This window comes from Sceloporus occidentalis, unplaced genomic scaffold (genome assembly GCF_023333645.1).
Source record: "Sceloporus occidentalis isolate IW3139 unplaced genomic scaffold, rSceOcc1.0.p SCAF_12, whole genome shotgun sequence".
Classification (NCBI taxonomy): Eukaryota; Metazoa; Chordata; class Lepidosauria; order Squamata; family Phrynosomatidae; genus Sceloporus; species Sceloporus occidentalis.
In genome coordinates this window covers 16098862-16156564 of record NW_028316992.1, presented here as the reverse complement: position 1 = coordinate 16156564, position 57703 = coordinate 16098862, and the positions used below count along the sequence as shown (strand labels likewise).

General features: G+C 40.0%; 1 protein-coding gene across 1 annotated transcript; it reads left to right on the top strand.

Moving 5' to 3' along the window:
• Nucleotides 1-18939: 18939 nt before the first annotated feature.
• On the top strand, nt 18940-52937 carry MYL1 (myosin light chain 1). The gene is made up of 7 exons (XM_089477878.1): nt 18940-19199; nt 40871-40898; nt 45425-45568; nt 47491-47664; nt 49378-49455; nt 50617-50671; nt 52506-52937. The coding sequence occupies exons 1-6, from the start codon at nt 19083-19085 to the stop codon at nt 50643-50645; spliced, it is 570 nt and encodes a 189-aa protein (XP_089334004.1). The 5' UTR covers nt 18940-19082; the 3' UTR covers nt 50646-50671; nt 52506-52937.
• The last annotated feature ends 4766 nt before the right edge of the window (nt 52938-57703 follow it).

Below are 57703 nucleotides of genomic sequence, written 5' to 3'. Positions count from 1 at the left end.
TAACTTTAGAAAATAAAAGGATGCTCAGGCCCATTCAAGTATTATTTTAAAAGAGATGCATAGTCAGAATGAAATGTACAGGAAAAAAATCATCACTGAAACCACTGAAGCATTTGGGTCATTATTATTACTTGTACTCATCTTCCCACTAAGTGCATCTCTTCTGTATTGTTCTTATTTGCTTTTAAATTTGAGAGGATGTTCATGAACACTCCCTATTCATGTGAGAGATTCATAAACCAAATTCTTGGAGAATGCAAGTGATTGTCAGTTTGGCTAAAGCCTGCCTGATAGGAGGCCCCAGGCTGGAAAGCTAAGGGGTAGAGCACCTTAAAATACTATTAAAGCACCAAGGTTGTTGCAAGGCAACTGGATTGGGGAGGGATTGCCAAGCAATCAGTTGTTGTTGTTGTTGTTGTTGTTGTGTGCCTTCAAATCATTTCCGACTTATAGCAACCCTATCATAGGATTTTCTTTGCAAGATTTGTTCAGAGGTTTGCTATTACCTTTCCTTGAGGCTGAGAGAATGTGACTTGCCCATGGCTGAAGGGGGAATTGAGCCCTGGTCTCCAGAGTCTTAGTCCAACAGTCAAACCACTAGGCCATGCTAAGATTGCTTAGACTTTGCTTAGGCTTTACTTGCTGCTTCTCAGATAGATAGATAGATAGATAGATAGATAGATAGATAGATAGATAGCATGGCTTCTGAACAAAACGACTAGTACCATGAGATATTTATTAAAAAAAGAAAAAGAAAATGACTAGAGCAAATAGTACCGTGAGATATTTATCAAGAAACAAAGAAAAAGCTGGACAATTGTGGAGTTATGTTCAGACTCTGGGCAGTAGAAATGGCTTGCTGTGACTAATAAGAAAATGTTTCCAATTGCTACTGTGGCAATTGTTTCATAGTCTGGACAGTATAAGTAATCAATTTCATGGAAATGGAAAAATGGGATAATCCCTTTTAGATGAATAAGCCATCTACTTGCTGCAATTTCTAAGTGTTTCATTAAACAGAGAAATGTGGTCTCTTGAGAAAATGGGTTGAATTCTTAGTTCGATTACTGCACAAAGAAATGGCTTCACATCTTGAACTGCATGGCTTTTGGATGTAAAAGTGAACACTGAGCACTACCTAAAGGTTGCAACTTAGAGAGGGTTCATGTTAAAATGTACATCCACAAATATTAAAAGCTAATGTTTTGCAATGACTAAAGGCAAAAGTAACTGGGATCAGATTCATGAACTGATATCTTGTGTGGAAGGGTTCCCTTGTTTAATGTAGAAAGACCTTTCCTGGAGCCGCTGCTGATCAGAGAAGACAATAGTGAGCTGGATTGCCAAATAATATAACTTGGTATAAGGTGAAGTGAGAGCCAGTGTGGCGTAATGGTATGTGTGTTGGACAAACTTCCTCTGAACAAATATTGCCAAGAAAAGCCTATGATAAGTTCACCTTAGTGTCACCATAAGTCGGAAATGACTTGGAGGCATACAAAATACAAACATAAGTTGAAGGCAAGGATGTTAAATATCATACAGGTGAAAGAAAGAAAAAATAGCAATGTCAGTCATAGGCCTGCATTTTGTCAAGATGCTGTGATAGTTGTGCCCAGTTCAAATGGTATAGAGGGGTATTCATGTAGGCAGGGGTATTCATCAGCTTTGCTTGAGGAAGAAGCTAGTTGAGCTTCAAGTCTTACAACATGTACATTGTGCATTTTGGTTGGCTCAATATAGGTATCACTGTTCTGTCAATTTTGAGTGTTGTTGTACTTTGCTATATGGCCAACATGGCTATCCCTGGAAATGTTTTCTTGGTATAAGGTGATTTACTATGCAGCTGTACACTCGCCTCCAATTTTGGATAAGGGCCAAAACCAAAAATGTTGAGTGAGAAGGAACTCTTCCATGTATTTCCTCATGAAAATGATCATTCCTCCACCGATACCCACCCATGGTGGAGCCATAAGTGTATCTGTGTGTGTCATTCCATCAGTGTGAGATGAGGCAGCCACATCCCAGAGCAGTCTTTGGCTTGCCAATCCTTTTACACTTTGGCTTGATCTGCCTTCCTTGTATGGGATGCTGTTTGAGCATATTTTTGTTTCACCAGACAGAAGAATTCAATGGCTTTGAGTACACTTGTTAACAATGCTGTTGAAGGATTTGGGTGGATGGCATGAGAAGCACCTGCCTTAATTTGGAAACTACAGTGGTGCAGGAGTATAGTTGGGTGGGCAAAATGAGAGCTTTACCTCTACGAATAGGAATTCTGTCCCCTCCAATGAGATTTTCCCTCATTGTCTTTCTAGCATTGCAGAGAGTGAGACTCCATATTAGTCGCATCTAGTACTCTTCAGTTTGCTGGTTTCACACAGATAACAATTCCTGCCCCATTTTTTGTGGACGTCTAAAACATTTCTGAATGTTCAACTGAAGTTTTAAGTTACTGCTATGCTAGACATGTGGAGACTAAATGAAAATTAGCTACAGTCCCCTTCTGGTTACCAAGTCCCAATGGTAATGCAAGCTGAAGAATTCTGAGAGTTTAAGTCTAAAAAATAATATTTCCAAGTTATGTTAAAGACATGTATAAATAGAGATTTTAGGAAAACACAGCTTATTTAAATGAGTATTAATACAGTATGATTTTTGTTATACATTCAGGGACTGCTCAGGAAGAGAAACTTTACAGTGAGCGCCTAGACTGGAGCAACAAGAATTCAAATTGTCTGAAGAATTACCAGTGGGATTTTATTTTTAAATGTACACATGGTGCGAGCAAGTATGCAGGAATTAGCATCTTGTGCAGTGCTTAATCTTCACATTTTGAACCATCCAGTGAGAACTCTCCCACTGGGCCTGTCAGCTAAACTCCTTCCCCTGTGAAGGGTTCTGCATGATGAGAATCATTATGGAGGTTTTGTGTTGACTTCAGATCTTGCCAAAGAAGTTGTGAACAGGTGTTGGAGAAGTTGCTGTCACTAATTTCTCAGTCACATTTTAGTGGTTGCATGCACTGGGTAGTTTTAGCGGTGTCAGTATTACGAACAAACTAATTGATCTGATGAAGCTGAATGATTCCAGATTAAAATTAAGAGCATGTTTAAAAGAAGAGAGCAAGGAATTGGACGGAGGGGGGAAGGGAGGACAAAGTTATTAAAATACAGTATAAGAAAAACTGGCTTTCCCCAAGCATGCTACATGCATTCTTCAGGGGAGAAAAAAGGTTATACAGTGGGCCCTCGGTATTTGCTGAGATTTGGTTTCAGAACCAAAATCCATGGATGCTCATACAGTCGCATAGTAAAATAGTGTCTCTTATATAAAATAGCAAAATCAAGGTTTGCTTTTTGGAATTTATATACTTTTAGAGTATTTTCAAGCTGTGGATGGTTTAATCCGTGGGGGAAAAATTGGTGGATATAGAGGGCTAACTGTACAAGGTGTATCTTCAAATACTGCACAAAAGCTTATGTAAGAAAGCATTTCTGTGTGCTTCCATCACAATTTTAATTTTTAAAGAGCGTACTTCTAGTCCTTATCATTAGAAATGTATAGCAAAATACCATATTTCTGCAACACAGGAAGTTCCCGTTGCAAAAAGACCTTTAAAAAGATTTAGGATGAAGTGGACATAAATGTTTCATTCATTCAGTATTTCACACTTTTTAGCTGTTTTAAGGGAAATTGTGATTGCCAGAACTGAACTGTATTAGGAATTCTCCTTCTCCTTTTTCTTCTTCTTCTTAAACGAAAACTTTGGAAAGCTATTTATCTTTTGGCATGTTATGTCCCCTTGAGGAACACTTAGGTGCTGGAGTGTTCTTGAAGGAATAATTTGCATTCCTCAGGGTTGATCGCCTAGAGACACTGATATTGCTTTGAGACAGAATTAGAAAACCTTGAGTGAGAGGGCAATGAGGCACAACTGCAAAGTCAGCCATCCGCTATATGCGGCACAGCAGTTGGCGTCCTTCCTTTTGGCAAATGGACAAAGCCCCCCCTCCACTACACACACCCCTCACATAAAAGGGGAGGGCATTTTGAACTATCCCCTACTGTAATGGAAGAAAGGGGTATACTCTTTAAAAAAAAATCTTTCACTGCATCTTACATTCTGAATTAAACAGCCTTTGCTCTAAATCCTTGTATTTTGTGTCCCCCCCCCCCCCAACTCCTGCTTTTGAGGGATACAACAACTTTACCTGGAGCTAAGTTTTATTTATACCCATTCATAACTATATGTCAGTGACACTCCTCAGTGATCGAAAACATGGCCAGGGTTGAACAGGGTTGTTCCAATGACAGAATTGCTTCAATCAGGAGAAGGAGATGATTTCCAACACTGTTGTTCAGGTCTCCCATCCTGTGTTTATTCTGAACCTGTTGAGGAAACCATCTGGAATGGATTTTCTGGTGGGTGGAGGAAAATGAAGGAAAATCCAATCCCTCTAAACAAGTACAGGAAGGGGTGTACCAGGGGCCCAAAATAAGAATTCTGTCTCCTCCATTGAAATTTTCTTTCTGCCCTCAAATTTCCAGCATTGCAGAGAGAATGTTCACAGCGAGAACTCTTACATTTGCTCTGCTTGCATTCCCTAGATAGTTTTGCCTACCCTTTTTCTTTGTACATCTAATGCAGTGGCGGACCAAAGGGGATGCACAGGTGCACTCTGCCTTGGTGTAAAACATAAGAGGGTGGATTGGTGCCTGCTCACTCCCCCCCACCTTCACTGAGACACCAAAAAAGGGAGGAAGGGCTCAGCTGTGGACACTGGCAACATGCCTCAAGGCAAGGTGATCTCCTCCCCTTCCTCCTCTTTCCCTTGTAATTTCTTTGAGTAAGGAAAGTACTTGAGTAAGCATGGTGTAGATGTTTACATGTTGTTATGGAGACCTTAAGGTGAACCTATGATAGGGCTTTCTTGGCAGGTTTCTTCAGAGGGGATTTGCACTGCCATCCTCTGAGCTGAGAGAGTGTGACTTGCTGAAGCCCAGTTGGTACATTTCTATGGCCCAGAGGGGATTCAAACTCTGTTCTCTAGCATTATAGTCCAATGCTGAAACTACTTCGCCATGCTGACCCCAAGAGATCGAAGCCACAATCAGCTATGGAAACACTACACTACCACCACCACCACCACCACCAACGTGTATTGATTAGCCCGTGGGCCATCTCAAAATGCACACTACACCAACAACAACAACTACAGAGGCTGAAAAGAAGGGAGGAGATCAGTGGTGGGGCAATGATAGGTGCCTCTTCCTTTTCAAAATGAAACCATCCGTCCTCAAAGAACTGGTCTGTGTTGCAGCAGAAGGGAAATTGGAGGGAGAGAAACAAAGGAATCTAGCATTCCTTCTAAAACTAAATTATTTATACTTTAGTACAATCACATGCTAAAAAGAAATTAGTCTTAATAGCTGTATAGTCTTAAAGGTGCTGTACATTCCTTTTCATCACTCCCACGTCATTTTTTCTTTTTCTTTCATCTTTAAATGGGAGTTACAATTTTCCTTATTCAGCATTTTTCCTTGGTTAGCCCAAATTCTAAGATTTATTTTTTTGAAAAAAGTATGCACAAGAAAACCATAATTTAACGTTATGCCCCACCTACAGAGACAAAAGGAGGAGAAATTGAAAGATTCTGTACTGGAGTCCAGGGGGAAATTAATCACACATCCAAACAGTATCTGTTGATAAACCTATGCAGTTAGAATGCAAAAGTAGGGAACAGACTAGAACCAAAGAAGCTTGGTGTATTTGGCCCAGGATCAAGAAAAAGAAGCAGGAGAGGAACTGATTGAATTTTGTGAGGCCAACAGTATGTTTACTGCAAACACATTCTCTAGGCAACCAAAGAAGCAACTGTATACATTGATATCGCAGCCAATATAGAAATGAAATAGACTACATAATTGTAGAAGGTGGAGAAGCTCTGTTCTTTCTGCAAAAACAAGACCAGGTGCAGTTGTAGCACAGACCATGAACTGCTAGGAGAGATTCAATGTAAGTGAAAACTGACTGGAAAACACAGACCAACAACTTATTGGTCATGCAAGAAGTCCTCTTTTTGATCCAGCCAGTCAATTTACAGCTCAAATCTATGCACATTCGCTCAGATATAGCTCTGCTGCAGCATTAACTGTAAATAGGGTTGCAATCTCAGGTAGAGAACAACTGCTGGAGCTACAGAACCTTTGTAAAATGGGGTAGGCAGACATCTAGGAGCTACGGTGTCATTTACTAGTATCCTGAAGTATAACAGCTGCAAGCCAAGTATAAAACTGGCTGGAAGTTCTGGAAGAGCCTGGTGCAAACTAGCATCCCAGGAAGCTGAGCCAGTCACCCTCTGTGTGGCATGAGGCATACAATGGGATGACCTACCTGGTTGGTAGCTAGTTGTTTGCATACGAGGAGGGCTTAGCTATGTGTGTCAGTTTCTGCTATGGAGATGTTGGCTTCTTGGCTATTTCCATTACTTTCCATTTACATCATGAGCTGTCAGGTCACCACATTGCCAGGAATGAGAGAGAAATAGAGACAGCAAGTCTGACATCGGGGATCATACACCAAATGCAGGAGCTGTGTGTGGCAATAGCACCTAGATACAGATAAGCATCTGCTCTGCTCTCTTGGGTCAAGTACAAATTGACGCTACAAAACAGGCACCCTCATCTTTTCCCAGCCAAACGTGGATTGAACGCTAGCTTCCCAAATACCACTCAAGACTTCTGTTACAGGCCATCACACTTGACAGCATCTAAATTTGCAGCTGTTTGTCTTATTAAGCTTTCCATACTTAACAATTTAGTATGAATTCCTTAATGGCATTATATTTGTTTCAGAGATTTTGAGAATTACAGAGCACCACTAAACCAAGGCTTCTCCAAACCCATGTTTTTGCTAAGGGAAAGGTCACTTAACAATCAGTAGAGCTGGGAAAAGTCACTTTTTTGGATCACAGCTCCCAGAACCTCCTGGCCTAAGAACCACCTGTTTTCAGGCACAATCTGGCACATGAAGAATCAGAATCTGGCCTAGATAGCCTCCTAAAATACTACCTTGGTCAGACTCTGTCCCCTTTAAACTGGGGGGGGGGGGGGGAGGGAGAGTGGGGACAGAATCTCTTTGGTTTGTCATCTTTTGTCATTATTTATTGTTATGTGCCTTCATGACAGCAATGACTAATGGTGACCCTCTCACAGAGTTTTCTTGCAAAGAAAGGAGAGGTTTGCCATTGCTTTCCTCTAAGGCTGAGAGAGTGTTACTTCCCCAAAGTCACTCAGAGGGCTTTTGCGGCTGAGTGCGTATTCGATCCCAGTATCCTAGTCCAATACTCAAAGTACTACACTGCACTGAGTCCCAGCATTTTGCTAATAATGACAAAATCTCCATACAGTATCTCACCATTTTCTAAGACTTCTGTTGTGGTTGTGGTTGATGTTGTGTGTCTTCAAGTCATTTCCGACTTAGGGCAACCCTAAGGCAAACCTGTCACAGGGTTTTCTTGGCATGTTTCTCCAGAGGGAAGTTGTCATTGCCATCCTCTGGGGCTGGAGCCAATGTCACTCAGTGGGTTTATAGAGTTAGACCTTCCATATCCATGGATTTTTTTATCCATAGATTCAACCATCCACAACTTTAAAATATTTTTAAAAAATATAAATTTCAATAAGCAAACCTTGACTTTGCCATTATATATAAGGGACACCATTTTACTGTATTTAATAGGACTTGAGGATCTTCTGATTTTGGTGTCCACGGAGGGTACTGGAACCAGATTACAATGGATACTAAGGTCCACTGTATAGCCACACATAATGTTCAAATAGCTTAGCCATGTAGGGGGGAAAGCTGACATGTGCTCCTCTAGATGGGGGGGGGGTCATCTCTGTGGTCAGACTCACACACAAATACACACACACACACACACACACACACTATTGCTTCCTATACATTATGCCCAAATTTGTAAGGGCAAGCTGTTTAACCTGAGAGCGTGTAGTGGAAATTCCCCTTTCAGTAGACTCTCCCAGCAGAGCTGATACAGACACTTGAGACACCAAATTTGGTTTTAGACATTATGCATGTAACATTTATTGAAATATAAAGACACAACAGTTATTCAAGCATCAAGAGAGCTCTCTCTCTCACACACACATATACTCACACATACAAAGTGGCACTTCACTGAAGCCGTTGATCAGTCGTCTCCATGAAAGCCCTGTTGCCGCAGATTCAGGATCACACCTCTGGTCGGGAAAGGTCTCTCTTTTAAGACTTTCTGCTTCTCCACTTCCAATGTCCACCGCCCTTTGGCCCTCAGGCAGAAATTTCCTTGATTGATGAGTTCTCTACATTTCTCCTCTTATCAATCCATGTCCAAACATTCTGTAACTTATTACGGTTCGTACCAACCCTTGGATGGAATGTCCTTTACTTATAGATAACACTTGGCAGCTACATCGTGGTTTTCATAGATGCGCCATCACCTCACCAGCAAGTTCAAAAATCCTCGCTTCGCTTGCCAGGTAACTCCCATATCATGCATTGCGAATCGTCATTTTGTTCAGTCTTCTAGTGCCACTTTTCACTCATACTACCATCCATTCCTCACAAGAGCACTGAAATTTTACTGCAACCACACAAAATGGGCACTACTCCCATATGGGTGGCTCCTGAGTGAGATGGCATTCAAAGCATCTCTTACCTGGGAAGCAAAAGGTGCTTTCACTTCTTGTCTGATAGCACTTGAAATTGCTCTTGAAGAAGAAGTAATGTCCTTGTCTTCCTTTACTCCTTTACTTGGCCCCATCCATGCTTTGCAGTTCTTTCTTTCTTTCTTTCTCTAATAAAACTACAAAATATTATCATTATTAGTTCACATACTTCTCCCCTCCCTCTTCCCATTCCGATGGCTATGACCAAGTACATTAGTACCCACACCGATAATGTGGAATATCTTATTAATAATTAATAATTTCTCTAACTTGGTTGTACCCCTTTTCAGCTTTAATTTTCTCCATCCAACAACCCCATTTTCCCACTAGACCAGTACATTTATTTGACCATTATATTTTCCTTTTCTTTCCCTTAAATATTCAAATTTTTATAATCAAACAGAAGACTATCGTGTTCAGGGAATTGTTCCCAGGCACTGTGTGAATATCTATCTGATTTTTGATTAGATAGTTGATGTTGTTGTTATTAATTGTTGCCTGCTTATTTTAACCAATTCTATTTTATATTATTACCAATTGTTTTATTCATATTTTGTAGATTGTATGCCATTAGCAGGTTTTATTTTTATTGATTTGATCATTTGTAGGTACAGCACTGTGTACATTTACAGCACTATAGAAATAAACTATAATAATAATAATAATAACAAATAAAAATATTCTGCAATGTAATGCGACCAATTCCCCCTCCCAACGTTGTTTGTTTTTCCCTCCCAATGCAATTACAACTTGTGCAGCCTTTAACAGATATTTTTATTGTACAATCTTCTGTTTTATTCAATCTGAATTTTCTAAATTCAGAATTAAACAATTCTCTTTATCAAACTGAAAGTTTTTCATCATCTTTCTGTTTATTCCTTATATAACATCTAACCAAAAATTTTGTAAGTCTTAGGGGCACTCCCACCACATATGAATGTATGTTCCTTTTTTACCACATCCATCAATTTGGAGAACATTTTTTATTTATCATTGCTATTTAATGTAGGATTTTATACTATTTGCTAATTAACTCTAATTGTTCTCTTACCTTTATATTTTTAATTTTAGTTATCTGTAACAGCCAACATGTTAAATCTTCAGAATTTATCTTTAGATCTTTCTACCATCTAACCACCAGTCCTTCCTTTATACCAAATTGTTTCTCCAAACGAAACTTGTAAACCTTTCCTATTAACCCCCTTTCTCCCCTAATCCTTCTTTTCAGTATATCCTCGAACTGTGATGTGCTGTCACTGGTTCCTTTTATTCCTTGTAAAGCTCTACTTCTTGTCAAATAGTTCAGTTAATTTTTCAATCCGAATTGGTTTCCCTCTTTCATCAAATAAATCCCCTGTAATTCTATATCCTTTATATGTTATTAACATAATCACTCTTCCTAACTCTTGATTTCCTCCTTTATTTAGACATTCCAGTGGGTACCATTTTAAATTTTCCATTGTTATACTTTTAAACCATTTGTTCCACATATGTTGTGTTGATAGAAAGAGGCCCTTCTTCACATCCACAATCTTCTTACTTGGTTTTGTTTCCAATATAGATGTATAATCCATTTTATTCACATATTTTTTTTTATTCCAACCCACGTTTTTCCTCTTCATATTCAAAATCTAATAATTTAACTATTTGGGATGACTCAAAATATAATTTCAAAAATGGGACTCCCCATCCTCCTTTTTCTTGATAAATTAATGTTTTTGATACTCCAGATTTTTTCTTTCCCACAATGCTTTCTTTAATACGCTTGTCCCATTTTCTAATCACCCTTAAAGGAATTATTTCTAGAATAGTTTGATACTCTAGATTTTTTTTCTTTCCCATGTTTTGTAGTTCTAATATCTCCCACTCCTTGATCATATTCCTGCACAGTGAGAATTTCATTCCATATTGTTTATTCATAAGTATTTTTAAAAAAATGCAGACTGAGAAGAACAGAATTTGAGATTACAGAACAAATACTGAAGTAGGAGAAAGGAAAGGGGTGAGGTTTCATTCATCCAGGCAAAGAACTCTGAGTGCTTAGCTCTTAAAAGGCTGGCTTTGAAGCTCTGTGTACACACATCCATGTTTGTGGTGCTGGTGTTAAGAATTGCTGCTTCTTTTTTTTCCCCTAGCAAGGGAGAGTTACAGGGATGGAGGAGTTGTGATGAATGAAAATCTGTTTTTGGCTGTGTTTGTTTTCTTCCCCTTTGGCACCAAAACCACAGAAAGTACTTGAGACAGAGGTGTATAATGGATGTAGAATGTACAGTGGCCAAGACTGAAGGACTTGAGCATCCAGTATTTTCTAAGCAAGTTTGAAATGCTGCATTTTCCCAGGTCCTAAAGATATTTCCAGCAATTATTGTTTGCCTTCATGTCTGGCAACCCCAAGGTGAACAGGGTTTTCTTGGCAGAATATTTTCAAAGGGAGTTTGCCCTTGCCTTCTTCTGAGGCTGAGAGGGCGTGACATGCCCAATGCTAGCAAAATGTGGGCTAGACAATGAGACTGTTAGATGGGTTTGTAACTGGTTGAATGACCGAACCCAAAGGTTACTCAATTGCGTCTCCTCCTCATCTTGAAGAGAAGTGACTAGTGGGGTGCCACAAGGTTTTGTCCTGGGCCCACTGCTATTCAGTATCTATCAGTGACTTGGATGATGGAACAGAGGGAATGCTTATCAAATTTTCAGATGACACTAAATTGGGAGGGGTAGCTAATACCCCAGAGGTAAGGATCAGAATTCAAAATGTCCTTAACAGGCTAGAAAGCTGGGCCAAAACTAACAAAATGAATTTCAACAGGTAGAAATACTGGATAGTAAAAAATGAAATATACAGATATTGATGGGTGACATCTGACTTGACAGCAGCCTATTCTAGGCTGCATCTATAGAAGTATAGTGTCTAGATCAAGAGAAGTAATAGTACCACTCTATTCTGCTTTGGTCAAATGTCACCTGGAATTTTGTGTCCAGTTCTGGTCACCACAATTCAAGAAGGATTTTAACAAGCTGGAGAGTGTCCAGAGGAGGGTGAACAAAATGGTGACTGTTTTGGAAACCATGCCTTAATGAGGAGCAGCTTAGGGAGCTGGGTATATTTAGCCTGGAGAAGAGAAGCTTAAGGAGTGACATAATAGTCTTGTTTAAATATTTGGAGGGAAATCATATTGAGCAAGCTTATTTTCTACACTTCCAGAGGACCAGGACATGGAGCAATAGATTCAAGCTACTGGAAAATAGATTCCACCTAACATTACGAAGAACTTCCTGAGAGTAAGAGCTGTTCGACAGTAGAATATGCTGCCTAGGAAAGTGGTAGAATCTCCTTCTTGGGAGGTTTTTAAAAAGAGGCTGGATGACCATCTGTTGAGGGTACTTTGATTGTGTCTTCCTACATGGCAGAAGTGGATTGGACTGGAAGGCCCCTGAGGTCTATGATTCATCCAGTGGGTTTCCATGTTCAAGCAGGGATCTGAACCCTGTTTTTCCCAGTTCAACACTCAAACCACTAGACCACACTGGCTCTCCATCAATATTTTTTCCCCTTTTTACTTGCCTGTGTTGTGGCCTTGGATTTGTTGGAAATCTACACACTGGTATGTTTGGTTTGCAACTCAAACATGGTGGTTTTGTCCCCATGCTGCCAATGCTCACCCCCCCCCCCCCCATCCTATGCTGGAAATTAGCAAAAAAATAAAACCAGAATAGATGTGATATCATTTCTGGTGAGATCAGGAGTGCTGATATGAAAAATCATCCCTGCTCCCTCTGCAATTGCTCACTCTTTTCTTAAAAGTACATATTCCTCAAAAGTACATGTGTGAGGCATTGGAAGACGGAGAAAAGTGGGGAACAAGGCAGAAACATCCCCCAAATAGGTAGAAATGAGGTATTTGATGAATGTGCAATTGATTACCACAAGTGACATGACAAGCAAATGTCCCTTTAAAAACAAAAACCTCTTGGATACTGTGGGAAAGGAGAGGAAATAGCTCCAAACATTGCATAACTGGAAACACTTCATTTGGATTTCTCAAAAATGTAGACATACAGTAATTTGTAATGGCTTTTAGTCAAATACAATGAACGATTGACTGACTAGAAGTACAGCAACAAACACCACCACTTTCCAACACATTTCCCTGTCTAGACAACTCCTCTCTTCAGGCACTTCGAGAGAACAAACAAAGAGCATTGAACACTGGATCTGTTCTGTAATGCATTAGTTCAGCATACTTAACACAGGTCTGGCTAGTCATTTATACTAGAGGCAGCCTCTGAACACTTTTCAAATGCACCCTACATAGGGCGCATTACAGTAGTCTAGATGTAAGTAGTGCACGCACCACTGTGACCAGCTCTACCTTCCCCAGGAAAGGGCATAATGCATGCCAGCCAAAGCTGGGCAAGTGTGCTCCTGACCTTGGGATGGAAGGCAACCTGGACTTCTAGAAGCAGTGCTGGGTCCAAGAGCACTCCCAAGCTACACATTGATTTTTCAGGGGGGTGCAACAGAAGAGGCTGCAGTCCCACCCCCAGGTTGACTTTTTTGCTGACCAACAGCAGCTTCATATATTGTAGATGTTAAGAAGCATACTGAATACTTTGTGTGCCTCCAAATCAAAATTGCTGATGAATTTTTAAGACCAATATAAATTTGAACTCCACTTGCTTTGGAAATGCCCTGCATTAATTCAACTTCATTGAAAATAAGAACAATGAATGGAATTCATTCCCAGACATAGTAACTGTCTGCATATGTCTCTATAGGATAGAACTTCTTTACATGCTGAGAAGCCACATACATTCTTTGGCATTTAATACTCACCTGTAACTATCCCACACATAACCACTAAAAGAAAAAGAAACTTATAGGGGGAGGGAGTCGTTTTTAGAAAGCATACTATTGCTGTGATAGATTGTGGATGTACGTTTTCCCTACTGGAGGATTCTGCTTTTAGAGTAAGGGTTTTCTCAAAGTGCAGTGGGCCCTTGGTATCCCCTGGGGTTTGAGTCCAGGACCTTCTCTGGAGACCAAAATCCATGAATGCTCAAGTGCCATTAAAAACAATGGCATAGTGAAATTGTGTCCCTTATATAAAATGGCAAAACAAAGTTTGCTATATATTTTAAAAATATTTTCAAGCTGCAGATGCTTGAATCCATAGCTAACAAATATGTGGATACTAAAGGCTGACTTTAGAATTATGATATGCTGCTTCCTGACTGGCTGAACCCATCTTAAGAAGACCTTTGCTGTCCAGCTGTTGGTGTGTGGGGGGGTGTCTAAGGTCTACTGAAAAGGACCATCTACTTCCGGCCTAATCTTACAAAATAAAAATAAAAATAAGGAGCTCAGAGCATACAAAAGTTTTTAACAGAAACTTGTGAAATAGCCTTTGAATGCAATTGGCAGCTTAAAATCTGTGCTATCACATGGAAGATTTTAATATGATGTGCTAGACAAATAATGTTAAAATAACAATATTAAATAGAGATCATTTTTGTGTCGAACTGATCAAGTGATTTAGCGCTGAATAGATAGATGTTCATACTATTCAAGCCATGATTGAACCTACCCGTTTCAATTTAATCCACCACATCCACATTCAGCAATGGATCGATTCAACATGGAGTCGCCTCACATGAAATGAATCAAATAGACAGCGCATTCACACTTGTGCTGAATCAATTCATTTCAAAAGCAGTGGGGAATTCTGCAGATCCAGAAGAACTGGTTTAAATGGGTTTAGCAATGGGCGCCCCTTGACAAACCACACCAGAAATTCGGTGCAAGTGTGAACAAGAGCCATTTAAACTGGTTCGGTTCAGATCGATTTGCAAATCAGTTTATTATGTAGTGGGAATGAGGCCAGAGACTGACAAATAAGAATAATAAAGTCTAGTTAAATAACAATCTAATATGGTAGTGATGCTGTTGGATTTCCTTTGGAAACTAAGGAACCCAGTGGGACTCATGTCTGGGTAAACTTGCATAGGATCAGGTTGCATGTCTGAGTCACCATCTTAAGATTGTTACATACCTCAGATAGGCTTCTATCATGCCTCTTTGAGGCAGCATCTCACCCTCTTATTTGTTTAACAGCCAGCTTGAGGAGGAATCTTATGAAACCCAAGCTAGGGCACTATCTTTGGACATTCAGCTGGGCCTAATAAAGGCCCAGTATTGAGCTACTGCTACTGCTTGGATTTGACCAGTTACAAAGGTTACTGTAATTAGCACTTGGTACTTTCTCTGTGTGTGAAATTGCTTTCTCAGATTAGATGGCATGGTCCATTGTGGCTTACCCTATTAAGCAAATATTATCTAACAGCTAAAGTCAAGCTCACCCTCCTTCCCTCCCTTCATATGTGATAATCTAATTGCATTGCTGCTGTAACTTGAACATCTTTTATTTTATTGATTCAAGTTGAATCATATGCTCTAAACATTATTTTATATGTTGATGTGGAATGAGCTCCTGAAGAGGTGGGGAAGAACTCGAATTGGCTTTTTCTGGTATTTAGCTTTTTCAAACCCATCACCAATTCTACCAAAAATGTCTACCTTTCTGCATGGCAGGGGCTTGGACTGGATGGCCCTTGTGGTCTCTTCCAACTCTATGATTCTAAGTTTATTGATTTTCTGCAAAATAAAAGGCCCACATTCTGCATTATGCTGGCAGAACATAAATCAGCAGCAGGCACAGTTACCCTCAATCTATCTTTTGTGAGGCTGGGTACCCCTTCCCATGGCCATTCCCTCAGCTGGCTCCATTCCTAAAGACAGCAGCAGGAATGGAGATGGGTGGTGCCTGGCTGCCCCTCATCTTCTCCTTGTCCTTCCTGCCCACCAAATGGTTATAAAGAGAGGAGCCCAAGAGTAGGTGGCTGAGGGAAAGAGCATGTGGGATGGAAGGGATGAATGCCCACACCTCACCCAACCAAAACAGGGCATACACAGGCATAATCTTCGTTGTGATGCAAGTATGTCTCTAACAGGATGTCAGTCAGAGCTACAGTTTTGTGACATGTTGAAAGCAAAACAGATTGCACAAATTAAATAAATCTTATAAGTCTTATTGGTACATCTAATAGCTCTAATGCCCCTGATTTAATAGACTATGGGCATATACTTTGTTGATATTGTTGCTCTTTGCCATCAGGTCAACGTCGACTTGTAGCAATCTTAAGAATGAAAGACCTTCAAAATTAAAAGCTCAGGTCCTGCGAAAAGATTGATTCTATCCACCTGTAATGTGGTCTTCCTCTTTTCCTTCTGCCTTCAACTTTGCTGAGTGCACTATATTAAGTTTAATCCAAAAGAGTGTATCTGTATGTGACACCTGTGTGAGGCTACATAACGTGCTTTAGTGCAATGGAGAGAGTTGACAACATTATAGGAAGACATTTGTGCTTGGAGAAGCATAGCATGTTAACTGGATAGTCAAACATATAGCTGGCAATCCTGACAGCATTTTTCCCAACGGTAGAGATCCGAGGACTAGGGGCAAGCTGTATCTACTATCATCATCCAGTTAATAGTATTATTTCATCATTTTACATCAGGATGGGGGAGCCCATGGGCCTCCAGGTGTTGCTGGATGCCAGTCCCTATCAACCTACTCAGTGATGAAAAATGATGGAAATAGTAGTTGTTATCAACATCTGGGGCAGTATTCATTACTGGACCTCCACTAGTGGAACAATGTGTTGTTGTTGTTCTTATTACTATATTCTATTTTGTGTTTCCCCCAGATTGGGACTCAAAGTGGCTTACATTAAACAGATGTTTAAAATATCAAGTTAAAACACAATCAAACTATCAGAAAAAAATTAAACCAAGTTAAAATATATACAAGATCATTAACACACACACACACACACCCCAGCACAACAGTTAGCGATATTGTACAAGATGGGTGCAATCAGTTATGTAGCGAATTCATTCTGGGCTTTAGACCAAAGCTTAAAAGGCGCTCTCTGAATGCTGAACCTATTTGGGTGATGAAATGCAGAGCAGATCTAATGGCATAGATACCAACAGCCACCACAAGAGCATAATTCAGGGGAAATGGGAAGGGTGATCCCCTGGTCCCACTGTTGCCCCCAAGCACTCCTAAAGCCAGTTCTGGAGGGCTGTGAACTTGTCTAGAGCTGCAGAGAGCTTGGGGGAAAGGGAAGGGAAGGAAATCCATGTTGCACTAGTGCTTTAGAGTCAACATCATGTTGGATTCAGGCCCAGGAAGGCCACAGACTGCCCAGCACTGCATTGCTTCCTTGAGTAGGGAGAAGCTCCAGGAGAAATGCTACCTTATTTAGGCTACAATACAATATACACTTACTTGTGAGGACATCCCATTGAATCCAATGGGACTTATATCTGAATAGACACAGTAAGATTTAACTGGTAGTCTCTGCCTCTATACATACTTATAGCTCTTGATGCTACTTTTACAACTTTCAATATTGTGTCAACTTTTAAATAATATATTTTCTTATGCTGGTTAATCCTTGAGAGCCAGCATGGTGTAGTGGTTGAGCCTTGAACTAGGACTTTGGGAGACCAGTGTTCAAATCCCCATTGAGCCATGGAAGTCTGCTGGGTGGCCTTGGGCAAGCCACACACTCTCAGCTTGAGAGGAAGGTAATGGTAAACCAGCTCTGAATAAATCTTGCCGAGAAACCCTAGGATGGGATCATTGTAAATTGGGATTAATGTGAAGACACAAAGCAACAGATATTAGTTATGCTTCGCTCTGTCTTATCACCACCTGGAATCCATACTTAATAATTTTGTTGTACACTTAAATCTGATGTGGCAAATCCCTCTGGGCAAATAACTCATATGAAATCAAGAAAATATCCTGGGAAGACAGTTGACTTCTGGTAATGATCTGGTTATCCAAATGAAAACTATTTCAATTTTAATAAGAATTTTAGGTAATTTCTAAAATCGCTGAAGCCTGTATCCTCTAAGTCTGTAAATAATAACTTTATTGATGGTTCTGAGTTTATTAAACTCAACCTCAGGAGTCTGAAGTTTGTTTAAATATTATTCTGGTCATTGAGCAGAATAAACCAACAATCTCTGTTGCTAAAGTGTTCAGAAAGTCACCTATTGCAGTAGTACAAAACTGAACATGGGCTTCATTAGCAGTGAGAACTCCTTCTCCCTTCTGAAAGCGAGAAGGGATTTATCAAAGCTTAAAGACTTGTCTGCTCTGGAAAGGAATGGGAGGGCATGACAAGGAAGGAAAGGTCTCCCTGTCTGTGAGCCTGAAAGTGAGGACAGATAAATATGAGACAGGAGCCGAGCAATTAAATTAGAGACAATAAACACAAATCCTGCCCTTGATTGAGAGCTCATTTGTTTTACAGAGAGGAGGGGAACATCTCCAGTTTTCCCTGGGGAAAAATTTCTTAGGTGGCCTGTCTGTCTCTTTTATAAATCGAGCTTGGTTATGTCAGCCAACAATACGTGAAATTGGATTAGGGGAAGAGCTTTTGGCTTTTACATACAGCTTTACTGAAGACTGTATGCTTATTAAGGGATGAATAAGAACAGATGGAAGATTCTGGGACTGCCGAGGGAGAGAGAAAGGTGCTGTGACTGAAAGCTGGATGGGCTTTCCATATACGTCGCCTTTTATTTTTAAACACTCCCCTGCAACTCTGCTGGATCAACACTTTCTTCTTGCAAAGGGAGGAAATAGAGGAGGAGTAAAAGAAGGTGGTGGGGACATGGTGTGAAGGAAAGGGCCAGGAGGGGGCATGGATGGAAAGTCAGGCTCATTTCCCAACCCTTAAAGTCCAAATTCCATCTGGAAACTCTATCCCCTCCTATAATGACACACAGACGTGGAAAACAAGATTTATAACTTCAACAGAACTGTAATTCCGACAAGAAAAAAGTGTCAATCAATCGTGGCTTTGAATGGCAAGGAGAGACCCTAAACTGGCTTTGTCATATTTCCTCCCCCCTCTTGTTTTTTAACCTGTGACAAAAACGCATGGGAGGCTGTTAAAGAAAGGGGGGGAACACTCAAGTCCTCTTGAATCTGACGAAGCTCTGACCACCTTATATTCCATTTATAGACTGTCTCAGAATGACATCCCCCTTGACTAGCAAACTGTCCAATCCAGCTGCAAGTGTCAAGATTGTATTAGGGCACTAAGTGAAATATATATATATGCCCTTATGGTGCTTAACACACTGGGTCTTCCTCCAAGGCACTGGGCTGTAGATCATCCTGACCACTCACTGCTCCTCATCCAGGAATCTCTTGTAGGAGTTTTAGGGGCACCTTTTAACTTTTAAAAAGGAAAAAAAAAGAGAGGAAATGGCACCAAAGAAAGACGCCAAGAAAGCTGCTGCCCCGGCGCCAGCCCCTGCCCCAGCGCCAGCCCCAGAACCAGCAAAGCCCAAGGAACCAGCAATTGATCTTTCCACCATTAAGGTAAAGAGATGAACCTTGTGTATGGTCACTGAAAAGTCCTCTCTGTCTCTCTCTAGCTAGCAAACTAGAAAGCCCAGAGTACAGGGACAATCTCTCATTCAAATCTGGAAGAAAAAGTTTTGGATAGGTTTATTTATTTATGGCTTGTGGAATGGGTTTTAGTGAAGCTGGGATTATTCCCACCATCCCAAATGTTTAATAATTAGATTGGTTTTTATTTTATAAGCCACAGCCAATGTTTTATTTCTGTAGCTGGTCTGGACATGTAATAAGTTAAGAGCCAGAGGTGGTGTTAATCTTTTTAAAATCTGGTATTAAATCTGTTTCAATCTGGCCTGAAATATTGTTTTCTCAAGTGTGTGTATGTGCATGTGTATACATGCACCTACATTGTGAGATACAGCAAATATTTTACAATGGATTCATTGCAAATGTGTAATTAATTGAATAATAGCATTAAAACAAACTCCTTTTTTCTTTTTAATGAGGATTCATTATTTTGTAAGTTCCATCATGAATTTATTACATTCAGTTATAAGCAGCTGAAGATCCATTCTTTCCAGATACATTGCCTTACTTCTTGTCTATGAAAATAAAATAGCGACCCCCTTCTTTTTCTCTCAGTTTTAAGATTAGAGCAAATTTGGATGCTAGCGGAGGAGAGATCAGTAACTAGAAGCACAGTGAAATGTTTCAGTGCCTACTCTGTTCATCTTTGTTGTTCGCAATGTGCAAGTTTTTATGATGTGAACCTAGCTTAACTCATAACAAAAATCCTTTTGTGTGTTTGATTGCCTTTTCAATGTACAGTACCTTGGAGTTGTTGCATGCTGAATTTAATCTTTATACAGCACAGTTGGTATTTTGTCTAATGTTCTGCATGTGGAGCGATGTGCTAGGAAGTCCTCTGCCTGTGGAATGAGGACAGAGGGAAAGACCCAGCTGGATAGATTCCCTGAGTGACTCTAAGTAGAGTGTCATTCCCCACCTACCTGGCACTTCGATTAATCAAGTTACCAATTTTGGAAACTCTACCTAAGAAATCCAACCTAATATGGAGAGCCAAAGAGTGGAGAATCTTGCAAGGGTAGCAAGAATTTTGGTAGCAGCTCATTTGAACCACGATGGCCCTCTAATGAATTCTAAGAAGGCTAATTGGATGAGGGTGGCTTACATTTGCAATCCTATGCAAGTTTCCTTGGACGAAAGTGTCCCTGGGTTCAGCAGGACATGCTGCCTTGTAAATGGGTTTAAGACTGTGGTCATCCATAACTAATCTTCAAACTGCAAACTGACCTTCACCTAAAGCTTGTTAGACTGAATTATCAGGGTCTGAAAAATCAACCCACACTGGTGCCAGAGTAGAATCTAAGGAAGATTCTGCCTAAAATTTAAACTTCATACAACAGAGGCACTGGAATAGATAGATTTGCATAAGGAGGGTAGGTTCATAATATGGGGGGAAGGCTAAAATTGAATTTAAAGTACATTGAACTCCAGTTGGGCAAGCTGTGGCAATTTTTCTCCTCCTTTCCCTTTAGCAATTAGATTAGATCTTATACTTCATGAATGCTGAGTTCCGAAGAAGAATGCAAACTGGATTTTCTGCTAAAGTAATTTACATTAGTCTGATAGCTGCATGTATCCAATTAATTAGGAGAAAATAGAGTTTTCAACTCTCATGGCTCTGGCTAATTTATCTTTACATAAATATGCTTAATGGCATATTTATCATCTGAAAAATTGAATTCTGTAATTTTAGCCATGACAGCAGCTCTCTGTGGCTCTCGTCTTAGACCCAAGTGCACATTTCTAACTCCAAAATGTCACTCCAGGAGCATAAATGGATCAACTATGACAGCCACCAGAGCCTAATGAGGTTACACAAACACACACACAACAATTCCTATTCTACCTAAATAGGTCTCTGCATGTAAAGAAACCCCACTCTGCGCAAAACTACCATTAAAAAAATACTGTTACCTAGATTACCTAAAAATACTGTTATCTCTATATGCGGTGTCAAATATTAAAAGCACTTTATTCATATATCTTGTAGCAGGAATCTTTATAATAGCCCTGTAAGGTAGATGAATACTATTACCCTAATATTGCAGATGAGCCTGAGGTTGGCTTTGAGGCTGAGAGTGAGTGACTTTCTTAAGACTATTCAATAAGAAGTCGAAGGCTTTCACGGCCGGCATCCATAGTTTTTTATGAATGTTTCGGGCTATGTGGCCATGTTCTAGAAGAGTTTATTCCTGACGTTTCACCAGCATTTGTGGCTGAAGATGTTCTCTGAAGATGCCAGCCACAGATGCTGGTGAAATGTCAGGAATAAACTCTTCTAGAACATGGTCACAGAGCCCGAAAAACCCACAAAAAACTACTCAATAAGCTCTGAAGCTCTGGACTTGCTAATACAAAGCACCAATCATGCTTAAATATATCCCAGTTATAAAGCATATAGTCTGTAGTATTTGAATGAAAGCAGCAGGCATTTATATATCTTAATGGAATAATTGGTCTCTACTAAAGGTAGGAGACCAATTAACTACACAGTGTTAGTAAAATAAAATAAAAATAAAGCAAAATGTCTGTGGCCTTTCATTAGTTCTTCTAGGTCATAAAACTAGAAACCATGCAGGTTGGTTCCCGTCTTCTAGTCCTGTTCTACATTCCAACATGTTACTTCATATGTCTTCTTACTTATATGGGCCTGTTCTTTATCACATCTGAGACTCCTTATCCTCACAATACCCCTGTGAGGTAGCCAAGTATTCTCAACCCTCACAACTGAGATATGTACAGCTTCACCAGGTCAAGGTCACCTCCTGGGATGGTTGCAGTTCCAAGGATTAAAGCTGAGGATTTAGTCCCCAAGTCCAAGAACCATCTCAAATGAATAAAATGCCAGGCACTGATGTCACATACATTTCTCAAATCACACTTTTAAGTATGTGCAATGTCCAGCTAGGACTCTATATAGGATGCACAAGATTCTGAAAGCTTTTCCATTAGGGTTGGGAGGAGCTACATAGGTGGTATTTGCCACTGAATCAAACCTACAGTTTATAGTTTCAGTCTCGGGGATTTCAGATTTGAAGACTTGGGAAAGGCCTTAGCTTGAGACTCAGCAGACCACCAAAACCAAAAGAAGTGATCTAGTTGGACTGATGATCTTCTATCTTGCCATGGTTCTGCAGTTTTCCTGTAGGTGAGTTACCCTCCTAACATTGTCCTGGAACCTCATATGAGCAAATAGGTATGTTGTTAACTAAGCAGCTGATACAGCAATGCACAGCCTTTTTCTAATGAAGATTAAAAACACTGAGTTGTTAAAAATTTGTATTATCTTTTTTTTAAAAAAATTGTTAGACTTCAAAAAGAAAGGCAAAAAACCCCAAATCAGTCTGACCTCTTAGAAAATTAGATTTTAAAAAAAACATTTTAAAGAAAAAAAGTCCTGTTTTACATTATATTAGGGTGGTGCAGTGGTTAAAATACCAGTACTGTAGCTGCAACATTGTGAGTTCAATCCCAGAGGCTCCAGGTTGACTCACCCTTCCCTCCTTAGGTTCATAAAATGAGTCTCCAGCTTGTTCGGGGCAACTGGCTGGCTAAAACATTGTAAACCAGTTAGAGAGTACTTAGTTCACTATAAAGTACTATTGCTATTGCTAGACTGGCACAAGAACCCATTCTGAAAATATTTCAAAGCTTTTGAATATTCTCATTAAATGACCGGATATTCATCAAGCTTCCTCTGATGGTAAATATCTTCTTATCCTTTGGCTTTGCGTTAAACTGTTTAATGGCATTGCTGGATTTCCTGACCTCCCATAGAGGCTACTATATAGTCTGCTTTCTAAAACCATTTCTTGGACAGTCTAAAGTTGGTTCATTTCATATAATATATTTACCTATCTTACACTCCAATGATATCTATGTATTAGTACAATACTGTGTTTAGCAGAGTATGGCCTCTCGGTTGACTGTGATACCCTGAGTCCTTTTTGTGTGTACTCCAGTTTATCCCAAAACTTTTTTAAAAATGGTACTGTATCATGGTTAATGATATACTAAATATACTAAGCAGGTTTACTTATTTAGAGATCTAAATGCATGATAGTCAATAGAACAGTCAAACAGTTAATATATTTATAAGACAACATAAGATGAGAAGGAGAAGGAGAAGGAGAAGAATCATCTTTCTTCTGTCTACCCTTATTCATTAGGAAGTAGGTTCCCCCCACTTTTTTTTTATTAGGTCTGGTGAAAAAATAATTTTAGGAAAAACAGAGGGGGGAAAACACTTTTTTCATCTGAATTCTTCTGGGTCCTTCTCATCTCCAGTTTTAAGAGATATTCTGTATTTCTAAACAGGAGTGGGCAATTGTGGCCTTCCAGATATATAAAATATATATCTCCAAACTGGATGATAACTTCAATCTACCCTAACCAGTTAACCAATCCAGCAACATCTAGAAGGCTTGAAGTTGCCCATCTCTGTTTTAAAACACCACACCTCTAACACTGATGCTAGTACAGTCTTGTAAAACCTCCTGGACACTATGAAGCACTATGCTAAAAAGTCCCTTACATGTAACAGAGCCCCTTTTGTATAACAGTAATCTCAACTCTCCAAGAACTTGTCTTCACACAGAATGGTTCCATCAAATGCCACACTCAGAAATATGTTATCATCAGACTCAAAAGAGCCCTAAAGAAAATCTAACAAGAACAAAGCCCAGCATCCCCAGTAGTGATGGGATCTTGGCTGACTCCAGAGGATGGTGGGGAGAAGGAGAGAATAGAAAACAGGTTAGCAGGAGAGCAGCAACTGAATGGAGTATTTTGAGGTGAAGCACTCCATCCTGCATCTTATTGCAGGCCCACCAGTTAGGTGTAATTTTATTTATTTATTTATTCATTCATTCATTCATTCATTCATTCATTAGAGTATGACTTTCAAATGCTCTATGGCACAAGGCGGGAACATATGAAACTGCCTTACATTGTCAGAGTGTTAGGCCAGTTAGTCCAGTTCTGTCTCCATCCAATGACTCAGTCTGAGAGTGGTCTTTCCCAATTGCACAGCCTAGGAACCCTTTGGCTATTTGTTTATTTATTCAGTTTATATGTGGGCTGTCTTCCAGAGTGGGATCCAGGGTGGCTCGCAGAAAGGATCAGGTCAAACCTAGCAATATGGTTTGAGCACAATTAAAACCCATCATTTTTAAAGCATACAAAAGTTTAAAATAAGGCACACGTACACACACCACAAATAAGAAGGCTCCCTAGAAGCAATTACTCATTGTTCAAGCCTGGTTGAACAAGTAGGACTTTCCCTGTCAGTGAAAGGAGAGCAGGGGGTAACTAGCTTCCCCTCAAGGGAAATTCCAAAGACTCTAATAAGTTCATATTGAGAGATACAGTCTTTCTTAAAGGCCGTATAGGGCTTTATAGGTCTGACTAGAGATGCCGGAGTATTTGAATTGACATGAAACTACCTGCGAGCCTATCTGGACCCAATAGACCAGGGTCTCTTGAGGGTTTAGTGCAGGGATGGCATTCCAAATGTGGGACTGTAATTCCCAGCGCCTCTCATTATTGACTGTGCTGGCTTGGGCTGCTGGGAACTGCACTTCAGCAACATCTGAAGGCCATTGCAATTCCCACCTCTGGCTTTAATTAAGATATTTTAGCCACCTTTCAAGAGGGTCATTTTCTGCAACAATAAACATTAAACATTCGTTTGCACTGAGCAGGGAAAACTAGGTATCCCAACACAGATGGGGATGAAATGATCAGGAACAAAACCAAAAAAAAATGGAAAGCATATATTCTCAGTGGGAAAATGAAAGGAGATGAAGTCCCACATGCTATACAATAGTCAAAAACTTTTATTTCTTAAAAAGCCCAATGCGTTTCATCCTTATCCCTAGTTGGTCTACTTCAAGGGCAATTCTCAGAAGTTTCTGGAGTTGCAGTCTTCACTCTCTATGGAAATGGAGTATTGTAACATTCCTTCTATAATGTTTTAAAAAGAAAAGTTTTTGACCATCCTATAGCAGATGAAATGATCAGGTCAGAGCGTAAGCCTCTAAGGAAGTCCTCAGAGCATTCAACAATGGCACTCTGTTGTCAGAGTGTTGTCAGACACACCCAAAGTGTGTCATGAGAACTGGAAAGAAATATTTCCCTTTAACAGCTGAGTAGATCCTGACCATAACAGCTCGGACTGAGAAAGCCACATATTCAGGAGGTATGTGAAACATGCACATTCCTTGCCATTCCTCCCCTCAAACTCCCAAAGCCTGGACCAGCTGTTCAATTGCACATTCTTAATATTATTCAACAGGGAGGTTTTACCCACAGCTGCCTATGAGGAGGCCTGGATCAGGACATATACATTTCACTCAAGGCAGCTCATGCTTTCTGCTGACCCCACTGAGCCATTAGATAAAAACTAATGAGACCTAAGCTGATTGGAAGTTTGGGTTAATAATAAAAATAATAAAGCTTTTATTTTTATCCCGCTTTTCTGTAACTAGACAATCAAAGCGGCTCACAACATATTAAAATAGCCACATTTACAGCATTATATCCCAAATTCTCCCCCTTAAAACAGGATTAAACGTGTTACAATTAAAATATCTATTAAAAACACAGTTAAAAAACACAATAAAAATATAACAAGGACAGAGCGATGGGCTAATACATGATGTGGGGGCAGTCATTCTGTGGCTGGGCACTTTAATCAGGAAAGGCCTGCTGGAAGAGATCCGTTTTGACAGCTTTTTTAAAGCTGTCTAAGCTGGCAATTTGACGGATCTCGTCTGGCAAGCCATTCCATAATTTTGGAGTAATTGCAGAGAAGGCCCTCTAGGAGATAGCAGTTAGTCTGGTTTTTAAAGGCTGCAATAGGTTGCTCCCAGATGAACTGAGGGTGCGGGGGAGATTATATGGGAGTTGGTTGGAGGTCAAGATATGTTTCTTCCATATATGCATGCTCTACGTCTCTCTTTCTTGGACAGAGCAAATATCCTTCAGACTGAACGATCAGCCTTGGGATTTTACTGCATAAGAAAAGAAGGTGAAACTGATTAGGAGTATAGGAGTTTTCTCTGTGCCATTCCACATGCCCCCAAAGCATTTCCGTTCTCTTCCTGAGAGGAGATGGTCATCAAAGCATGCCTTTTGCACAACAGATTTTTCCTGATCAGCAAAAGGCACAGTTTGATGACTGTCTCCCCTTGGAAAGAGAACAGAAGTGTTATGACATCATGTGGAGCAGCATGGAAAAAGCCACTAACCTCCTGATCAATTTCACCTTTTTTTCCCTTGTGCAGTAAAATCCTTAGACATTTATTTCAGTTGGGAGCGCAGTGGATACCTTTTGGGGTGAGTCACTATAGCTCACCCTCAACTTCTGTCTTTCAGTTAGTCTCAAAGGTGCTGCAAGATCCCTTTGCCTACAGTCAGACGAGTAACACAACTTTGTCCAATGGCTGCATGCTTCCATGTGGTCCTGTTTTAACTCTGAACTGCTCATAAAAACCTACTTTTTAAACATTTGTTTATTTATTTATGTATTTATTTATTTATTGGGGACTATATGTTCCCTCCTTCCTGCTGTTGGAGCACACAGCTATCCGTCCTTCAGATAAGGAAAGAACAAATATCAGTGATTATAGGCAAGGGGTTCTTCCTTGTATATTACACACTGTAGACTGCACTAGATTACAACTCAGAGTATGTAAAATAGAATTCTTTTGCAAGAGTGGAAGGGCGTGTTTATTTAAACACTTTGTTTTTGCCAGTGCAGGGTCGCTTCTGTGGTAGCAGGCTAGACTGTTCGACTAGTTCTTACAATAAAGATTAAAGACTTACAGGCAACCAGCATCTCCACCTCTACCCTAGCCCTGCTACGCCATCCAGTGGCTTCATGTGAGCATGGCCACATTATACAGTGGGTCAGGTTGCAGGAGGAATGCAAAAGGATGAAATAACAAGGACTGGAACAAGAGACTGCAGGGAGAAGGGTCTAACTGTAGCGTAATAAACAGTATCCAATGTGAAGTCGAAGGCTTTCATGGCCGGCATCCATAGCTTTTTGTGCATTTTCCTCTAGAACATGGCCACCTAGCCCAAAAAACCCACAAAAATCTAAGTATCCAATGTAGCACCAATCCTGTAAAAAATTAATCAGGATGAAAAGCTGTTCAAATTTAGGTGGAAAAAGACAGTCATAATTTCTAAGAGTGGTTTGAATGCAGATTCATTGCATTGCAAGGCATTTGTCTTTAGGCTATTTGGAATTTGTTGACTTGCACCATGCCTTGACTTTAAACTTTAGGGCTTAAGGAAGGTTAAATCTTCTATAACTAAGGCTGCAAAGCTGCACACACATCCTGAGAGCATGGTCCCATATTCAGTGAGACATAACTCTAAGGAAATCCCTGTACTCTCCACCCAATCTTATCCATATTTAATAGGAACAATGTTTCTGTAATTCTCCTGCTATTGAAAATATGTGAGTTTTTTTTTACTGGTTTAGAGCTAATATCTAAGTCAGGAGAATATAAAAGAAGAAAGAAGAGAATCTGACCATGTCTGCATGGGCCAAGTAACATGTTCTCCCCTCCGTCTTTGCAGCAATCACTCCAGACAATGCAGGGCCCAATCCCTGATTGTGGGGGGAACAGTCAGTTGAGCAGTGAACCCACATTATAACATCCTTACAAAGGATTTTAAACACTTGCCTTTTGTCCTGGATCGTCCCAGAAAACCCAGAGCCCTCCAGAAGTATGCCAGGCAGCTGTTCATATGCACATCCTGCTATGTTTCCTGCTATGGCCACTGGAGCAAGTCACTTCCTTTGAGATCAGAACAACGTGCCCATCTAAGTGACAGTGGGCACCTCATTTTCAGCTTTCAGGGGAGTGACTTGTGTTAGCAGCAGCAGCAGCAGGTGGTACAGCTGGACATGCATGTGAACAGCCGCTTGGTGTCACTCCACAGGGGACAGGTAATGGGGAATTTGGGGCAGCTTTGGAGCCAGAATACTACAGCTTGCTCTTAGAATAATCCAGCAGTGAGAATATAATTTTTATATTCCTAAATGTATAGATAATTTTTTAGAGTTTTGGACAGAGAGCTAGGAGATCCAGACCCTCCTGATCCATAAAACTCACTGGGTAACCTTAGGACAGTCACTACCTCACAAGGCCATTTTTGTGAGGATAACAGGTGGGAGAACAGAGATGTACCGTTAGTTCACTGGAGGCAAGTCAGGATATATAAATGTAACAAATTGTCTAATAAATAAACGAAAAATGCCAAGTACTATTATTTTTCTTACAAGATACTTAGCAATATTCTATAAAATATATGAGGATAGCTGGCTGGTAGCCCAAAATAGCTTTGACAATGGTTTGCTTTGTAAGTAATGAAGTGTTTGTGTGAAGTGTTGCTTTTGTGGAAAAGCAAGGCAATTTAATTGCAGTAGTTCTCAGTTTCATAGTTCAAATTGATTTAGCAGTGTATACACTGCTAAATGAGCGTGTCTTGTATGGATGCATGTTTTGTGACAACAGAGAACAAAAGAGCATCTTGTTGGGTCTTCCACTTTTAGTACAATGTACGAGATATATATTTTTTTATTTATAGGCCCATAGAAAAGTGTTTTGGGGTCTAAATGTTCACCATTAATAATAATACAGATAATATAATGGTATTGTTAACTATTGGTTTAAAACCTGGGAAATTCTGGAAATAAGGTACATGCATGATTTTATATTTTAAAGCCAAATACTGAATTAAGTACTGCATGGCATCTGATAAAGTCTGCTTAGAGTTGAAGCTGTGTGCTCAAGCATCTGCATGGTAGTGCATAAAGAAATGTTTGCAAATATTGACCATTTCCTTAAATGACTATTATAATTGGTACTCAACCAGGTCATCTCTGAATGGATACTGCAAATGGTATAAGGAGAGAAGGTAAACAGGTAAATTGCATTGACAGACAAAACATTGTTATTATCTTTATTTTTAATATATATACTGTATATATATATGGATGGATGGAAGTATTTATTTATAGTTGTAGCTAAGAGGGGGAAATGATAGTCTAATAAACCAAACCATGTATCTCTTATCCTCAAAATCTAATTATGCTGAGGTATAGATATATTCAAATGCAACCTGGAATCTGCTAGCATAATACAGTATATTTAAAATGACCTGGAGCATTAAATTCATAGTTGTTGTACCATAAGCACAGTAATCCTGCAACTGCATTGTTTTGATCAAGGGGAAAGGGTCAAACATAATCTCTCTCTTTCTCTCTCTATATGCACACATACACACACACACACACCCTTCCTCAGAGATGTCACTAGGGTTGGTTTCACCAAGTGCTGGTGTCTGAAAAGGTCTGCCAGGAGGAAGATGCAGAATGCTGCCCTGCCCTGTCACCCTCCCTTTCTACTGCCTCACTTGCCTGCCCCCCACCTGGTCACCCACCTGCCACTCAGCCAGACCCACCCAGGAGGTAGCCAGGCATGCAAGGCAGCAGGAGGGAATGGAAGGGATGGTGAGGCTAATTGTTCAGGCTTCTCCATTGCCTTGGCTCCCACAGTCAAGAGAGCTAGAACAGCAGAGAAGCCAGAATGGGCACGCACACAGGGGTAGCTCAGGCCTTTTTAATTTTCTATTAGATTTAATACCTTTGGGGGGTGGGTGGGTACCAGGGATTTGATATGTTGTATATTTTTAACTTGTTAACCGCCCCGATTGTTCTCAGAGGGTCGGGATACAAATAAATGTTATTATTATTATTTATTATCCATATAGGCGAACTAAGCAGCCATCTAGGGTGGCAAAGTTTAGGGGAGGCTTGGCGGCTTTTTTTGTATATATTTTTTTCGTAATTAAATGAGTTTAAAGTGAAAACTCATTACAGCAAGTGATGTAAAAGCAAGCTACCGTATGACAGTTTCTTTGCACAATGGCCAAAACATAAATGTGCGCCCCTCTGTGTCCGTGGTACGGTCACATGGTACATCATCCACCTTCCGCAATCGCCTTGAATGTAACCTCAAGGTCAACAGTCCCCTCTCCTCTCACCACCCACCCACCTTACCCTGAGGGGCGGCAGGGGGTGCCAAAATATTTCTCGCCTAGGGTGATCAAATACCTAGAGCCGGCCCTGCAAGCAGATGCCCTTCTTCTCCATCCTCCTGACAACCCATTCCAGGTCTGATGCAGCTAATCACCCAGCAGCCACGCCAGGTGCAGAATGGAAGGCACCATGTGGCTGCTGATGGTGGGTGATGCTGTGACCTACCGGCAGCCATTTCAGACCTGGCATAGCTGCTGGGCAGATGAGAAAGGGACGCTAACCCAGCAGCTGCACATGTCCCACCAGGTGTACTGCCCCACTGGGTATATACCCCCCTGGAGTGTCATCTGGTGTGATCCACAACCCCTAGTGATGCCCTTGCTGTCCTATCTACCTCTCTCCCCCCCCCCCCCCTTTCTCTGTGTTATGAAGAGGAGAGTGATGAGGGTGAGAAGCTGAAATTATTTCTGAAATATTACATTCTGAGCTGAGCAGGATGTGCTCTTTTACCTAAGACTCGTCCAACGTGTCTGATGGACCTGTAACCTTTTCTATCCTGCCTGGCAGAAGTATAAAGTTTGAAAGGATCCATTCATTTTCATACCTTCAACCTATCTGCCCATTTGGTTCAGTAATGAAATCTTGTAGAAATCTGTGCTTTTCACGAGACTGAGCAGATATCCTACACTCCACTAAGATATCTCTCTGGGTGGTGGGCAGGATCTAAATATTTTAATAAATAAATTTACCCAGGCTATACATGAAGGAGGAAACTTGCAGTGGGGTTGTCTAGAGAGAGAGGAAAGGGAAATGCCATTCAATTAAGAGGATTTAAGTCAAAGTGGTATTTTGACAGGGATACTTTGGGCATGTGGGAATCTTGCTTCACTGCATCCAGCCCTGAAAATGTTCCTTGTTAGCAATGAAACGTCACAGTTCAGTTGCTGTTGTAGTTATTACTATCAAATAACTAATCCCGATCATTAGCAAATTCACAGTTGTGGGCAGGATCAGACTGTGTACTTCCACTGGGTTCCACTGCTTCCCGCATGCCCCCTAGATGACCTAGCATCCTGCTTCACAGAGCTGGGATACCTTCCAATGGAGATCTTCAGTGTCCAAAAACATTGCAGTGGAACTGCAGAGGAGAAGAAAATCTTATTTTCTCTAACATAACAGCAAAACCTGACAAATGTACATAGTTAATGAAAACTGCCTATTATTTACTTCATTACTTGACTGATTGACTGAAGCATCTCCAAATGCAAACATAACAAAAGAAGACCACAAAGAATATTCATACCTTATATCTGTTTCCTGATCAGTGCCAAATCATTATTATATAATATTCAGATAGACAGTCCCTATGAGCAACAAAAAAGCTAAGAGAGCTCAGTTTAAAAGCAACAGCTAAAGTGTCACTGTTAGGGAAAGTATTGTCTCTCTCCTTGATGCTGTGTGCTTCTGGAGCGATTCAGCTGTTATACTAGTAGTGATGGGTGCCTTCCTCATGGAAAAAGTGCTGTGTGCCTACAGTAACACTGGGATCAACTTTCCATAAGGGGAGGCCGTATCTTGCATAACTGCTAGTGCTGTACTTTTATGGGAACTAGGAGTGGTGCTATAGGTACTTACATTAGAGTCAAGCCAAATTGGCATCCCAACTGTGCAAATTCCATTTTAGTAGCAAAGACGTCACTGTGTCAACATTTGAGCCAGGGTGTCTTGATCAAACAAATATGGTCAAATGTGTTGTTGTTGTTTGTTTTTGTCACACAGTGATTCCCAAACACTGGTCTACCAGCCGTTTTGAACTCCGGCTCCCAGAATCCCTGACCATTAGCCAGCTGAGGCTTCTGAGAGCTGAAGCCCAAATCACCTGGAGGACCAGAATTTGGGAATTACTGTTAATCCATTCCGACAGGCTTCCAAGCCACTAGATAATCCAATATCAGAGTATGAGTGTGTGAACCTTTGCTGCAATTCCTACATGGAGCTATGACAGAACACCTCTGTGGCAAGTCAGCCTGATACAAGAGAGTGCTTTAGGTGCCATAGCTAAAGAAATATTTGTGCCAATGCACCTAAAAGCCAGAAAAACTGGGCTGTTTGGGGAGAATTTCTTTGGATGTTTTCTGCAAATTCCTAACACTAAAGTTCTGTATTCAGATCCAAAAATAAACATTTAACTTTCCTGATACTTTGACTTGACAGATCAACCTATGAAGGAGCAAGGCTGTAAATTTAGATAGTGACTATGAAAAGAACATTGTATGTAAGGAGATCTCGAATAGTAGACTTCAAATATGCTCTTGAAGATATATTTGGCTCTCTCGCTAGTTACAGGAGGAAGATGTAGGGTTGTTGGTTTTTTTAATGGCAACCAAGCAGTCATAGCCTTAATCATGTTAATGTCTCAGAATGGCCATGGGGAAGCACATCAAAGCAGAGGTTGCGCTTGGAGCTCAGTTTAAATGTCATCAGCACCATGTCTCTTCATCATTTTATACCTTGTAGATTACAAAAGGAAATACCAAGGGAGCGGAAGTACTTAACTTGGATTTCTTTGGTCTAAAGCATCACAGATCTAAACGCTACACTGAATGGAAACTCTTGATACTTCCTATTTGTAAAGTAAAAGACTAGACCTTATTCAGAGTCCTTTGGTATTTGTAAGTAAATCTAGGCTTTGCTTGCAAAGATTTTGCTCCTGTAAATTATTTCAGTTTTGATCCTGGATAGACTTATGTTATATTTATTGGAGCCAAAAGCTATTATTATTTATTTACTTGTTTATTTATATCACACTTTTCCCCCAGATTGCTGCTTACCATAATTTTTTTTAAATGTTAAAAATCCAAAAAAGAACTACCAGTAAAAAGAATTTATGATTGCTTAAGGAAAACCTATAGAAAACAGAGGACAAAATTGATATACACAAATGGCCTTTGATGCAGCTAAAATTGCTCTTGACTAAAGTTTCAATCTACAATTACCTGTGAGTAAGCACCGCTGGATTAATGGGATTTACTGCTGAATAAGCATGCCTAGCATTGGGCCCTAAGTCTCATTGAAGCCAACATGACAAGCTTGTCATGTCCGTGGAGAAAATGCTGGAAGTCCAGCATGTATTCACCCATTGCAAGATCAAGCTCCCATGTGTTTTCCTAAAATTCACATACCAGTGATCCCACTTTTCAAATGGACAATTGTATAGTGGGGAGAAATTAACAGGTGTGCAATTGTGCCAGCACATCATTGTGCTAGGAAAGGCTCAATTTCTTGATTTTGACCTGTTCTACAGCTCTTCAGGGCACCGAGATTATTGTCCATAGTAAATGCAACAACCCAGTGAAGTATTTTCATACATTACAAAGGCAAATCTACTGGCCTTCTTCTGGCTCATTTCCTTACATTTTTCTAAAACGTAGGCAAGAAAATATAAGATCCAAAGTGGCCCACAGACCCGAGAATTTCTTACAATCTTGGACAAAAATAGCACTGTTTCTGGTTCATTTACATATAAAGGTTATTTCTACCTTTATTTTGTATTGGCATTTGTTTCTAATTTCGTTTTTCAAGACAGTTGCATAGCAGCTTTGTTTTATACACAGTGTTCATTCTCTATGGTCAGGGTACCTGGCAATAGCTCTTTATCATTTCCCAAGTCATTTATTTCCCACTCCCAAGCATTGCTCAGCATAGAGATCATAATTGCCCTATCACTTGTGATAAGGCCAAACTAGAAGTGATGGGGCAGCCATGTTTGCTTATTCATGCATCCTACCTAATCATATTAAAAAAGAGGGAAAGGGGGATTTCACGCAACCAGGTAACAAGCCAAACCTGCTGAAATTCCCTCTTTTACACAGCCATTGAAGGTACAGAGCTGTTTCCAGATTTCACTTTGTGATCACTAAAAAATGCATGTTCATGAGTAGATAAAGCAGTGAGATCTTCTGACCATCGAATAAAAAAACAAAGAATGTACAGTTGTCCCTCCAAATTGGCTAGGGTTAGGGGAACAAGACCCCCGTGAATATGGAAAAACCGCAAATAACAAAAACACTGTTTTTGCCTGAGAGGACACCTCTCTAGGAATCTCTAGGTCCTCCAGGGTAACTCTGTGGTCAATTTCCAACATACACTGACCACAGAATGGCACTGGAGTAGCTACAAATGGTCTTTCAGTACAACTTTTAGTTAAAGTTGACCACAGAGTTGCACTGGAGGACCTAGACAGTCTAGAGAGAACATATTAATGAAATCTGTGAATAATCAAAGCCACAAATATGGAGGGATGACTGTCTATCTTTTTAAGGCATGTAAATTGAACTGTACACCTCCTATTCCCTTTACGCCACATGCTGTAGAGAAATGAGCCCCTCCAATTTCAACAGAAGTATGATTCAGAATGAACCTGAGTTGGGTTTAGTTCCAGTTGCTGTAAAAAACAACAACTGCATCTTTGTGGTATGGAGAACGATATATATGATATTTCTCCCCATATAGAATTAAGGACAGAATGGTGACTTGGAAAATGGTATGGATGATATAGTTCTAAGGATGAGCATGTCTCCTTCCTTAGAGGTCTTTAAGCAGAGGCTGGATGGCCATCTGTCGGGTGTGCTTTGATTGTGACTTCCTGCATGGCAGGGGGGTTGGACTGGATGGCCCTTGTGGTCTCTTCCAACTATGATTCTATGTGAGTAGAGGATTTTCCCCTTCAACTCTCACTATCAGGCTGACTCAAGCTCTCCTAGTAATATCAGATGTAACCCCTATCTAATAATTCATTTGCTCTGTTTATATAATCTCAATCACACCTACCCTACTATCTTTTGTTTTGCCTTAAGAGCTCAACAATGAATCCTTTGGTGCAAAATCTGCTTGCAGTGAACCTTTGCAGCCTGGAGAGGGCATAATGGTGTATTTCAAAGGCTGTTAAAAATGTTCTCCTTTTCACTCTGAAGTGGTACAGTCAGATTGATAGTTGATATAGAAGGAGATCTTAGCAACATGGGCTTTTTTTTTTTTAAATGCCTCAATCATTCTTCTTTTGAAGCTCTTTCCCACTGAGAGAAATGTGCAATCCCTGACAAGAGAGAGAGCCTCTTTTGTGGTGTGGCACTGGATGTGAAATCCCCTTGAGATGTTCATTTGGCACCTGTATGGCAACTTTTTGGGCATCAGGCAAAGCCATTTTTACTTATCCATGACTTTTAATCTGTTGCAAATCCTAGTCTTCCTCCAAGGACTTTATCTGATGTTGATTTACTAGTATTAAAGAAAACAGATAGGAAGAAAATTAATTCATTCAGGAGTGGTGCTGGAGAAGAGTGACGAGGATCCCATGGGTGGCCAAAAAGACGAACAAGTGGGTCCTAGAGCAGATCAAGCCAGAAATCTCCCTGGAAGCCAAGATTATAAATCTTAGGCTGTCATACTTCAGACACATCATGAGAAGGGAGGATTCACTGAGAAAAGCAATTATGCTATGAAAGGTGGAGGGAAATAGAAAGAGAGGAAGGCCACATGCTAGATGGATAAACTCAATCAAGAAGGTCAAAGGCCTGAGCCTGCAGGACCTGGACAGGGAGGTAGAGGACTGGGGGGCATGGAGACGTCTCATTCACAGGGTCGCCATGAGTTGAGATTGACTCAAAAGCAGCTAGCAACAATACAATAATATACTATGGATGAAGTTTGGTATGATTCATCATCATCATCATCATCATCATCATCATCATCATCATCATCATCTATACCAAGCCTTTCCCCCACAACTGGAACTCAAGGTGGATAGAAGTAGTAATTGTAACAGTCATACTACTAAATGTTGTTGTTGTTAACCTTCAAAAAGGCCCCACTTGGTTTATTCTGGATAGCCCCACTTGGTTTATTCTTGGTTTATCCCTGGATAGGGGAGATGGGGGGAATCAGAAGACCCCCAAATCATCTATAAATTCTCACTTTGGCTCCAGCCATGATGCATATTACCAGCCATTTCACATTGAGAGGTATAGATTCTGCAAGATTTGTCACTTTTCTTATTGTAAAATAGAATTACACTCATCTTGTGTAAACTGATATGCCACCCCCTTTTTCAGTTATGCAGGAATAAATCTTATGGGGATTCTATGAGACATGTAGAGGACTGAGCTGTTAATCTCACAAATAACCCAGTCATGTAATGACTCCTTAGCTGTGGCTAAGCAATAGATGTGTAGCCTAAATCAACTGGGCAACAATCAGTACATCAAATCTTATGTACCTGCCCTCCCTTTCCAGGGCTGTATCCATACTGCACAATTCTGGCGGATTGATGCCACTTTCATTGTCGTGCTTCCATCCTATGGAATCCAGGGGTCCACAGTTTGGGAAGGTACTTGAAATTCTTTGCTGGAAAGCTCTAGTATACTTTCCTGAACTGTGTAAATGGGACTGTCTAACAGAGGAGTCTGAATATCTCACTAATTACCAAACCCAGGATTTTGTCAGATGGAGCCATGGAAGTTAAAATGATATTGCAATGTGAAATGTGGACACATACTTGGGGGGGGGGGGAGTTATTCATCCTTATTGTTGTAGCAGATATACAGTAGTGTCCTCCGGGTCCAACTGAGAATAGACATAGCATTTTCAGAATTAATTTTAAGTATAAAAGCACAACAGGGACCTACAGCATCTAAACCTGTCCATCTTAACAATAGCAACAGTTGTTCATTTTTCTATAGTATTCTTTCTGTGGTTCCCCACCAACACCTTAACTCTTCATTCAGCACAGTAGTGTCACTTTTCTGCAAATACTATTATTAATTATTATATAGTCATGTACAATAATATTACCACATTAATATTATCCAGGCACTGGCATGGAGAAGTGACACAAAGTGACACAAAGTAGTGAGTTGGGAGATGGGTGTGTGTTCTGCTATCTCAGGTTGCTATGTACATACAGACCTGACATGACCAAGAGGTACCACTATACAGCAAGTGTACCATTACACAGCATCCATTATGGAGCTTTTATAATCTTTGTCACAATGATTAATTCTCACAAGGTGAACATTTCTTTTGGCTTCCATGTGTCAAGATTATCTAAAATTTTGCCAAGTTTTGGAGAATATTTCTCTTGCATCTCAACAAGTAAATCGGTTTTCCAATCATTGACTTGCTTGGCTGAGTTACACTTTTTATCCCTCTCTAAATATTGTTCCTCGTCTATTAATTAGTAGCACTACTAGAAGAATTTTATTAATGGGAATAATTATAAACAAAGGAAGCCACTAGCCGAATCAATGAATCAAAATCAAAATGACATAACATGAAATTTAACCAGTCCTGACAGCAAACGTCACATTTTATTATGATGACAATATGTTTAAGAGGACATTCAGGCTCTCTTTTATCTTTTATTTAAAACAGTTTACAATACTATTGTGTTAGCTCTGTTAACACAGTAATGGAAATCTGTTCAACCAAGGGTTTGGTTTGGTTTGAACTTCACCAGAGTCAAATGTCATTTCTGTTATACTTCAAAGAGTAAGAAAAGGGTTAAAGTCTTTCGAAACACTTTAACTCACTGATATGAAGCACAAACATCCATTCAAAAGGTCTAAAAGAAACTGCACTTGAATATCAGTGATCACACTTAATCAAAGCTGAGTAATGTTGAACTGGTGAAACAACTGTGTGATAGGACATTATTATTATGTTTTTCAAATTCAGCATCCAAAAATATGTTAGAAACAGCTACGATATTGAAAAACGTTTTTTCATCACAGGCCTGTGAATCAACATAGTTCAAAAACCATAAGGCTAATGTGACAAGGCAAGTAAAGTCATCACTATATACTGTAGTGGGAAACCATTCAACTCCTGACTCTGGTGCTATAGGTTTGGAGCTTGGGTTTCATATTTCATATTTATACCCAGCTTTTTCTCCAAAACTGGGACTCCTAGTTTTGCAGAATCAGTGTTACCGCCACCAAAACCAGCACATTTTGAAGAAAAGAAAGTAACGCTATATGCCATAATTTAATAATACCTGCTATCATGTGTGTGCATAGGTCCATTAAATCAGGAATCTTAAATTATTCAGCTGTATCATTGCATCATCTCCTTTGCTTTTTATTATATACCAAAAAGATAAGAGTTCGCCTTGTCATAATCTGTCAGTACCTCCGTTTCTAAAATATATGTGAGTCACTATGTTTTCACCATTCACATAATCATTATAAAAGCTGACCTATCTAAAGTTATAAAAAAAAATTGTAAAGGGGATGGGTCAGGAATAACTCAGGTTATTATATCTTTACCTCCATAGACAATACAGAAGCCATTCAAACTATATCCTTACAACTTGATCCACTCCTTTTTTACAGTCAAAGAAAAGTAGGGGCCCACTTCATGCCCATAAGTTTCAATTCACAAACCCATCGTTTTGTGAATTTGATCTTATTTTAGTGTGCTAGATGACAGCATTGAACAGTAGAGTTTGCTTTGGTAGAAAATTTAAAACTTTAGATAGGTCAGCTCTTCTTATATAAACATGCACAACATGCAAACCTATTGTGACAAATTAATCTTACAGTTATTTTACTGTGTCAAAAATTAATATATTAATTAGGCCAAAATTGACTTAGTACATATAAGTATCTTTGTAGGCCCAGTGTGCATTGGATGTGGCAGGGATATTGAAGTCCATAAAGCAGGAAAGCTAGATCATTTGGATATTTTTGATCGCCATGTTGATGTCAAAGGGGTTAAGTAAAATGGCTTTACTCCTGTGTGCTTGCTTAACTGGTGAGTAGCCCATGCTGACAGGAAGGAGGATAGTTTCATTGACATGTAATAACCTGGGATTAAGCTCCTAGTCCCCTGGCTTAGAAAATGGCATTCTTTCTCAATACCAGTGCAAGTTTTAAACCTGGCCAACTCAGCTTGGAGAAGCACTTGGAGCTGTTCTCACCTCTCTGGCTAACTCCACTACCCCTGCAACCAATGGGCCTCCTCCTTAAAAAGAGAAGCCTGGAGAGAGTCTACATAAGGGCTATTCCATCTTTATGCCACAGACTGGAAGAAAAGTGCTGACAGGTTTTCAGGCTCTGAAAAGCAAGGAGCAGCTCCCTGTCCCCTCTCCAGCCTCCTAAAAATAGCCCCTGCGAGAGGTCCATCAAGAACTGGATCCTTCTTTCCCTTTGCCCTAAGAAAGCTAAAGAACTCTCCAGGAGGGAGTGGCTACAGCTTTCCGACACTTAATCCTGTCCGTGAGGTCACCGCCGTCTCCAGTTAAATAAGAAGATCGAAGGCCAGGGAGCCAGGACCACTCTCAGGGACTCGGACACCTCGCGGCTCATTCCGTTGGCCTTGCTGGTGCTCCTCCTCTTCCCATCCAACTTTCTCAATCATGGTGGGTTCATGAGAGAATTCAGTTCTGCCTAGGGCGCCAAGGGTGGTTTTCTTTAGCATTGTATTTTCCAAATCTCTGCTGGATCTAATAGTGGAAAGGGTCAGGAAACCAATGTAGCGCTCAGTTGAATGTGTTCTATCAAAGAAGGCGAGCATCTGCAAATGTGTAAAGTAATCTTCATGTTAATGTGTTGGGACTAGCTGAATAATCTTCGTGAAATAGCTTGCACATTTACCTTAACGTCATAGTATGTATAACTACTACTAGCAGTATGTGATTTCTGTTTCTTAGAATGTATGTGCACTGCTATCCAGATGTAGGACATGTCTGTAAACTAATACTTAAGATTATACCTCCGGAGCAAAATCCTGAAATATAAGTCAGTCCTGAACACTGCGATAATGTGCATGTTTACTCAGAAGTAAATCCTACAGTGTGGTTTATTGTTAGCTGAGTATTGGACTGTAGCCTACACTGAGTACTTTAGGGTGGGTGTGTTTTAATTAATACTGTTCATGTAATGCTATTTCCAATTAGTTTTCAAGTACAACGCAGTAGGTCATTTCTTTAAAATATGTTTGACTCGAGTTTACAGATCATACTATGCAGCTCTACATGCTTCTTTTGTATCTCTAGCCTTTCTTCTGACTAGAAGTTGATATTACAGTGAATTTTAAAACTTTTGACAGTAGTAACTGTTAGATGTTAATAATGTTCATGACCCAGTTAAATCATCTAGAAAGGCATTAGCTAAAGGATAGGTACAACTTTTCTCTGTCAATGCAATTTTTTCCAACAGTACTAGCTTTTTTCTTTTCTTTTTCCTCTCTTTTTTGCCATGTGCAGTCCTTCAGTGCTGACCAAGTTGCTGGTAAGTGCAATATGAATTCAATTCCCTGAGTATTGGTATGATTACTTGCAAACATCAAATGCTGAATGTGCATTAGTTTTGGGTAGGCATCGTTCCATTAGCACCTTGGTGGCATCTCTGCTACTCTTGAAAAATCACACAGTCCTTTTTCTTTGCATCTTGGAAAGATGTTTCAAGGAGCAAGCTGGATGCTGTAACTTTTCAACAAGTCCTTTTTTTAAAAGGGGGCTTTTTTGTGATTGATTTCTTTCTAACAGATCGAGTTCTCCAAGGATCAGCAGGATGGTAAGTTTTGGAGGACACCTAGTAAATATGTACTGATGCATTTTCATGTAAGATGCTATTTGAACATGCCCACTGATATAAACACTGAAAGCTTACTGATTTGAATTGAACCATGCAGCCCTGTATCCCTTAAAGATAAGGCCATAAATGCCAGTATTCATATTCTGTTGCTGAGTACATGAAAATATGGGTTGCATAGATAGTGGTTTTCTGTTACAGGCAAATTATTCTTCACAGAGCTAGGAAAGAAGTGGAAAATATAAAGGGGTTTAAAATTATAATAACTTAGAAGGAAAGCATAGAAGCAAAAATGTCTGAAACGTTTCCTTTTATAAATACATGAAGAATTTGAGACAGCCTAGCAAACTCTTCTACATCACTTCTTCCTGGGAAATATTTTGGGGGAAATAAATCTGTACTGCTAGAAAAACAATATAAGACCAAATAATTTAAGTAAAAATGTAACATATAATAATAAGTGCATTATGCATTAAATGGAATTTGGTGCTGGTTGTTTTGTTGTAACTTGTGTGTTTCTCACAATTCTGGGACTATTTTTTCTTCTTTGTCAGACAAAAAGTTGCCACTTTATTAATATCATAAAATTATTGCTAGTATTATGTAGTTGGGTCTTTTGTTTGAATAACTTAATTAACTCATTATTCACTTGAAATCAGAACACTTGCTTGACTCCTTATCAGATCTTAAGAGTTCATGCAAAACCATAAATGTAGTCAGCAATCCTATTACACAGAATCACAACTCATGAACATATGTTGGCGCAGCAATGTAAAACAGAAGCATCAAAAACTTTGGAATTTATTTGTAAAACAAATGGTTTAATATAGATAATAAATGGAAATAATATAGATAATGCTTAAAATTTGGTGACTGTAAGCAGGCATATACTTCCAAAAAGAAAAGAAAAGAAATGATCTATTTTCAGGCATTTACAAAATTCATTGGGATCGCCATCTTTCATGTTGAGTGGCAATATTGCACACATTTTGGACATCCATTGTAATATGTATCATGATGAGTTGCTTATTTTGCATAAATAAAGGTTAATAATAATAATAATAATAATAATATAAAGATATAACTGGAAGATTAAGTAAAGATGATTTGATTTCACATCCTCCTTTGCACTGTACCCTATGTGACTTCTTTTACATTTCCTGCATCTGTAAAATAATTGAAAAATTGACACCAAGAAATTAATTTTTGATATTAAAATGTCCATCTTCAGCTTCCTGACTTCCTTTAGAAAACTTCAGGAACAACACATTCCTGAATAACACACATTGCTAGAATATTTTTGTTAACTGGCCCATTAGCTTGCTACATTAACCCATGAGATAACCATTAAATCAGTAAACACTTTAGTATTCTGACATAAAAGAATCCAACAAGATTTCTAAATGTTTACAAGGAACATTTAGGAAGTACCAGCCAGAACATTCGTACTAGGTGAAGCAATACATTCTCTGTTTAAATTAAAATTGCATCATCATAAAAGAAAAGTTGCCTCCAGCTGTTATCAATTTCAGTCTTAGGAAAAATTGTAATACCAAAACCCAACAGCAGTATTTACACACAAACACACACAAGTAGGAGCCTAGGGTAGAAATTTATTTCTGGACCCGATTCTGTTTTTTAAAGCAGAGAGCTTTGCCCAGGAAAAACAATTCCATCTGTCTCTATGTATTATCTCTTCTTACCCCCAGTAACTCCAAAAGCATCTTTTTAGTCCTACCAGTATCTTGCATGGAGCAGAGGGAGAACTAATTGAGTTGCAATGCCTTTTTTAAAAGCAGAGAGGGGGTCTTTGGGCAACTGTTTCAGCAATGTCCACCTGTTGTTAGGCTGTGAGGATTATACTGACATAAAGTGTATAGTGAGTAAAGGCAGCTTGAGAGACAGAAGAACATGCTTTCAGCATAAATCCTTCTTCTGTCTACTACTATGGTTAAATATGCACAAGAATTAACACTGGAGCTGATTTTGTCTGAAGTCGCAGCCCAGCCTGCTTGCTACCAGTTTTTATGAGAAACTGATGCCATCTTTCACAGTAATTAGGAAATGAAGAATTTACACTTTGCTTCTCTGAAAATTGAGATTCTTAATAAACCAATAATTAGTGCTTTTTAAAAAGTTGAAGAGCTGGTGAGGAAATTTTTCAGTGGTGTCAATGAGTGAAGTTCTGTTCTTTGCAGCCACTGAGGAAACGTCAACTGTGAGCCTTTAAATATGTAGCAGTCTCTCTTCTGCAACTCTAAAAGGCCAAAACTTTATGAGCTGTAAGGAGAGAGGGCTAGCAGTACCGGAGTCTTGTAAGTCTCAACACATTAGACAGTGAGGGGAAGTAAGATCAGATATATTAGGTTACCGTCTAGCAACCACACATCTTCTCTCAGCATTTTAGAAGCGTGCTAAGAAGTCCCTTCAGGCAGTATAAGGAGGGATGAAGTGAGCACCAAAATAGTACAGCTTCAGAAGTCAAGGGAGGGAGATGAATGACGGGTGCATCATTTATCACCGGAGCTTTCTGATTCTATGGCCACCACATGGCACCAACAGCACTGATATTTATTGGTTTGTTGAGTGTATTTTGGCTTTGGGACAAATTCCAAATTGGTGTAGAGGAAGATATTTTCCATTGGCAATTGATTGGTCACTGCCTAAAGAGAATGCTGGACTAGATAAACCTTTGGTCTAATCCAGCTGGGCTCTTCTTATGCTCTTATATTCCAAACTAGTGCATGTTGACAGATCACGCTCTGGGCTCTTAAAGAAGACTTTTCAATGCTGTGGAGGATAGAGAGGAGGAATGAAGGGAGATTGTTTTTGTTTTTATTTATTTATTTATTTATTTTGAGGCAAACCACTCCAAAGACTGGTAACAATCTAACAGAATAAGTTTTGGTTTTTTTCTGGAAGAGCGGTTTGCTTTTCCACAGGAACTATGTACCTTTATTTCATTGCCTCTCACATTTTCTTTTAACTATCACAGCACAATGCCTGGTATTTTTGGCTGGCAACTTGTGTCTCTCCCGCCACCCTTCATTTACTCAACCATTAAGTCAGGCATTATTCTGATGTGCAACTGGACATATTTTGGAGCAATAGGAAAATTAAATGTGCAATAGGAAATAGATTTGTGCAATTAGCAATATGGGCTTTAGTGATAAGCATATAGATGTGAGAGATAAATAAACAGATAATTCTATGATTCTAGGCAAAACGACTACTATTGTCTTTTATTGTCACTGTTAGAGTTACACTGTCACCTTGTATTAATAGTATATTATTGCATAAATTTTGTCAGTTCTGCAGTGCCACCAAACCTGGGGGATGCTGTCACTTTCTATGTTGGTCATGAAAAGTACCTCCTTTGTACTGGCCCTCTGGTTCTTGTGAAGAAGTGTGGGGAGATAATAGAATAAACCATACATTGCACTGTCTGGTATGCCCACAGCAACAGAATTGCAAGACAATGCCATCTTCATGTGATTCCACATGTGGAACAACTTATTTGCTTCAGATGTACTGGGAAGGAACGGTTAAAATGAGAGGTACACATTTGTGTCCTGTTCTCTAAAGGCCCCATTCCTGAAATTGCCCTCTCTCAGGAGGAAGGGATGGGAATCAGATGAGCAAAACCTCCTGGGAATCAGGTATCAAAGTAGATTGCCACAGCTCATCTATCGCTTCCGTTATGAAGTATGGCCACATTGCTGTTTATATGCAGTATTTATAAATGTATGCTCTTTTACTGAAAGCCAGCATGGTGTAGTAAGTTAAGCATGGGAGTACAACTCTGGAGATCACGGTTTGAATCCTTGCTTGGCCATGGAAACCCTCTGGGTGACATTATGCAAGTCGCATTCTCTCAGCCTCAGAGGAAGGCAAAGGCAAACCCCCTCTGAGCAATCTTGCCAAGAAAACATCATGATAAGTTTGCCTTAGGGAGGCCGTGAATCAGAAAATGTGAAAGCACAAAACACATGCGCACACAGCATGTACTGAAGCTCCTATTAGCAATCACACATTTGAAATTGGTGAATCATAAAAGAACTCTACCCCCATTAAATCTATAAACTGTTTAGTTATATTTATTAGGATAGTTATGTATGTTAAACCACTGCGATGCAGTAGCTGGAGACCAGCGCAAGAACAATGAAGTACACAGTAACAGACGAAATTACCAAACTGCCACACATCCATAGCAGGTAATACCTCCATTCATTGGGAGCGTTAACAACAATTATGTATGCAGTTTGTAGTGAAAATGAGAACATTCTGAAAGCTCCTACCATGAGATGTTGATGGCTCTTAGAGAAAGAAAAACAAGTTTTGAAATAAAGTTGAGACTACCGGCAAAACTCTGCAAATTGCAATGCTATCATAATTTGGCTTGAAGGAAATCTCAGACTGTTAATGCTATTAATATACTCTCACCAATATTAACTTGTTAATGGGCACATTCCTTGGCTCTGGTAACCTTTGACCTTCTGTTTTTGTAGAATTTAAGGAGGCATTCCTCCTCTTCGACAGGACTGGCGAGAGCAAGATCACTCTCAGCCAGGTTGGAGATATTATTCGTGCCCTGGGACAGAACCCCACTAATGCTGAGGTCAAGAAAATCCTGGGCAACCCCAGCAATGAGGGTAATGATTCTTCTGTGTTTTGTTTACTAGTTCAAATGTCTCTTCCTCCTATTGGGAATATGTATTACTCTTGATAACACAGGCCTGTGATTAAATTATTTTTCTCAATATTGTAGCTGTTTTTAGTGTATGTTTGGGTGCTGACTTCACAAAACACATTAAAAATGTTGTCCCATACACAGTTCTTTCACAAATTCGATAATATTATCAATACAGTTGTTACCCAGTTTTGATGAAGTGTGAATGCCGGTATTCCAGTGCAATTTCTTTTAATGCTTTTGAACTGATTTTGGTTGTTCATATCAGTGAATTGAAATCTTTTGAAAATCTCTTTCTTATTCCTTGAAAAATAATTCTTTACAGGCTTATATAATTCAGCCACATATTACAATATATAAATGTCAAAGTGAGTTGTGAAAAAACTGTGCATGATAGAGCACATCTGAGGTCATTTTTTGGATTTAGAATGCCAAATTCCTATAAAAGTAGCATGCAATTTTCTAAAAAGGTTTTTATTACCCCAATTTTGCAGGCCTGTGTAATAAGGGACTGTCTTATGAAAGACGGATCAGTCCATTCTCATACAAGCATGGTGTGTGAATCAATCTAGAGAACTAAAAGTCATAACTGGACTAGACTGTTTGGAGATATGTACTTTGGCAAGCAATCTAAAGGTAAATTTGTATACTTGCTTGGAAGTAAGATCTGTTAAACACTGGGAGATCAGATTTCCAAGTAAATTTGCAGTGTCAGTGAACGTTATCACGCACATTATTTTCACCATTATGGGAATGGGAAGGAGACTCTTGGGGCCATGTGCGATCGGGAAACACGGATTTTACCGCACAGCAAATCATCAACAAAAAGGCCCCATTCTGTTCCACGGAATCTATTCAGTGCTGAGGAGCATTAAATGTTCGGGTCAAAAGTTTTCCGACCCAGCAAAATGGCGCCCCTCAGCACTGAATGGGGATGGCTTGTGCCCATTCCCATAATGGGAAAATAATGTGTGCAATAACGTCCAATGACATCAATATAGTTGCTACAAGGAGACTTTTTAAAATACTACAGTTTTGGATTTATATTTGTGTTTTCAGTAACTATTTGTTAAAAAAACTGGTTTAATTAGTACCTGGTCAGGAGGACCACTTCAGTACTATATATACACTGCCTTGAATTTTGTGGAACGGAAGATTTACATTTATATAAACAATTTAGAAATTGAAATCAAAAGGCTAAAAGCATTCTTAACTTTGGTTAGATTGCATGTATTGTGAGAACTAATGCAAAGAATAAGCAAAAATAATTGTTTTGAAAGAGTCAGTGACACATCAGGGCCTACAGGGTTGTTTTGGTTTTCTTCTTAAAAAGATGATAGCAGGTTTTATGAGTATGACAGTGCTGTATAAAAAGTGCACTCATGTTTAACAGAAGGGGAAAATCATGCAACCTCAAAACATTTTTTTAAACTCTTTGTGTCCACCTCTACTGAAAACATAAATGCTAATAAAGTAAGAAACTAAAAATGCAAAGCTCTGACATTTCAATTCTCCATGCAATATGTTCCAATCAAACTAGAAGATGCACTAGGAAGGCAACCCATTGTATGGCTTTGTTGATTTAGAGATGGAGTTGTGTGTGACAACCATTAAATTAAGATCTCTGTAAAATCTGTTTCCCTTAATTAAATGAAAGATTTACCTCCTTGTGAATGTAGCATCCTCTGGTGATAGATACAACAAACAAGGACTTCAATGCTTCTGCCAAACTGAGAGCTGTGGCAGAAAATTCAATTTCTTAAGGAGGGATGGCTGTGAGTGTGGCAGCTATTTCAGATGGTACTTGGTACTTCAGAAGTGGAATGCCTAGAAATATTGCCAAATGTATCTGATAATATTATTTGTAATATTGTCTCCTTGCAGAGATGAATGCAAAGAAAATTGGGTTTGAAGAGTTCCTGCCAATGTTGCAGGCAGCTGCCAATAATAAAGATCAGGGTGGCTTTGAAGACTTCGTTGAAGGTCTGCGTGTCTTTGACAAGGAGGGCAACGGGACAGTCATGGGTGCTGAACTCCGCCACGTACTGGCCACTCTGGGTAAGAAGAGTACAGAGGCTCATCTAACATGAAGAACGAACCCATACTATAAACTTATATTTGGGGCCAAAGGTTAAACTATCAGTCAAATTCTCAGACCTTGGCTGCTGGCTTGAGTATCCTGGGGATTATAATCCAAAAAAATAACTTGGACAATTTAGCTTCTGTCAAATAAATATGGGGAGTGTAATTTGATCAGAGAATTTCTTTGTTAGAGAGTCCTGTGCCTTCATGGAGCACCCCTATCTCCAGATGGAATGAAACTTGAGGGCACTTCTGTTTAAGTGGAAGAAAGGAATAAGAATAGAAAATAATAATGTTCCTACAAATATCCTGGCAGAAGAATACCTGCTGAACCAGTCTGCTTTATAGTCTACAGTACGATTAATGCCTAAGCGTTTTCAAAGGTGAAAAAGAAATGTAAATACTGAAAGGATTATAGAATAGACTTGTGAAAGAGTTAGTGTGGCAATTACTTTAGCTTAGCTGAGCATATGTAGCTGAGTTCTGAGTTCATTGGCAGCTAATGTTGACTGGAGAGGGAACAAAGTGGAATATTGTGTGCTACCGTAATGCAACTTTCTGTATAAACAAAGGTTTAAATTTAGCATATCCATCTATATTAGAGCCTTGAAAATTCATACTTTACTGAAGTAGCATTGGTGTCACTTTGGTATGTCAGGATCTCATACTATGACAAAAGTTGAAGGGTGGGAAAACATGGGCTTGCCAAGGTCTCAAACATATTACTTGCAGCAGTGTTTCTTGAGCTTCATTATGTGGGGAGGGGATTTCTCCCCCCCCCCCCCAGTGTGCCAGGGACTGGCGTCATACTTAGGCCCATTGGCTACAATTGATTCTTTGGTGTGTTACAGACGTGCCTATAGTACGTCCCCAGGACGTACTAGGGTTAGGAAGGGCTGTCACTTCATGACGCCCCTAACCCTAATACGTATTGGGTCCATACAAAATGGCAGTGCCCATCCACACGGGCGTTGCCATCTTTACGTAGCGGACGCATAGCGTCCGCACATTGCACCCTGGATGTGACGCCGCGAGTGTGCGACTAGCGCCTCACAGTGTCACTTCCGGGGAGCAAAAAGAAGCGCCATTTTGGGACTTCTTTTTGCTCCACGAGGGAGCCACACGGTTTGGCTGCTGCGGCTCCCTCGCGGAGCAACCAGCAGTACCGGCAGACCGCCGCTTTTAGGCGATCTGTAACGCGCCTTTCTTTCCTAGAAACTTGCCATTCTGGCAGCCATTCATCTGAAATCTATTTTTGGTTGTTCCTTCCAGCCCATTTCTTACAGGAGCCTTGCTTTCACAGCAGCTGCAGCTACCACTATCCGCCTTTCCCAGAATGCTTCTAGGCCCTGTGTCAAGCCCAGACATGGGCATCATGCCCATCATCCCCAGAAGGGAAAACAAGATTGTACATGCTACAGATATCTTATTTGGTATGTCTGCTTAAAGGAAGTCAGCATCAACAATGGTGAGATCTCTGGAGCTCAGAGGTACATGTCAGGTGCTGCCGGCAGGATGGGCTCATTCTATTATGCAGTGGAATATGAGGAGATTCTTCTATGCAATGTTTTTCTTTTGATATTGAAAGGAATCCACAGTGAGGTAGCATACTAGAAAATACACATTGTTAATACAGCTTCTGGAAGTCTGTGAGCTGGCATTACCATCTCTCCTCTCTCTGTGCTTCAGGTGAGAAGATGAAGGAAGAAGAAGTAGAAGAACTTATGAAAGGACAGGAAGATTCCAATGGATGCATCAACTATGAGGGTATGTACTACTAGCCATCAGTGAAAAACAACTCCCAGTATAATTGGTGGTGTGCAGGGGAGGTTTGAATAGGAAAAGAGCAGCCATGCTAGATGAGAGAAACCTGTTCTTGGCCCAGCAGATCTTTGGGGGTAAGGAGGATTTCAATTAGAGAAATAATCTTGGATGGAAAAAGCTGAAACAACATCTCTCCAGTGGTGTTACCCTGGTCTGTCTCTTACCTCTCACACTCTAGTGTCATGGTTGCATTTCTTTCTCTTTCTTTGCTTTTAAATTGGCATATCTGGCCTTAGATTACACCTGTTTTGTCATCGAAGAAAAAATGCAGACATTGAAATAGAGTATTCACCTACCTCATGGAAAGGCAAAAAGAACAGTCTCAGTCTCTCCCTCCCTCCCTCTCTCATTATACACACACACACACACACACACACACACACGGTTACCGCCATTCCTAAATTTCTAAATGGAAAGCATGTGCAAAACACATCAGAGTCTGCTGAGAGATCATTAGGCAATTTACAATACATCAGTAAGATTTCTGACTGTCAACAGTTTAACAACAGTGAATAAAATTACAACTAAACTGAATTTTGGGTATGGCTGGCCTTGTGCTGAGGCCTTACCTTTCAGTCTCAGTGTTCCTTGTTAGTAATAATGACTATTAAGACAATTAAGACTATTAAGTCTTTGACAAAGTCTTGCTGGTTTTGTAGAGGTTTATATTAGTATCCTTGGTTCTTAAATAACACACATGCAGATTCATGTGTGCTTGTGACATTCAGGTTATACCACTATTCAGTTGGTTTCATGGCCAAGTGGGGTATCGAACCCTGGTCTCCAAAGTCGCAGTCCAACACTCAACCACTACACCACACTGGCTCTCCAACTACTTTTTAAAATAACATTCCAAGTTCTAAGAGAGAGGTATCAGTCTGCTTGGTGGATACCAAGATTTCCAGAGTTCACAAAATGTCCCTTCCAAATGTACAGGGATGTGTGTGTGTGTTTGAATGCAACCCTAGGCAGACTGAACATATTCAGCAGAAAGAAGAGTTCAGGCAGGAGGGAAAATGGAATGGAGTATCCACATTACAATGTTTTGTTGACAAATCTCATTTGTTTCCTTTAAAATGATGTTGATTTTGTGCTATTCCACAGCATTTGTGAAGCACATCATGTCTGTCTAAATGGAATTGTCCAGATGCACAACTTGGTAAGTTCTTTTTGTGGACATGCTTTAGTTTCCCTCTTGTCTCTTCAAGCCTTTTATTATTTGCATGCGGCCATCTAATGGAAACAGTTCAGGGAGGACGGGAGCCAAAAGTAGCTAATCCTTCAGCGGAATGGCCCAGATTCCCATTTCTTCCCCTGCTGTTGCCATATGGACTAGTGGCTGCTGCAACATGACCAATATAGGGCAAGGCTTCTTGGCTTGATAAGTAAATGATACTAACGCTGCCATGTTTGGCCCAAATCCAACTTTGTGCTAGCACCTGTCTACCAGTGTGTCAGGCTGTTCTCCTCCTCCACATTGTAGCTCTCTGTGCAGCCTAAAAACCTACCCTGGAGGATTTCCAAGCCACCTGGAGCAGATACTGAGAATGGGTGGGGAAGTGGGGGCACTGATGATAAGGGAACATTGTCTCCCCTCCCCACAAGTGATTCCACTTCCAGAAGTAGGTATCTCTGCTGAACAACCTCTCTATGCTCTGGCCTTTATATTTATATTACACAGACTGGGTTTCCCTTATCCGGAATTCTAAAATATTCCAAAATCCAAAATTGTCCACATGGGTGGTTGAGGTAGTGACACCTTTGATTTCGGATGGTTTACTGTACATTAACTTTGATTAATGCACTTTTTTAAAAAAAATATTGGGTTTAATATTACTTTTAACCTATGTGCACAAGATGTACATGAAACATAAATGAATTTCATGTTTAGACTTGGGTCTCATCTTCAAGATATCTCATTATGCATATGCATTATGCATATGCAAACCCAAGCATTTTGGATAAAGGACTTTGTCACTCAGGTGTCCAGATATATGCTTGAGAGCTTTGTACAGTTGCACTAAGAGATCGAGAGACTCCAAACTCAGTAGGGTTCATCCTGAGAAAGTTCTTACTAACCACAGTTCTCATACTTGTAAAATGATATTGTTGATGCATTAATCAAAGTGCTGGCAGCTTGTCTGAGCAAAGGGAGTGCCATGCCCCAGGGGCATCACTAAAGCAGTTACAGAGGGGTGGGTTTACTTTGCATTGAAGGATTTATATCTGCCAAGTAGCTACTGAACCAAATGGGGCAGAAAGCAGGGGAGGCATTAGGGGGGTTCAATGGGTTTGGATTGCACAAAGTGACCTCCCCTAAGAGAGTGGGTGACACCACTGATCCCCAAACATCTGCCTTTTGGTGTTTGCATGTGTACTTTTGAACCACTAAAGAGATGGCAGAAGTGGAGCAAGGCACAGTGGGAGTGGAAAGGAGAAACTCCGGATTTTTTTAAATTAAATTTTAATTTTAAAAAAATAAATTATTTTATAAAATTATTTTAAAACATTACACCTTACCAAATTTTCTTTTTAAACACATGAAACTATGTACAAATAAATACATTTAGGCTGTGTGCATGATGTTGTAATGTAAAGGTATAATGTTAATTTTGCTAGTTGTTTATGTCACAACTATTGCCATTACATTCAGTGATATGAAGGAATTATGTTTTATGAATAACATTAGTGCAAAAAAATTACTAAGGATTCTGTATGATGTGGTATGGGAGGAGGTCAATGGAGATGTTGACATCATGTGCTACTGCACTGGCTGACACCAACCCTAGTGATGCCACTGCCATTCCCCACAATTTCTGCATGGAGTTGCCCCCACAACCTTCTCATCTCTGCATTAAAACCCTGAGTGAGAGGACGAACAGGTATTACTTGATGCAAATATAGGTGTGACAAAATACAATATCAAGTTTATAATAATGTATAACATATAATCATAACAAAATCAAATGTTACTTGTCTTTGTGTTTTGGCAGAACAAGATCAGCAGGCATTTAAGACTGGTGAAACATCTAGGAAACTACCACTCCATCCAGTACCATCACCCTGGAACCCAAAAGGACTATAATATATGCCTCCCAACCACCCCACTTTTTAATGCCAACAAAATGAGATGCCAAATGAATCTTAACATTTTACACTTCATTTGCTGAGGCACATGAGAAGGACTACATGGCCACAGCTGTCAAGCCCAGTAATCTCTTCTCCCGCTCCATTTTGTCATCATGAAAATAATGTATGAAGAAGAAAAAGGAAGGGGCAGGAAATCTGACTGTAAATCCTAGTGGTCAGTATATGGCTGGAAATTTTCTTTAATCGGTTCAAATCCCAATTAAAACATAATTGAAGTCTTAATTTATTTTCACTATCTATTGTATTCCATACAATAAAGTTTTATGAAAAAAGGATTGCCTTGGGGGTTTGGTTTACTTAATGGAGAGTTGGAGAAAGGGATGGAATTTCTTAATTGTTCTTCAATGATTTCAAGTGTTTCCTTGGAAAACACAGTATTATTATTCACAAATGTGTCCAAAGGAGAGACCTTTAGTAACATTGATCCATCTATGCATTCTTCACTCATCGGCAGACAGCAGGTGAACAAGCAATTAAGGCCCCATTCCCACTTACAAATAAATTGGTGTGTGATCCGAATCGATGGATCGATTCGACAGTGAAGTGTGGTTCCCAGTATATTTGCCCTAATCACATTTTCTCCCACTACATTTCCCCCTGTTACATTTTTTCCCCTCTAAAATAATCCATTTGTGGTTCCCATTCATAAATGAATCGATTCAAAATGATTCGGTTCCAGCTGGCCAAAGGGGAAATTTAAATCGATTCCAATCTGCATGTGGTTCTCACGTGCGCAGATTTGATTTATCAAAAAAAGAAGCGGGGAAAATCAGTGTCATAAAGACATGGTTAAATGGGTCTGGCACATGACCCTCCCTCTCAGAATCGCTTCAGCGATTCCGATTAAGTGGGAACCAGGGTCGTTTGAACCGGTTCAAACTGATTCACGATCCAATTTAAAAGGTAGTGAGAATGAGGCCTTAGTTCTCCCCATTGCTATAGACTGGGGCGGGCAACTGCAGAAGACTAGGAGTGCTTATAAGCACTCCTGAAGACCTTGGAGAACAGCATCTCCTCCTACTCCCACAAAAAATATTTTTTTTTATCTCCCAGATATTCCTAGATGATCTCTAGATGACATGAGGACATGTTTTGGGACCTTCTTGGGCCACTTTAGGGCATTTTGGGGGGAATTCCTTTTTGCAAGTGGGGTTCAGGGAGGTGGTAGAAATGCCCTCTATACCCTCTAGAAGTAATTTTGGGGCATTTCAAATTTTGGGAGAAAAAACTGACCCTTGAGGAGGGTTGTGGCATAGCCCTGGAGGGCCACATGCCGCACTTTGCGTCCCCCCGCACCTATAGACATAGACCTTGTAGAAACTGCTGTGATAGATTCACCTTAGGGTTGCCATTAGTCAGAAATGACTTGAAGGCACACAACAACAATAAAATATCTTCCATTTTGAGCACAAACACGGAGTGCAGTTTGCCACTGAAATCTGTCATTCAAACTACAATACTAAAAAACTGGAGGTCCTAAAAAAAGGATTTAAAATTTGCAATATAAAATTTGCAAAGTATGTTGACCTTCAAATATGATTTAAAAATTATTGCCATACTGTTTCTGCCTTGCAGATCAATGGGCTATCTTAAAAGACTATTTAAAAAAAACAAACACAGAATGATAAATTTTATAATCCCCTCATCCTGGCAAAGACAAAATGTGACTTATTGCAGCAGTGGTATACAGTAAGGCTTTACTTTAATTTTGTTCTTTGAAGATTGCTATTGAAATAAGGCAGTAACAAAGCTACGTAATTATTGGCATGCCTTTGGTCTCCAGTGCAACTCTTATTTTCCCCACTGGACGTGTATAAAACTTCTTTAATCCCCCAGCCAAGTATCAGCTTGTTCTATAACGGTCTGGCTTAACCTTCTTAAATTTCTACATATGAAATGACCATAACTCAAGAGCTGGCAGGTGCATAGGCGAGGTGGGGTTTGGGATGGGATGACAATCCTTGCATTCCAGCCTGCTGGAGAAGGGACAAGTGTCTGGTTTCCATGCCTCCCTCCACACACACACGTACACTTACAATAAAAATAAAAACCATGTTCCTATTTAAAACCCTGACGCATGCATATCCAAATTGGTCTCTGCATGAGTTTTTGCAGGGACAGTTGGCCAACATTTTATTTACAGCTTCCCATAAGTGGAAGAAAAGCCAAGGCCTCTTATGCGTGCTTGAAGGCTTTCTGAGTCTCAACAGGCATCGTGACAAATAGATTCTATTGGGCAATTTACAGCAATGGGGGCGGTTTTCCTACCTCAGGTAATGGTGTGTGTGTGATGGGGGAAAACTAAAGATCACTACCACATTACTTTGGTATTCCATGCTTTGTAGCAAAGCATGGAGCAAAATACATAGAGTGGAAGCAATCTCCCTCTTTAAGAATATCCTCTGAGCTTCAAGATTCCGTGGAGATGTGAACCTATTTCTTCCACTCTTAGGGGTCATTCCCACTTGGGGTATAATCCACGTTCTGATCCGACTCCGCTCCACTTTCTAAGCGATTCTCAAAAGGTCCCTTGTTCTCACTATGAAAAGGGAGCTTTTGTAGAATCGCATTTTTTTTTTTTTTTGGCTGGGAACACTTGTCGTTCCCATTAGATGGAGCTGGGGGATAGCGTCTGTCTTTCTCTCTTCCTTCATTTCTCTCTCCCCCTTTTCCCTCTTTTCTTCCTTTCTTCCTTCCTCTTCCCTCTCCCCCTCCTGCTTACCTACTCTCTTTCCTTCCTGCTGCCACCACTTCTCCAAAGCTGACGGGGCTTCTGTCACTGCGGTTGCACCGCTGCTGCTTGCCCACTGCTTGCCAGTGTGGCAGCAACACCGCAAACGCCACCAGCTCTGCAATGACAGTGTGGCAGCAGCACTGCAAGCCCCGCCAGCTCTGGAGAAGCAGTGGCGGCAGGAAGGAAGGAAAGAGAGAAGGTAAGCAGGAAGGAAGGAAGGAAGAGAGAGAAAGAGCTGCTGCAGGTCAAGGCCGGGGGACCCGGAAGGAGGGAGAGGAGGAGGGTGAGAGATAATTTAAAAAAAACGAGCAAATAGAAATAATTGAAAAATTGATCTATTGATTTTTTGATTGTTTCTATTAAAAAATTGATTCTGATCTGGGATTCCCACTTATTGGCCATACTTCAGAATTGATTCTTCCAAAAAAAAAAACCAAAAACCCACTTCCAAAGTAGTGTCAGGAAACCCCAGGTTATTTGGGTTTGCCCCACTTCTTTCCTCCTGGAATCAATCCAATGAGGATCAGAAGTGGTTTCAAATGGGAACGAAGGTTGTTTTCCCAAATCCTGCTTCGTGGCAAACTGCAGTGGGAATGGCCCCCTAGTTTCTTCCTAGTCTGATGTGAAATCACTGTACCTTCAAGACATTTCTGACTTATGGATACCCTATGGCAAATCTATCAAGGGGTTTCCTTGGCAAGTTTTTGAAGAGGGGGCTTGCCTTTGCCTTCCTCTGAGGCTGAGAGAGTATGACATGCTCAAGGTCTCCCAGTGGGTTTCTGTGGCTGAGTGGGGATTCAAACCCTGGTCTTCAGAGTTATAGTCCAACTTTCAAAACACTATGCCACACATGCTTTCATGACAAATGACAGTTTATTCATTTATGAAAGGCAACTGCTTTCACCTTGCAAATGAATGAGCAAAAGTGCAGCAGCTGCTGTTTCAAAGGTGAAAGCAGGTGGCTGTTGGGCTCCCTGGAGGTAAGAGAGCCTGAAGATTGTGGCTCTGGCAACCAGGACTTACCATCACCTCTCCTCCTGCTTTGTGCCATCTTATATATAGAAACTTGCACATTTTTTGGTATCTTTGCGGAGTCCTGGAACTAATCCCTCACAGATGCAACATCCCACTGTACAGGTATCGTAGTTGAAGTGAGCTGGGAAGGTCTTTTTTCCCCTTGGGGACACTGAATAAACTGTTGTGCGCCTGTGTTTTGCCTGCGACCCCTCACATGAGATCAGGTTTTCCACTCGTGGTGTCACATCGGTGCTCAAAAAGTTTCAGATTTTGGAGCATTTCAGATTTTCACATTTGGGATGCTCAGTCTGTAGTACCATTAGAAAACAACAGGCAATTGCTGTTCAAGAGAGTTGAAAGTGGAGGCTTTCCACAAAAGAGGTATGAGGAAGCCTTTGAGTGTATTTATTTCTTAAGTCCAATGGGACTTCTCAGGTCAAATAAATGCTGTGTTTTTGAAACAATACAAAACCTGTGAAACTATTTACTTGAGGCAATATTAAAAGAGTGCCATGTGCACACTTCAAAGAGTGATCCCTCGTTCAATTCACCTTCAGTTCTGGGTGGGAGGAGTAGATACTACTCTCAGTGGCTAAACATCCATGCTTGTTTATCAATATGTGTTCTTTCACTGCCATCTTGTGGTTACATATGTGAAGCCCTAATTACTTCCTTATTCTTTTTTTCCTGTTAATTGCAATGCCTTTATTCTTACACTAATTTAAAAAATCCCTTTCATAAATACTTCAAACCTACTTGAGTTGGAAAGAAAAGTAGTGCAGCATCAGCATAAGAGAGGCAGCCTTTCTTCTGCAACTGCTGGTGCATAGAATTTGGGGATAGATAGACAGAGAGACAGACAGACTGACTGACTGACTGACTGACTTATCTAGCCAGCTAATATAATAGAATTAGATAGATGACCTCCTACGTAGCATCAAATTTATGGATAAATTTCCAAATATGATTGTGTTGTGAGTTATTTAAAAAACAACAGCCTTTTAGCAACTGATATATCTTTTAGTTTATCCTAGAGATTCTCCAAGGTTCAGATCAAACATTGATTTAAAAATCTACAGATACTACAAACAGCCTCTTGCTGGCAGACACCTACGCTTTTTATTTCTGCCGACTGTATTAAATGAAATAATTATATATCGTCAAATGGCTTTCTCTAAACCATCTCCACTCCACTTGCTTAGTATAAGGACAGCCAGCCTATGCATTTTTGACAACAGAAGCTTGTTAGTTTATGATGAAAAGGAACATTTACATGGTTACCTTTTTTAA

What these genes read in the sequence shown, in the direction of transcription:
- MYL1 (XM_089477878.1), top strand. Translation starts at nt 19,083, where the DNA reads ATGGCACCAAAGAAAGACGCCAAGAAAGCTGCTGCCCCGGCGCCAGCC. An exon ending in GGGCAACCCCAGCAATGAGG is followed by an intron (nt 45,569 to 47,490) that starts GTAATGATTCTT and finishes GTCTCCTTGCAG; the next exon opens with AGATGAATGCAAAGAAAATT. An exon ending in CCACGTACTGGCCACTCTGG is followed by an intron (nt 47,665 to 49,377) that starts GTAAGAAGAGTA and finishes TCTGTGCTTCAG; the next exon opens with GTGAGAAGATGAAGGAAGAA.